Source organism: Rutidosis leptorrhynchoides, chromosome 7 (genome assembly GCF_046630445.1).
Source record: "Rutidosis leptorrhynchoides isolate AG116_Rl617_1_P2 chromosome 7, CSIRO_AGI_Rlap_v1, whole genome shotgun sequence".
NCBI lineage: Eukaryota > Viridiplantae > Streptophyta > Magnoliopsida > Asterales > Asteraceae > Rutidosis > Rutidosis leptorrhynchoides.
In genome coordinates this window covers 6,455,368-6,527,252 of record NC_092339.1, presented here as the reverse complement: position 1 = coordinate 6,527,252, position 71,885 = coordinate 6,455,368, and the positions used below count along the sequence as shown (strand labels likewise).

The 71,885-nt window shown below is 32.4% G+C and overlaps 4 protein-coding genes across 4 annotated transcripts; 1 reads left to right on the top strand and 3 right to left on the bottom strand.

Annotated features, from left to right (window-relative positions):
• Positions 1–27,837: 27,837 nt before the first annotated feature.
• LOC139856820 (uncharacterized) lies at positions 27,838–28,926 on the top strand. Its single transcript, XM_071845527.1, has 2 exons — positions 27,838–28,533; positions 28,601–28,926. Exon 1 carries the CDS (start codon positions 27,860–27,862, stop codon positions 28,529–28,531), a length of 672 nt encoding a protein of 223 aa, XP_071701628.1. The 5' UTR covers positions 27,838–27,859; the 3' UTR covers positions 28,532–28,533; positions 28,601–28,926.
• Positions 28,927–29,126: 200 nt separating this feature from the next.
• Positions 29,127–31,574, bottom strand: LOC139858151 (THO complex subunit 3). The gene is made up of 11 exons (XM_071847003.1): positions 31,478–31,574; positions 31,277–31,372; positions 30,828–30,957; positions 30,649–30,740; positions 30,465–30,533; positions 30,296–30,353; positions 30,103–30,202; positions 29,886–29,972; positions 29,702–29,780; positions 29,482–29,614; positions 29,127–29,393 (listed from the first exon to the last, which is right to left on the bottom strand). Exons 1-11 carry the CDS (start codon positions 31,538–31,540, stop codon positions 29,359–29,361), a joined length of 942 nt encoding a protein of 313 aa, XP_071703104.1. The 5' UTR covers positions 31,541–31,574; the 3' UTR covers positions 29,127–29,358.
• A 20,296-nt stretch (positions 31,575–51,870) lies between these two features.
• Positions 51,871–52,782, bottom strand: LOC139858698 (probable calcium-binding protein CML21). The gene is made up of 4 exons (XM_071847534.1): positions 52,602–52,782; positions 52,319–52,521; positions 52,055–52,220; positions 51,871–51,968 (listed from the first exon to the last, which is right to left on the bottom strand). The coding sequence occupies exons 1-4, from the start codon at positions 52,780–52,782 to the stop codon at positions 51,871–51,873; spliced, it is 648 nt and encodes a 215-aa protein (XP_071703635.1).
• Positions 52,783–53,759: 977 nt separating this feature from the next.
• On the bottom strand, positions 53,760–56,755 carry LOC139857544 (actin-related protein 8-like). The gene is made up of 12 exons (XM_071846354.1): positions 56,224–56,755; positions 56,023–56,099; positions 55,737–55,807; positions 55,601–55,668; positions 55,458–55,519; positions 55,241–55,338; positions 55,008–55,089; positions 54,780–54,922; positions 54,542–54,690; positions 54,306–54,439; positions 54,083–54,201; positions 53,760–53,979 (listed from the first exon to the last, which is right to left on the bottom strand). The coding sequence occupies exons 1-12, from the start codon at positions 56,580–56,582 to the stop codon at positions 53,905–53,907; spliced, it is 1,437 nt and encodes a 478-aa protein (XP_071702455.1). The 5' UTR covers positions 56,583–56,755; the 3' UTR covers positions 53,760–53,904.
• Positions 56,756–71,885: the final 15,130 nt, after the last annotated feature.

The window sequence follows — 71,885 nt, the reverse complement described above, 5'->3', positions numbered from 1 at the left end:
GAATTAAAATCATTCCTTAATTTGTATTTGTCATCATATATTTCGTTGTTGATTATGTATCACATACGGAGTACCTTTTTCATATTTTTGCAAGTGAGAGACTAGGGATGGCACCCGCGGGTCGCGGATACGGATCTATTAGATCCATCGCTCGTACCCGCGGATTTTTTGTCAACCCGTCAACTCGCGGATCTTCATTATCAGATTTAATTTTGGATCCATCGCCCGTTACGGATTTACCCGCGGATCTTTTTCATAAATTAGTACTACAATTCGTATCTAATTTTTTTTTTAAAAGCTAGAAATTTTGTAAAGATAAACAATAATTACAATGTATGATGCACATTACATACCAATAGGCCCTTAAATTACATTTAGGCTAATACTGGAAAATGAAGAATGCAGAAAAGAGACTAAAACACGAGCCTGACACATTTTAATTACTTAGCCAACCCCGATTCTATTAGAAGCTACACCAATATAAGTTAAATTACTCAAAATACGTTATACTAGTAGTCTAATACTACTTGCATACATCAAATTACTGAAATTTAATAGTGATCGATCACCAAATTTCGATGTTATTGTTTGAAATTTTTTTAAAGTCAATGAATATTACAATAATGTAAGGATCCGCGGATATTTAACTGGTATATCCGCGGATTCTTCAAACGGGTGTATCGGATCCGCGGATCGGATTTTACCCGCGACAGATGTAATACATCCATCACCCGCCCGCGACCCGCTAGCGGGTAAAGGATTAAATCCATCGCCCACCCGCGGGTAAAGATTTTTGATTTTATCCGCCCATCACGGGCGCGGGTACCCGCGGATTTCGGATTTTTTTAGATCCATTGCCATCCCTATGAGAGACTATGTTCATTCAACCTTCTTCATTTTATATTTAATATATCAGATACATATTTGTATTTTCACACGGGGTTTTTGAATTCAATTGTTATATTTTCAATTTTATATCAAGAATTGTATCAAGTATTGTCACACCCCCAAATAGGGCCTGGGGTATTTGTGACTAATTATATCATATCACAGTTGTACAAACGAGAACGACTCTAAATGAGACGTTTTATTTATTAAATAAACAGCGGAAGCATTATTTAATGTTTTACATCATAAGAGTACAGTAAATGGGAAATGTCTAAACAAAATGATAAATATGAATGATGGATTCCATGCAAGCAGCAAAGCATACATCAATCATCTAGTAGCAAGTAGCAGCTAGCTCAATCATCACCTGAGACAAAACATGCTTAAAGTGTCAACCAAAAAGGTTGAGTGAAATTCATAGGTTTATAAATAATATCCAAAGTTTTAGACCACAAGATTTAGTTTAAAGTTGATCAATATAGATATATCAATCTAAAAGTGTTGCTGCAGTTTGTAATGTCGTTACTAAACAATTTACCCTATGACACCTTGTACTGTCAGTGTCGTGGAATCATTATTATGTAACCATTCGACCAACGGTAATAAAAATATGAAACACTTTTAGGGTAAATTTTGTAACCATTTCACGACACTGACAGTACAAGGTGTCACAGGGTAAATTTTGTTTAGTAGCGATATTACAAACTGCAGCAACACTTTTAGATTGATATTTCTATATCAATCAACTTTAAACTAAATCTTGTGATCTATCATTATTATCAAAATCATTGTTTATGATAAACCTATGAACTCACCAATCTTTTGGTTGACACTTTTAAGCATGTTTTGTCTCAAGTACTTATATATTATGCTTCCGCTATAGAACTTTGATGTACTTAGAAGTCAAGCCATGCACTGGGACCAGAGTTAATATCTGCGTCAATGTCGATTTTAACGGGGTGTTACAGTAGGACTACAACTTTCCTTGACTAAAGTGCCTTTAATTGTTGCCTTTAACTGTTAAATGCTACACTATACTTTAGAAACTTTACTTATCTTAGAATTCCGAGCCAACCTAAGAACTCTGCTGATGTAGTGCGAGGTGTATACAAAATAGTTTATATTTTACTAGGAAAAACTATTAAATACGATACAATTTTACACAAGATATTTATTTATTTATAGAATGGATATACTTAAACCTTGCTACAACACTTATAGGCAGTGTACCTAATCGTACAATAGTGTAGTTTTTAGTAAGTCCGGTTCGTTCCACAGGGAAATCTTTAAACAAAGCTCAACGCTATATTAATTTACTTTTATAAAAATACAAATATATATATAAGTAATATTATTATTATAAAGGGGGGTTTTTACCGTTTAATGACCGGTTTGTCGATTTTAAAACTTTAGTCGCAGTTAAAACCTAATGTAAAATATTAAATAAATAAAAGACTTAATTTAAAGCGTAAAGTAAATAACGATAATGAAATTGCGGATAATAAAAATGCGATAAAATAAACTTGCGATAATTAAAAAGTACGATAATTAAAAGTGCGATTAAATAACAATAAATAAAAGTGCGATAATTAGAAGTGCAATTAAATATAAAATAAAGGAAATTAAATATGAAATAAAAGAATTATGCTTATTTAAACTTCCGTAATCATGATGTTTGACGTGTTGATTTTAGTTTTATGCCCATGGGTTAATTGTCCTTTGTCCTGGATTATTTAATCTGTCCGTCTGGTTTTTGTCCATAACAGTCCATCAGTCATAAATATAAAGTGCGAGTGTCCTCGTCAAATTATTATTATACCCGAAGTTAAATATTCCAACTAATTGGGGATTCGAATTGTAACAAGGTTTTAATACTTTGTTTAATGAATACACCAGGTTATCGACTGCGTGTAAACCAAGGTTTTACTACTTTGTTAACAATTACACCAATTACCCTTGAATGTAATTTCACCCCTGTTTTAATTATTCTAGTGGCTATTAATCCATTCCCGTGTCCGGTTAAATGAACGATTATTCGTACATATAAATACCCCGCCCATCGTGTCCGATTGAGTGTATATGGTAATTTATAGGGACGCCCAATTGTAAATCTTTATATTAACATTAACAAACTTTCATTTAGTTAAACAAATATAAAGCCCATTAATAGCCCATAGTCTAATTTCCACAAGTGTCGTTCTTTTGTCCAAACCCCAATTATGGTACAAAGCCCAATTACCCAATTTTAGTAATTAGCCCAACATCATGATTACTTCGTTTTAAATAAGCATAATAATAACTTAGCTACGAGACATTAATATAAAAAGGTTGAACATAACTTACAATGATTAAAAATAGCGTAGCGTTACACGGACAGAATTTCGACTTACACCCTTACAATATTCGCTAACATACCCTTATTATTAGAATTATAATTAAAATTAAAATTAAAATATAAATTATATATATATATATATCGTATATATGAGAGAAGAGAGAAATAGATTATGAATTTTGATCAGAATTCGGTTGGCTTTATAGGGATTTTTGATTTTTGGGGCTCCGCGACTCGCGGCCCTTTTGGCCTTCAAACTCCGCGAGTCGCGGAGATTGAAATTACAGCTCACATCTTTTGGAGTCTTTCTTGCCGACGGATTTTATATATAAATATAAAATATAAATAATTAATATAATTATTTCTATATTATATTATATTCTTGTGCATAGTAGACTTGTAATTTTTAGTCCGTTGCGTCGAGCGTTAAGAGTTGACTCTGGTCCCGGTTCCGGATTTTCGAACGTCCTTGCGTACAATTTTATATTTTGTACTTTGCGTTTTGAATCTTGTACTCTTGTAATTTCGAGACGTTTCTTATCAATAATTGGAACCTTTTTGATTGTCTTTTGTACTTTTGAGCTTTTTGGTCGTTTGCATCTTCAATTCGTCGAATCTGTCTTTTGTCTTCACCTTTTATTATTTAAACGAATATCACTTGTAAATAGAACAATTGCAACTAAAAGCTTGTCTTTCTTGAGGAATAATGCTATGAAATATATGTTCGTTTTTAGCATTATCAAATATTCCCACACTTGAGCGTTGCTTGTCCTCAAGCAATATTGTCTTGAAATACTAGAATCACTTCTTTATTCTTCACACTTTGTACATCAGTGATTTCTATACGGCGGTATAAACAATGGTAGTAACGATATGGTTTACAGCCCCACATGACTATAAAAATTTAGATCCATTAAGGAAATTGGATCTTTATGAAAACATTTGATCTTTTGAAAATTAAATCTAGTTTTTACCCTAGATAAGTTTTCCGGGATAACCCTTTACCGGTGTTTGCAAAATATTTTTGTGGGTTTGGTGGGTTTCAGATTTGAAAATTTTAGCTCAAAACTTACGGTTTTGTGTCACCCACTTGCTAACCTTGTATTTGGAAAGCAACACGTCCAGTTTACTTGTCCCGTATATTACCTTTCGGTAAACTACCGTCCGGTTGAAAGGAAAGCGTTGAACAAGCAACTGTTAAGGCAATGTCCCCTGACATGCTTTTAATTATGGTCTATAACGTGTCGGACGCAATTACTATCCTTGGTAGGAGCAATAGTAAAGCTCACCCTTATAATTTTTCGGTATGGCACAAGGTCCTGTCTTTGACCACTATGCAACCACCGTTCTTACGGTTGACACCCGATTTAGTTCAGGTGACCTAATGAATTCCAGGTGAATTCCTAGGATTTTACGTTCAATGGTAATGAACGCATTGAAAATAGGGTTTTCAGAAAACAAATCGGTTTGTAATTTTGATCAAAATATTTTCTCGTTCAAGCTCGAGTTTAGATATCATTGAATTCCATGAGTTTGTAATTCTCAATCTTTAAGGTCAATCTCTAGGATTGAGTAATATCAGTCTTAAAAGCTGATTTTTAATCTTTAAGGAGATTATCCTTTTTGGAGATCTGATTCATTAGTCTTATCAAGCTAATTTGCACGGTGCCCCCCCATTGTACGAGATAAATCCTTCTCATGGTTAGGATAAATCTGACCACTTGGCGACCCTGTTTAATGCTGAGGTCCGTGGATTTCCTGCTGATTTTAGTGATGACTTTTCTAGATTTTTCGTCAACCTACAGCTGGTCTGGACGACAACTTCATGACCTAAATCAAGAAGCGCGTTTCTTTTTTGGAAGACTTTACTTCCTTTTAATGATGGAATTGATTCATCATGTAGATCCATCTCTTCTTTTCTTTCATCGGGTAAAACAGTTTAGTTTAGTCCAAAGCAAAAGTATTTTCAGTTATTTGTTACAGATATATGTGACATATGTTTAAGATAACTTGGTAAATTTTCCCACACTTGGCTTTTATTTTTCTTTTTTTTTTATCGTCCTCTATTCCATTTTAAATGAATTTTAACATTTTGGTTTGTTTCTCAATTTATGTCCTTTCCGAGGTAACAATAATTTCGGTGTTAAAACCTAGTTTTACCGTTCATAAATATGTATAAACATGATTTTGAATTCATTTAATTGAAAATTTTGAAAAATTTTACTAGAATTGGGTAGTCAGTATATAAGACTAGGGCTGTTCTTTTTTATCAGAGAGCACTAGATTCTAATACAACTACTGCTTTACTAGTATTTTTAATGGTAACCAAGTGTATAAAGTAAAAATTTTTAAAATCCGAAAGAATTTAACCCCTTCCCACACTTAAAATCTTGCAATGCCCTCATTTGCAAGAAATCAGTAACAATTTAAATTATTGAGGGTGATTAGTGTGAAAATGATTAAATTTTTACCAAAGTTTCCAATTATATTGGCGTTTGTTTGCTGAATGATAAATGGTGCGCATCATTTGTTCATTCCGTCTTGTTGTTATTTCACATATATTTTGCATCTTGTCGTCAAAATTAGTTGCTTTTGCTGAACTTAATGCCAGTCTTTGAAAATGCGTTGTTTTACCCTGTTGTGTACATAAGATAAACTGCAAACATATATACATATTTTTGAAGTTTGGTATATTACCCCACATTCAAAAATTATTAAAATCTAAGAATAAAAGTTAGATAATTATAAAAATGATTACAATATTAACAAAAGTATTAAACGTATCAATAATTACAAATTACAAAATAAAAATAATAAGTAAACTAAGGATGATATTGGTACCAATAGGGATTCCAGGCATAACCATAGGTGCTATAGAATGCTTCGGCAGGGTCATACGTAGGATATGGTGGCTGCATCTCTATAGACCAAGGAGGGAAGATGGGTTTCGGTGTAGGAATATAGTTTCTACCTATATGTTGGCAATGAGCTATGATCTGGTTCTGATGAACTTGCCAATCTTCAAATGCTCTCTGTCTAGCATTTTCGTATTCCTGAGAAGCTATAAACCTATGCATTTGTTGCATCTCATTCCCCCCTCCTACATTACCTTGTTGTTGGTTTCTCTCCACCTGTGGATGTCTACCATGGTATCGTATTGCGGCGTTATTTCGCCTCTTCAAAACTTTCGCACCATGGTATACATTTAAACCTATAGTATCGCGGGGTTCCGGCTCTTCTAGTAATAATCCCCCCCGACTTATATCCACACCGAGATATTCACCAATCAAAGTAATAAAAATACCACCTCCTATTATGCTATGTGGTCGCATCCCCCGAACCATAGCTGATAAATAATAACCCACACAATATGGTATACTTACAGCGCTTTGTGGGTCTCGAATACACATATGGTAAAACAAATCCTGTTCATTTACTTTTTCCTTGTTTTTACCCCTTTGTGTAACCGAATTAGCTAAAAACCTATGTATCACTCTTAATTCGGCTCTATCTATATCCAAATAAGAGTAATTTCCCCCTTTGAAACGGTGATGGCTTGTCATTTGACTCCACACACCGTGTGTATCAAAATTTTCATCTATCTTTCTACCGTTTAGTATCAATCCTCTACAATCGGCAGACGCTAACTCCTCAGGCGTATATATACGTAAAGCCTGAGCCATGTCCAGTAAAGACATGTGGCGCATCGAACCGCCTAACAAAAATCTAATAAAAGAACGATCGGTTAAACTAGCTACCCGATCATTCAACTCTATACTACATAATAATTCTTCACACCATACTTTATATACAGGTCTACGTATGGTGAATAAACATACCCAGTCATTAAAAGAAGAATTACCATACCTCTGTACAAGTAATTCCCTAATTGGCTCGGCCAATTCTACAGCTTCTAAGGGTCCCCATTCTATGACCCTCTGTACCTCAACAACCTTAGAATGAAGAGTATGCAAACCCCGTTGATATTTTGGATAATCTATCCAAAGTCTGTCAAATCTCATGTTCGGGTGCAACTCTTCCAAGTGCATATCAGAAAAGGTCATTACTGGATGAGGTATATCCTGCTTGTAGTAGTTATCCACCTCCTGTTGTTCCAAATTCTCAGCAGGAGCATTGCGGGCTTGGGATGAAGATTCACCCCTTTCATTCTGCAAAACACATCAAACACAATTTTTGTGCATCCAAATATGCATTAGTGTCAGCAAAATCATCAATCAAAATAATTACAATGACATTATCAATTTATATCAAACTTAAGCTCATTTTCACATTTTTATCAAATCTACACTTTTTCAAATAAGCATATACGAAAATTTTCGCCAAGTTCATAAGCATTCAACTTAAATAACATGTCAAAATAATCATTACTAGCAATTAAACAAGTCTCAAATGGCATTATCTTTCAAAAATCAAGTTCATGAATTTTAGACTTGAAAAAGTCCACTTTAATTCTCAAAATCATGTTTAGGCTCAAAGTTTGGATCATTTAACTACCTAGACATGTTACACTACTCAATTTAGCAACAATTCATGACAAAAATCGGCCATAACCTGTTTATATCAAAAAGCCCCAAATTTGCTCAAGAACACAAACCCTAGATTACTCAAAATTTGAAGTTTAAGGCTTCTAATCATGTTAAACAGCATCAATCTAGGTTATACAAGCATAATACATAAACAATTTAAGCTTAATTACACTAAAAAGCATCAAAATCAAATTGGGGAAAAAATAGCTCAAGAACATCAAATTTCGGATTAAATGGTGTTTAGGTGTAGAAATTTACCGTTTTTCTTGAGTAATTCTTAGATAGCATCCTTCTCAACATGATTTTAGCAAAAGATTTGGTGATTAACGGTTAAAAATTGTGATTTTGGGGGGTTTTTTTCGTGTTTTTCGGGTGCAGTTTTTCGAGCTGTATTTTTGGGTTGAGGAGTATGAAACTGATCAGTTTGCAGCTCTTATTTTTTTTTCTGTAATTCGGCTCCTCCGCGAGTCGCGGGGATTAACCCTCCAAACTCCGCGACTCGCGGAGTTTGGTATATATATATATTTTTTTTATAATCATTAACTTATTAAAACAATTAAGTAATTAATTTTTAAAATTTTGTTTCCCTTGTTATTTAGGACGAGGTCGTTTCGGATCGATGTCCTAGTCCGTCCTTCGACAAAATTTTAAAATTTGTCTTTTTGTAGCGATTGTTTTAAAAGCTAAGATTTTTTTGGGTTTTTTAATGTTTTTGGCATACTTTAAATCAATAAGATTAAAAATAATGATAATAAAAGTTCTCGTCCCTCCCTTGGGTAAAGCAATTTCGGTTCAAAGACCTAGTCTTCAACTTACGATGAATTTTAAAAATCATATTCTTAACTTAATGAGATAAAGTAAATTTTTGTTTTTAAATTCACACAACTTAAATATAAAATTCAAAATTAATATTAAAAATTCACACCAAACTTAAAATTTGAAATGCATAAAATTAAAAATTAATATTTTAAAAATTAAAAATTCACACCAAACTTAATTTAAAAATTTATAAATTCATATCAAACTTATATTAATTTTTCAAATATTTACAATTTTAAATATATTGTTTTTACAAAGTTTACAATATTAATTTAAGATTTAAATATTAATTTTTTAAAATATGGTAAAAATAAAATTAAAAATCTTTTTGTCTTTTTATCCCACTTTAATCAATCAAATATTATCAAAAATATGCGCCCCTCTTTTCGGTAAAGTAATTTCGGTTCCAAGACCTAATTTAACTCATGACGAATTTTTGAAATATTTTGGGTTGATTGTTTAAAGATATTTATACCTTAAGAATAAACGTTAAATTTCGCAGTGATGTAATAAATTTTTGAATGATATCAATAATTTCGGTCGCCAAACCTAATTTTATTCAATACCAATTTAATACTTTTTAGCGAACAAATTAGCGTTTATTATCAAAAGGTTAAAAATAAAAATAAAAACTGTACAGACATACCTGTGAAATAGATTTCTTAGTTATATGATCTATCCCATTCATAAGATAGTCGGTTTAATTGGTTTTCCATGGCTACATAGGCGTAACCTCGAGCATTCAGTATCTTTTCTTCTAAACATATGAACGGTCCGTCTCTGCATAAAGTAACAAATTCGGTATTTGAATAGGTTTGATTATTTGAACATTTACCTCCATGTGACCATTTTCCGCATTTGTGACATCTTTCTAGGTGTCGTGCTCTTCTTTTCGCTGCGGATTTTGATTTTCCTTTACCAAATTGTAACTTATTATCTTCGCATCTGGATTCTTTTCTAACTCCGTCCATTCTTTCTCTGATTACTGATACTATTTCACTCGGGAGTATGTCATTATTACGTTTAGTGATCAAAGCGTGTAGCATTAGACCATGGTTTAGTTCACAGGCAGTCTTCATTTCGTAAAAACCTAAAAAAAATAAAAATTCAGAATGGGGGGAGAAGACTAGTTCTTTAGGGTCTGCTAGGGAAAGACCATTCGGGTTCCATTTTCGAGAACTACACGAAAACAGACAATCTAACTCTAACAGAAATACATATTATCCTTTAAAGACTTGATTCTCCCCACACTTAGTTAGCTGTGGTGTCGAAATTTTGATTAACTTCGTTGTCGACTTCCATCGGACCATGTATGTAATGTTTAACTCTGTGACCATTAACTTTAAATTCAATCCCATTTGAATTTATTAATTCTATCGTTCCGTATGGGAAAACTCTTTTGACTATGAATGGTCCAGACCATCTTGATTTCAATTTTCCAGGAAATAGCTTGAATCGTGAATTGAAAAGAAGAACTCTGTCTCCTTCTTTAAATTCCTTTGAACTTCTGATTCTTTTATCATGCCATTTCTTCGTTCTTTCTTTATAGATTAACGAATTTTCGTATGCTTCATGTCTTAATTCTTCTAATTCGTTTAGTTGACTTAATCGTAGACGTCCGGCTTCATGTAAATCAAGATTACATGTTTTCAAAGCCCAAAATGCTTTGTGTTCAATTTCTACTGGAAGATGACATGCTTTTCCATAAACAAGTCTAAAAGGTGTGGTTCCAATTGGAGTTTTGTAGGCTGTTCTAAAAGCCCAGAGTGCATCCTCCAATTTAATGGACCATTCCTTCGGATTTGATCCTACGGTTTTCTCTAGAATACGTTTTAAAGCTCGGTTGGTATTTTCAACTTGTCCACTTGTTTGTGGATGATATGCGGTGGAGATTTTATGAGTTACTCCATATCTTTTAAGAACTTTTTCAAGTTGATTATTACAGAAATGAGTACCCCGATCACTTATTAAAGCTTTCGGTGTTCCAAACCTTGCAAAAAGACGTTTTAAAAAGTTGACTACAACTCGTGCATCGTTAGTTGGGAGAGCTTGTGCTTCCGCCCATTTAGATACATAATCAATGGCTACGAGTATATATAGATTATTATGAGATTTTGGAAATGGACCCATAAAGTCAATACCCCAAATGTCAAATACTTCACATACTTGGATGACATTTTGTGGCAGTTCATCACGTTGACTTATTTTTCCGGCCCTTTGACATGCATCACAGGATTTGCAAAGAAGGTGTGCGTCTTTGTAAATTGTAGGCCAATAGAATCCAGCTTCATAAACTTTTCTTGCTGTTAGTTGAGGCCCATAATGCCCTCCTGTTGGTCCTGTGTGACAATGGTTTAAAATTTTACTAGCTTCATCTCCAAATACACATCGGCGTATTATTCCATCGGGACAACTTTTAAATAGATGTGGATCTTCCCAGAAATAGTGTTTTATATCACTGAAGAATTTCTTTCGTCTTTGGTACGATAATCCTTTTTCAAGGAATCCACAAACTAAGTAGTTTGCATAGTCTGCAAACCATGGGATTTCTTTATAATCTATCTTCAATAGATATTCATCAGGAAAGTTGTCTTGTATGGCTGATTCATTTAGAACTTCTAATTCGGGATTTTCAAGACGAGAAAGATGATCAGCGGCGAGATTTTCTGCTCCTCTTTTATCTCGGATTTCAATATCAAACTCTTGTAAGAGTAAGATCCAACGGATTAATCTTGGTTTAGCATCTTGTTTTGAAAATAGGTATTTAAGAGCAGAATGGTCGGTATAGACCACCGTTTTTGCTAGAACGAGATATGATCGAAATTTGTCAAAAGCAAAGACAATAGCAAAGAGTTCTTTTTCAGTAGTTGTATAGTTCGTTTGTGCTCCTTGTAATGTCTTACTAGCATAATATATAGGTTGAAATCGTTTTTCAATCCTTTGTCCTAAAACGGCTCCCATTGCAAAATCACTTGCATCGCACATTAGTTCAAATGGTAGATTCCAATTTGGTGTTATCATGATCGGTGCATTAGTGAGTTTATCTTTAAGAATATTAAAAGATTTGATACACTCATCTGAAAAGATGAATGGAGCATCCTTTTCTAGGAGTTTATTCATAGGAGTGGCAATTTTAGAAAAATCTTTTATAAAACGTCGGTAAAAACCGGCATGCCCTAGAAAACTCCTAACTCCTCTAACATTGGTGGGATGTGGAAGTTTAGCAATTACATCAACTTTAGCTCTATCCACTTCAATTCCTTCTTTTGAAATTTTATGTCCAAGAACGATGCCTTCTTTAACCATGAAATGGCATTTCTCCCAATTAAGTACTAGATTTGATTGTTCGCATCTAATTAGCATTCGTTCCAGATTAACTAGACATGATTTAAATGTATCACCGAAGACTGAAAAGTCATCCATGAATACTTCCATGCATTCTTCTATCATGTCGTGAAAAATCGCCATCATACACCTTTGAAAGGTTGCAGGGGCGTTGCAAAGTCCAAATGGCATGCGTTTGTAAGCAAAAGTACCATAAGGGCACGTAAATGTGGTTTTCTCTTGGTCTTCGGGTGCTATTGGAATTTGAAAATATCCGGAAAATCCATCTAGAAAACAATAGTAACTATTTCCGGCTAATCTTTCCAACATTTGATCTATGAAAGGTAAGGGAAAGTGATCTTTTCTGGTGGTGTCATTTAATTTTCTATAATCAATACATACACGCCATCCTGTTACAGTCCTAGTAGGAATAAGCTCATTTTTCTCATTTGTAATGACAGTCATGCCACCCTTCTTAGGTACGCATTGAACTGGGCTTACCCATGGACTATCAGAAATTGGATATATCAAACCTGCATCTAGCAGTTTAATAATCTCTTTCTTAACTACATCTTGCATATTAGGATTTATTCTTCGTTGGCGTTGCACATACGTTTTATGACCTTCTTCCATAAGGATTTTATGTGTGCAATACGAAGGACTTATTCCTTTAATATCATGAATCTTCCATGCAATGGCTGGTTTATGAGCTTTTAACACAGAAATGAGTTGTGATTTCTCATTTTCAGTAAGAGAAGACGATATTATTACAGGTAATTCAGATTCACCATGTAAATAAGCGTATTCCAAATGGTTTGGAAGTGGCTTTAACTCTAATTTCGGAGGTTCTTCTATCGATGCTTTATATCGATATCTGTCTTCTTCTTTTAGCATTTGAATTTCTTCTGTTGTTGGTTCATATCCATTAGCTATAAGTGTAGCTAACATTTCAGCTTCATCAATTGGTTCATTTCCTTCTCCTAAAGAACATTCTCCTGTTCCTTGTAATTCTGGAAATTCTTCTAATAATTCTGCATGTGCATCTATAGTTTGAATATAATAACATGTATCATCTGCAGATTGTGGTTGTTGCATTGCTCTATCAACTGAAAAGGTAACACTCTCATCCTCTATACTTAGGGTCAATTTCTTACCGAACACGTCTATCATTGCTTTAGCCGTGTTTAAGAATGGTCTTCCTAATATGAGAGGAACTTGAGAATCTTCTTCCATGTCCAAAACAACAAAATCTACTGGAAATACTAAAGTACCAACTTTAACTAGCATGTTCTCCATTATCCCTCTAGGATATTTTATTGATCTATCGGCTAGTTGTATGCTTATTCTGGTTGGTTTCAATTCTCCAAGGTCTAGTTTAGCGTATAGTGAATACGGCATTAGATTTATACTAGCACCTAAGTCTGCCAATGCTTCTATTGAACTAAGACTACCCAGAAAACATGGAATTGTGAAACTTCCTGGATCAGATAATTTTTCTGGTATCTTATTCAACAGCACTGCTGAACAATTAGCATTCATAGTAACAGCCGAGAGTTCTTCCATTTTCTTTCTATTTGAGATTAGATCTTTCAAGAATTTAGCATATCTTGGCATTCCTGAAATCACATCAATGAAAGGAAGATTTACATTTATCTGTTTAAACATATCCAAGAATTTGGATTGCTCGGCTTCAAGTTTTTCTTTCTTCATTTTACTCGGGTAAGGAAGTGGTGGTTGGTATGGTTTAACATAAGGTTTATCCTTAACTGTGTTATCTTCATTAATCTTTTCAACTACCGGTTCTTTTTCCTTATCTTGATCAGGTTGTGGTTCTTGTGGAGTAGGAATGGTTTCATCAGAAGTTACAGGTATTTCAGGTGGTTTAAGTGTTGTACCACTTCTTGTGGTAATAGCTTTAGCTGTTTCATTCCGGGGGTTAGCGTTTGTATCACTAGGTAGACTTCCCGGTTTTCTTTCACCTATTAACCTTGCTAGGTTACTCACTTCTTGTTCCAGATTTTGAATAGAAGCTTGTTGATTTCTAAATGCTTGAGCATTTTGTTCATTGGTTTGTTTCTGAGATGTGAAAAACTGTGTTTGAGTTTCAACTAGCTTCGTCATCATATCTTCTAAATTCGGCTTTTTATCATCGGTTTGTTGTGGTGGTTTGTTTTGAAAATTAGGTCTTTGCTGATTGTAAGTATTATTGGATACTTGTTGATTGCTAGGACCTTGTTGGTTGTTGTATGGAATATTTCGGTTATAATTCTGGTTTTGATTGTAAATCGGTCTTGGCGGTTGATAATTATTCTGATAATTATTTCCAGGCCTTTGGTTTATGTATGAAATATTCTCTCTTTGTTCCATTGTTAATTCAATACTGAGACAATCTTTTGTCAAATGTAGTCCTCCACACTGCTCACAACTAATTCGTATTGAGTGAATATCTTTAGTCATCTTTTCCATTCGTCTTTCCACAGCATCTATCTTTGCGGAAATGGAATCTAAGTCATGGCTAGAATCGGCTCTAGCTGCTTTAGATGATCTAATAATATCTTTTTCTTGGTGCCACTCATGTGAGTGGGAAGCAGTGTTATCAATAATTTTGTAAGCATCAGTTTCGGTTTTCTTCATAATAGAACCACCAGCTGCTATATCTATGTCTTTCCTTGTAGTGATGTCGCATCCTTGGTAGAATATTTGTACTATTTGACAGGTGTCTAAACCATGTTGCGGACATCCTCTTAATAACTTTCCATATCTTGTCCACGCCTCATATAGAGTTTCATTTGGCTTCTGTGTGAACGTAACAATTTCTGCTTGAAGTCTTACGGCTTTAGATGCAGGAAAGAATTGTTTAAGAAATTTGTCAACTAAAACGTCCCATGTATCAATCGCCCCTTCAGGTAACGATTCCAACCAATCTTTGGCTTCTCCCTTTAAAGTCCAGGGAAATAACATGAGATATATCTGTTCATCCTCCACTTCTCGGATTTTAAATAGTGTGCAGATCCTATTAAAGGTACGTAGATGTTCATTTGGATCTTCCTTCGGCGCACCACTAAATTGGCATTGATTAGTCACCATGTGTAGAATTTGTCCTTTGATTTCATAATCTGGCGCATTAATGTCTGGATGAGTAATTGCGTGACCTTGGCCAGTGCGTTTAGCTCTCATTCGGTCTTCCATACTTAAAGGTTCCAGATTCTCCATAATTGAATTTGTTGAATCGGAATCACTAGATGATTCTGATTTAATGGTTCGTTCCTCAACAATCTCTGTTTGAATGATTGGTGGCTCCGGAGGAAAGTTTAATGGTTCAGGATCTACGAACCGTTCCTGAATATTCTCTGGATTCTCAATTGTGAGGTCGGGTTCAAAAAATGGATTATCGGAGATTTGAACTGAAGTACTTGGTCGACTGGATGACGATTCTAAAGAAAAATCAACGGCAGTTATATTTGCTAAATGTCTTGATCTAGTTACAGGTGGTGAACGTACAAAAGGTGGTGAACGTCTTGCTCGGTGCATTCACTGAATATCCTATTAGTTTTTAAAAAGGAAAGAAAAATTATAATAAGTTATCCAACCAATAGACTTTTCTGATTTTGCCCATGTTTCGAATAGCCAAAAGATGCAGCAGAGGGGCAGGATTCGTTTGGTCTCAATATAATTGAGGACTGTTTGGCTCCAATAACCCGGTCCACGTACAAATCCAACTATTACTACGAACCAGAAAATTTTGATGTCTATTAATTTAACCACTTAAAATAAATTTTCGTAATTTTAAGAAATTTAGATAAGAAGTAGAATAAAAATCTATGTCCTAAAACTAGAATAGCGATAAATAAGAGAGAAAAATAGCGTGTCAGAAAAGAAAAAGAAAAGGGTTGAAAAATAAAAGGCGTAGGAAAATAAGAAATAAAAAGAAATGACTTATAGAACTTAAAAATACTCGACTAACCCAACCTTATTACTATCACTAACTTAAAATTATAATCGCAAATTGAGATTACTAATTGGAATGATAATTGATACATAGGTAAAAGGCGTCGAGAAATAAGAAAATAGCGCGTCTAAACTTAAAAAGGAACTAAAAATTTAAAACTAAAAGTTGCGTCTTAAAGCTTACAAGTAAAACTATATCCCAAATGGAAATAACTTAAAAAGAAACTAAAACTTAAAAAGGCGTCGCAAAATTCTAAAGTACCTAAATCTTAGTCTAAAGAAAAAGCACTTAAGGAATTCTACGGCAAAGCCTAAAAATCTAGGAGTAAAAATAACTATGGCAAAAACTAAGTTTAAAATTAAATATGAGCTAAAAATACAAATATTACGCTACAATGATTAAAAAGGGACAAAATATAAAAATATATAAAAAGTTGTAAAAAGTACAATTTTTATAAAAATATTATTTTTATATTTTTTATTTAATAAAACTACTAATTTTACAATTTAATAAAACTAATTAATACTAAATACATAAATTAAATAAAAAGTAAAAGTAAAAATAAAACTAATAATAATAATAATAATAATTAGGGTTAAATAATAATTATAATTAATTAAAACCCGTAATTAATGCTGAATTAGGGCTTCTGTCCGTGTGTCAGGTACCCTCCGCGAGTCGCGGTATTTATTGCATCAAACCCCGCGAGTCGCGGGGTTCAAAAATTCAGATGACAGCTTTAAATTCGACGCGTTTTTTTCTTTATTTATTTATTTTTTTTTCTGTTTTTAATTTTTTTTCTATAAATAAAAGATAGTTAATAAAACTTATATTTTTATAAACTAAAATAGAAATAAAGAAACTTATAAAACTTAAATATTTAACAAAATCTTAAAAATACTTATATTTTTGTTTTTCTTTTTATATTTTCGAATATTTAAAACGTATTTTTACAAAAACGAATTTTAATAAAAGTAAGCTAAAATTTTTTTTTTATATTAGCGTTCCGCTTCCGGCTTTTAAGAGAGTTCCCCGGCAGCGGCGCCAAAAATACTTGATGTAGTGCGAGGTGTATACAAAATAGTTTATATTTTACTAGGAAAAACTATTAAATACGATACAATTTTACACAAGATATTTATTTATTTATAGAATGGATATACTTAAACCTTGCTACAACACTTATAGGCAGTGTACCTAATCATACAGTAGTGTAGTTTTTAGTAATTCCGGTTCGTTCCACAGGGAAATCTTTAAACAAAGCTCAACGCTATATTAATTTACTTTTATAAAAATACAAATATATATATAAGTAATATTATTATTATAAAGGGGGGTTTTTACCGTTTAATGACCGGTTTGTCGATTTTAAAACTTTAGTCGCAGTTAAAACCTAATGTAAAATATTAAATAAATAAAAGACTTAATTTAAAGCGTAAAGTAAATAACGATAATGAAATTGCGGATAATAAAAATGCGATAAAATAAACTTGCGATAATTAAAAAGTACGATAATTAAAAGTGCGATTAAATAACAATAAATAAAAGTGCGATAATTAGAAGTGCAATTAAATATAAAATAAAGGAAATTAAATATGAAATAAAAGAATTATGCTTATTTAAACTTCCGTAATCATGATGTTTGACGTGTTGATTTTAGTTTTATGCCCATGGGTTAATTGTCCTTTGTCCTGGATTATTTAATCTGTCCGTCTGGTTTTTGTCCATAACAGTCCATCAGTCATAAATATAAAGTGCGAGTGTCCTCGTCAAATTATTATTATACCCGAAGTTAAATATTCCAACTAATTGGGGATTCGAATTGTAACAAGGTTTTAATACTTTGTTTAATGAATACACCAGGTTATCGACTGCGTGTAAACCAAGGTTTTACTACTTTGTTAACAATTACACCAATTACCCTTGAATGTAATTTCACCCCTGTTTTAATTATTCTAGTGGCTATTAATCCATTCCCGTGTCCGGTTAAATGAACGATTATTCGTACATATAAATACCCCGCCCATCGTGTCTGATTGAGTGTATATGGTAATTTATAGGGACGCCCAATTGTAAATCTTTATATTAACATTAACAAACTTTCATTTAGTTAAACAAATATAAAGCCCATTAATAGCCCATAGTCTAATTTCCACAAGTGTCGTTCTTTTGTCCAAACCCCAATTATGGTACAAAGCCCAATTACCCAATTTTAGTAATTATCCCAACATCATGATTACTTCGTTTTAAATAAGCATAATAATAACTTAGCTACGAGACATTAATATAAAAAGGTTGAACATAACTTACAATGATTAAAAATAGCGTAGCGTTACACGGACAGAATTTCGACTTACACCCTTACAATATTCGCTAACATACCCTTATTATTAGAATTATAATTAAAATTAAAATTAAAATATAAATTTTATATATATATATATATATATATATATATATATATATATATCGTATATATGAGAGAAGAGAGAAATAGATTATGAATTTTGATCAGAATTCGGTTGGCTTTATAGGGATTTTTGATTTTTGGGGCTCCGCGACTCGCGGCCCTTTTGGCCTTCAAACTCCGCGAGTCGCGGAGATTGAAATTACAGCTCACATCTTTTGGAGTCTTTCTTGCCGACGGATTTTATATATAAATATAAAATATAAATAATTAATATAATTATTTATATATTATATTATATTCTTGTGCATAGTAGACTTGTAATTTTTAGTCCGTTGCGTCGAGCGTTAAGAGTTGACTCTGGTCCCGGTTCCGGATTTTCGAACGTCCTTGCGTACAATTTTATATTTTGTACTTTGCGTTTTGAATCTTGTACTCTTGTAATTTCGAGACGTTTCTTATCAATAATTGGAACCTTTTTGATTGTCTTTTGTACTTTTGAGCTTTTTGGTCGTTTGCGTCTTCAATTCGTCGAATCTGTCTTTTGTCTTCACCTTTTATTATTTAAACGAATATCACTTGTAAATAGAACAATTGCAACTAAAAGCTTGTCTTTCTTGAGGAATAATGCTATGAAATATATGTTCGTTTTTAGCATTATCATCTGCTCACTTTCTTAAGTACTATTCAATTCTGCCACCACATTTAAATGCGACACCGTTCTCGTCATTCCTATGTCATCTATCATAGTTTTGTGTATTACATATGTATTACATGAAATGTTATCCATGATTTTTGAAACTCCTATATTTGTTACTATTTATACTCAAACGTATATAACCTCCTTGTGATATCACGTACATATATGCTTTATGCCTTTATGCATCGGTTTGCGAACCGAAAAATGTCATTGAGTTATCGAGAATTTCAAATATATTATAATGTCATCACTACTCATATTCATTACTTTTAAATCTTTGATTTCTCGTTATTTTTTATCATTGAATTTTCTTGACGGATGGCGTCTACGAAACTCTAGAATGGAAGGGTTTGGATTACCGATTTAAAGGATCCTATAGCTCAAGCCCCTAGACCTGAATAGGCCATTACGAATTGAAAGTCTTTAATCGAAAGATTATCAGATTACATACTTATCATTTTATGATCTCGACACGTCATACTGCTATTATTGGAGTATAGACACATCATATCTTATTATATCTTATCATATCTATCTTAATAGACTTTGTCTAACACTTTTCCTAAATTTCCTCCGTAAATTACGGAAATCTTTTTGCTATATATATGTATATCAAGAAGACAAATATATCATTCAATATTCAACACTCATCTTATAACAAAAACCCTTATTCCGATCAGATAATATGGATTTCTCACTTGATTCCTCGAACTCCTCAAGCTCTAATGGCAGCGTAACCGAAATGAACCAACCAATTAGTCATCACCTTTTCTGGATGAATTGGGGGTGAGTTCGTAGTCTACTTAATCAATGGAGAAGTGAAGAAGGTGATCCTTTTCACCCACCACATTGCCCTATTGGCGAAGAACCTGAAGCACTTACTGGCGAACCCGTTTGGAACACTATTTTCACCCTCATTTCCAGGGTATCCAGTCACGAATATATAATATCTAAAATTCTAGATCTTATGCATCCACTTTTCCCAACCGCCAATCACCCCGGAATAATAGAAGAAGTCAATGAGCTTCGCGCTCGAGTGGTGGCTCTGGAGAATATGGTGCGAAACCTACGAGCACCAGCAGCACCAGCAGCAGCACCAGCAGCATAACCAGCATCACCACCAGTACCAACAGCATCACCACCAACAGCATCAGCTTCACCAACAACAAACACCATAATCTGTACCTCGGATATCAACATCATACGCCCCATAGATACCAAGGAATATTAGTAATAATGAGTTAAGATGTATTGACTCATTCTTCCTGAAAATTATATATGTATACTTATATATATATATATATATATATATATATATATATATATATATATATATATATATATATATATATATATATATATATATATATATGGTTTGGAACAATAATAAATCTTTTCGTATTAAGCTATTACGTGTGAATCTTAACTAGTATGTACTACTTGGTTAATTCATATCACTAATATGCTATGATGTACATCCCTCGTTAATGACTTAACAATCGTTAATCACTGCTTCATCACAATAAACTCCATTTCATAATAAACTAAGTGTATTATTCAAATACATGTTTGGTTTTACACTTTCATTTTTGATGTACTCAAAACTCTTTAGAAAACATCATTCGTGCCTTGTGAATTTCACAAGAATTCCACGAGCATCAACATCATATACTGAGGTATATCAATAACAATGAACGATGGAGTATTGATTCATAACTTCATTAAAGAAAGATTCTGCGATGATTATGTAATCTCTCAAGTTTTGAAGATTATTTATTCTCGCTTCAACCGCAAATCAAATGAGTTTAATAGTATATTAACTCATTAAATCTATATTATACGTGAAGAATACATATATGAACGTATATCTTCATAAAGATTGTAATTAAAAATCTTTTTGTACAAACTGTTAATTGTGAAAATATTTTAACGGGTAGGTAAAACCCGAGAAATATTTATATCTCACATTAATATCTTACATTGTACATTCTTCAAATTCTGATTCAATAATTAGTAACTATACTACTTACATCCACATATGTATCCGTTCACTAAAGAACAACCATTTTCATACAAATTTAATTACCTATTCTGATTTGGACATATCGGAATCCAAGTAAAGCTTTAGCAAGTGTAATCTTCCTAAATTATCGTTCATTACTTTTGAAATCAACAACGCCTATTCATCAACCATTAGATCCGTTGACGATTACAATCAGCGTTTAATCATCTAAAAACGAAATTTCTTGAAACCATCTCGGATTGATAACCGATGAATCAAATATGGCTGCATTAAATGCAGAGGAAACAGCAAAATTGTAGATGGTCTCAATGGCCAAAAGTTTGATAATAAAGAATGGTACGTTGGAAAAGCTCAAAAGAAAATTTGGAACTGAAAAACGGATTGAGCTAACCATGGAGGAGACCAAGGACAAATACAAGGACCAAACCCTATATTCAAAGAATCCAGGTAATTCTGGATCCGATGAAATCTTTAGAGAATATCTTGCTCCGAAGTTATGTTAAAAGCTTGCGGAAAATTTTTCTTCATCAACCTTCGAACTTAGAAATTCCAAAATGTCGTTATAAATATCCTCTATATTTCTGAAGATATTTTCATAATGATTCTTGTCCAAAATTAAGTATCTCTTTGCGATATCTTTATAAAGGAAACTATTTTAGTTTCTATATTCAGTAAAATTCAAGTTTAAATTATAAATGTTTTGAAGAAATGTTGGAAATTGAAGCATGAGTTAGTATAATATAATGACGTCAGGCCAATGTGATTATATTACAGTAAGTCATGCTAAATTTTTAATGGAAGATGATGATTCATAGACTTTATAATCATCATTTGTCATGTTACACGACTCTTACATTCTACTTAATCTCTGAACATATCAAGAACATATATTCTTGATAGTTCTATCCTCAGTAATTCTGGTAATTTACCAAATCAAATCGTGATATTACGCTTAGAACATTAGGTTCATTCGAAACTTCATACCTACAAATTCTGGACCATTACTCGCTTAACTTAGAGTCGAGAGCAGAATAAAAAGGTAAAGAGCTCCGACATATAAGGGAAAATACAAAGCCCGATAACAACACGGAAATTACAAATCGTGTATATCAATGCGTATAGCAACATAAAGATACGGGAGAATTAAAAATACTATAACCCCAAGAGCATAGTAGAAGTAAACAGATTCCTCTGGTGGTAAAAGAAAAAGAAGCATGACTGCATATATGGTCAATATAATAACAAGTATCAATACGGGATTGAGCATATTAACAAATCTTTTGGAAGTATGAGTCTAGGAAGAAAGTATAGAAGTGGTGAAGATAATGAAACGGAAGAAGCTAATTTATAGCAAAATTTCCAAACACAGCAATCGAGGCAATTCACCGCATTTAATCAAAGAAATCCCAAAATTCCGTAAATACCGGAGAATCAAATCTTATAGATTACGAAGATTTCCATTAATCCCTTGAATTTCGGAAATCAATCGTGACTACGTCAAAAGTTAAGGCGAACATTTAATTTACTCAATCACTCTTTTACGATAGCTTCGTTTATACTCTTCCTATAATCGAATCGTTTTATCCATATTATTCAATAGTGATAAAACTTTATTCTTCAACTTATATTCATCATTACAATATTCTTGTTGTAAACAATGATGATCTCTATCAAACTTCATGACTATAATTTTCATGAACTACTCTCTGTTTTGTCTACCCTAATATTGTGGCATAACTACTCAAGGTTTTAAATGAGCTCGATATTATTCATAACACATTTTATATATCCAATTTACTGAAATGACTTGTATAACATCATCATTTTGAATGATCTCCGCATTAATAATAAAATGCACTTCGTAGAAGAACTTGTAGAAATTATGGTTTGTATGATTTTAATTCTCGAAACAGAACAATATTCTATCCGTTGGAATTCACGCAAGGCCCCGAGCATACCTGGAAACGTAAAAACCAAATAAAATGTAGATATCCTCGTCTATGTACGAACAACGCCGATTGATGGCAACAACTAAATTTCGGGACGAAATTTCTTTTAACGGGTAGGTACTATAACAACCCTCATATTTCCATACTTGAATTGACTAATTTGCCTATAGGATTGTTATCCATACGTAATATATAATTAAATTCGACGTTGATCAAATATTTATTTTTAGTCGACACTTTTTGTTAACTAAAGTTTACACTAATTATATAAAATAACTTTAGTTAATATTAATATTAATGCGTATTATATTTAAAACTATATGAAACATAATTATTAATTAAATGATAAGTTATTTTAATCATTATATATATATATATATATATATATATATATATATATATATATATATATATATATATATATATATATATATATATATATATATATATATTTAGCTTATAAAAAAAGAGATTTTTTTATAAATTAAATAATGAGCCCATGAATTTTGACTAAATATTTTCAAAAATAAAAACTTATTAAAAACATTTTTAACATGTTTTTATTTTTTGTCAAAATTGGCACCTTTATTTTATTCATATTTTTTCTTTTCACCAACCATTTTTTTCCTATAAATACCCACTTCCATTTCATAAAAATTTGTATCAAATCTTTGGAAAAACTCTCTCACAAACTTGGGAAAGTACTTGAGGTATTTTCTATATTTTTTATCAAATTGCTTTTATTTTTTTGTATATTCTTTAAAAATTCGAATTTAATATATATAAATTATTTTTACATGTTATAATTAGTATTATAAGTATTATGATGTATAAAAATAATTTTGATAATTTATGGAATATTATTTATAATTAAATACGAATTATGTAGTAATTAAACATAAAAGCAATATAAAATTCGTAATAAAATATTAAACGGTAATAAAAATAATTATAATTTTTTTTTGAGATTATTATACTTTTATAAACATGCGAAAATTATAAAAATTAAATAAATGGGACGATTAGTATTTAAAAAAAATTTACTTTTGCATTATTCTAAACCGAGAGAAATAATAAAGAAAATACAAAATAAATACAAACGTGTATTAAATATTTTTATAAAATTTTTATATGATTAGTAGCATCACTAGATACTTTAAAAAAAATATAAAAATTAATTTTAAATTATTTTTCCTATTTATTTAATTATAGGCCGATTACAATGGTTAAATAATTAGAAAACATTAAATAAATAATATTTTGATATAAAATTTGATTTAATAATTTTTATAATATTTTTACATAATATAGAACCTGTAAAAAATATAAAATTATTTATTTAGGTCGATTTAATATTTATTACCTAATTAAATTTGATAACCGAGTATATATATAAAGAAAAGTGGAAAATAAATACAAAAACTTGATAAAATTATTTTTATAAAATATCCTACTGAATTGTATAATTAACTAAGTTTATAAAAATTATAAATATAATATTTAATGAATTAATATTCGAATTAACATATATTAGTATGATTTTCGATTAACATAAGTATATTACATATACTAAATTAATATTATTATTATAACTTACGGTTAATAACTAAGTATACTATATAATAAAGTATAATGCTTATAATGTAAGTTAATAACAATACATTATTAATAAACACTTATTTTATAACTATACTAATTTAATAATAATAACTTATAGTATATAATATAAGATAATCGAATTATTAATACGATAACAATAAACTTATTAATATCATATTATTAATACATAAACATGTCGTATTTTTATACTCACATAATGGGTGAAGGTTATGATTAAAAGATAACGTATGACTTATACGAACTCACCGATATTTACGGTAAAGTGGATGATGTCTAGGTTGCCATAATGGGAATAAGGTTTTGGATTAAACGAAAGGTTGTAGACTTATAGTCCAACTGAAAGTTCCTGACCCCCGGTTACATCTGGTCATCCCGACTTACTTAATAGCAACGAAGTTTGGACGAAGTTGTACAACGTCTTAATGTGGAGGATTATAACCCAAACGTTCTAAAACTATAAACCTGCTTTAAATGGAAACTTTTCAAAAGTAGAAACTCTTACTATAAATTGTCACTATTAATATAATCCTTATATTAATAAACATACTTTTTGTTTGTTAGAACATAACTGACTAAACGTTATATCTCTAGGTTGAGATCTCCGTTACTTACTTCCGTCATTTCTTTTCTTTGTGGATTATCTTCAACTGCTATTTAAGGTGAACTTCATAGCCCCACTTTTTACTGTTTCATAACTGTTTTACAACTTTTGGGGTGAGACACATGCTTGCTTTATAACTGTTTTACGCTTAGACACAAGTACTAAATTGTTAACTATGCTGTCATACTTTGATTCATGCTAAATCCCTACCGTAATATCGTTAATTGCTACGTTTAAATGCAAACTTAATTATTGTGAGTAGGCCTATTGAGAGTAACGTCTCTAACCATTCGACCGTTGGTCTTTGATTACATAATAATGATTCCACGACACTGACAGTACAAGGTGTCATAGGGTAAACTTGTTTAGTAGCGATATTACAAAATGCAGCAACACTTTTCGATTGATATTTCTATATCAATCAACTTTAAACTAAATCTTGTGGTCTAAAACTTTTGATATTATTTATAAACCTGTGAATTTCACTCAACCTTTTTGGTTGACACTTTAAGCATATTTTGTCTCAGGTGATGATTGAGCTAGCTGTTTGCAACTTTGTGATGATAGATTTGATGCTTGCATGGAGTCCACATCGCATATTATATTTTAGTTCATAAACATTTATTTTACGTTTTAATAATAATGTAAACATGTATTACTGCTTCCGCTGTTTTATTAACAAAGGTTTTATTTAAAAAGTCTCATATAGAGTCGTTCTCGTTTATACAACTGTGTTATGATATGATTGGTCACAATTACCCCTGGTCCATTTTGGGGGGTGTGACAAGTATGGTTTTATTCCGTAGATAGGTGTCATTTATATTTTATGAAGGAATTAATCCTTCACAACAATAGAGTATTCATATTTATGTTCATATCTGTTAAAAATTTTATTATATTCAATTTATAAATTTAAATTAAATTAATATTCAATTTTTTGTATTTAAATAAAATCAGATATAAGAATAATGAATTCATCATATCTGTAAAACTTTTATTGAATTAACAATAAATTTATATTCAACTTTTTATTTTTAATCCTGTTTGATTTGTTTTATTCTTCATCTATTTGTTTAGGTTTGCATTAAAAACTTGTTTAGATCATCCGTTTCTATTAAATTAAATCAAGTATTTCCTTTTTTTTTAACGTCGATTTTTGCGTCGAACCTGGTAGACGGTACCCGGAAACACATTCATACAGAAAGTGTCCGGGTAGAGGCCGTGAACAGATCCGGTAAAACCTCCCAGCCAGACTTATTTTAATGAGACATCTTCTCTCACGAAGAGATTTAAATTAATGACATCAACTCAGGCATCTCACGTAATGTGGGGGTGAACTTGGGAATTAATTGTGTATGCAAAGATTCGAAACCGCATCTCCCATGTGAGAAGAATGCGTCAATCCACTACACCACAACTAGTTACTCAAATATTTCTTTAACAACAATTATATACCTATATCTAAAAGGTAAAGTGAAAATAAATAGTACTATTCATTTTTTCGCTTTTCGAAAATTAACTCCTTAACTTTCATTATATACCTATATCTAAAAGGTAAAGTGAAAATGAACAGTACTGTTCATTTTTCCGCTTTTCGCAAACTTAACCCCTTAACTTTCATTAAAATACAAAGCGAACCCCTCACTTTATACGTATATTTTTTCTCAAATTTCACAAGCTTAACCCCTTAACTTTTATTAAAATACAAAACGAACCCCCACTTTACTAACTTTTTTTTTTTACTAATATTCAATTTTCACAAACTTAACCCCCTAACTTTTATTAAAATACAAATCGAACCCCCACTTTATACGTAAAGTTTTTTCAAACTTCACAAACTTAACCCACTAACTTTTATTAAAATACAAATCGAACCCCCACTTTACTAACTTTTTTTTTTTAAATAAAACCCGAACACTAAAAGAAGCAAGTTTCACAAAATGAACAACCCTTCAATGTTATGTCGAAAAAAATTCTTTTTTACAAAATAGATCAAGACTTTTTTTTTAACTCGCATTCAAAACGGAGCCCCCAGCGCGAAGCGAGAGCTCCACAACTAGTTGTAACTATACATCAACAACAACAACAACAATACACAATCTCACATATGCGAGTTATGGGGATGTGAGATGTAGAAAATCTTTCCTTTACCCTAAAATAGAAGAGACATCGTTTCTCTAACTACTAGTCGAGGAAAAAAAATTCTCCACCCACATTAATAATTTTCTTCAAAAAAACTCTGTAATTTTATTGGAGATTTGAAGTATAAAACACAAACCCAAAATTGTGACTCCAATCCCAAAAGATACAGAGAATTAGACGGCCAAAATTCCTAATTAAATTCTAGTAACTTTAAAAACCGGAACATACGCCTTTATTAAAACAATCTAACCGTTGGGGGACCGCCATTAAAAGAAAAACGAAAGCAGAAAAAAAATGACCGTTAGAATATCAGGCGTTACAATAATCACTGCACTTTAAATATCTCACACAAATCCAATGCAAAATCACTCAAATCTCATCTGCAAATCCATCAAATCTCATACAATTCCCATTTTACATTTTATTTTCATCCTTTAATTTTAATTCAATTCTATATCTATACTAATCCAACAATTCTCATACTACTTACTTTTTTATTAGTCCTTTCACTTTCTTGAATTTTGTTTTCAATTTTTGTTTAGCTTAAATCCATCAATGGCAGAATCGAACGATACCCATCATCATGTTGTTGAGATCCCTGTTTCTGGAGATCATCAAAAGCAAATAATTTTAACAATCGAAGCCATTCAAGACCATCCATTAATGGAAATATCAGAATCTCCTGGTCACCTTCTTCTTCTAAAACTCTGGCAAAGAGAAGAAGATCTGTTCGGTCGAAAAATTGCTAAAAAAGAGCTACACATTGACTCTCTCAGAACTGAAATATTCCAGCTTTGTTTATTTTTCTTTTTATTTCATGGCCTTTTCTTCACCATTTTATTTACTCAAAACATCATTAATAATGATAAAGATAATGATAATTTAACATGTAAAAAATGGTGGGTCCCGATGATTGTGAATTTATCGACTTGTTGTATGATGATTTTTTTGGTTCAGGTGAAACTTTGCAGGTATTGGAAACTGAATGGACAGATGCAGAGGGAAAGGAACGATAGTCGAGCTTTAACGAGATGCGTTCAGGAGCTGAGGATGAAAGGCGTGAGTTTTGATTTGTCGAAAGAGCCGGGAAACGGGAAGAGAATGAAGAGTTCGAGCGTTGAGATTAAATGGAAACCAGTTAGTTGGTGTTGTCAGTATTTGGTTACTATTTGTCTTGTTGGTGCCATGGGTTTAGCTGTTCCTGTTTGCAGATTCATGATTTGTTGAAGGTATTGAAAATTGCCCATTTTTATATGTTTGATTTGTAGAATGTGTTTGCTGATTTGGGTTTTTTAGGTGATCTGAAACTTGACTTTTGAGAAGTTGTTTCGTCGTATGTGTACGTCAAAGGGGATGAAGCATATTGGTCCGGTTAGCCCGTGTTGAGAACCTGGTTTGTCGAAGTTATTAAACGTCATTGTGACTTTCGAACCGTTTATAAATGGTTGATGTACTAGAGATCTAAATTCGGGTTTGATGAAGAGCAACGTTGTTTAACACAGCTTGTGTTATCATTTTTTAACAAAGTGATAAGTAATATCTACTTTGTTATGTTATCTTTTATTATCAAATAAATCAAGATTAATATGAAATGTAACAAAGTGAGATTTATTTTACATGAAACGAGCAGGAAGATAAGATTAATGTATCCAAAATAGTTCATTTTTTTGTTTGTTAGGGATATAATATTTTCAGCAACAAAGTTCACAAAACATTTAGTTGCAATCCAAGGAGTTACATTTAGACTCGTTTACCTTTAACTGGGCTAAAAGTCATGCAAATCTAATGGTGCCTACAACCAAGTAACATTTGTATAAATTCAACAATTGTTTAAACCAATCCCTTTAAATTCAACAAGGTGTACATTGCAAATAATCAGTAGAACACAGAATTATGCATTAAACAGTATCCAATTCATGTTTACTTTCAAGAACCAGATACACCCCTAGATGAAAGAAATTCCTTGGTTTACAAAGTTAGATAAAAAGATGATACAAAAGGCAATCTTTAAAAGTACACAAGGGTAGCATTTCAGCCCTTCATATATCCAGAAGTTAAGCGCTCTCAAAGCCAAATATCCGAAAAACACCTGTACATAAACATAAACAGAAAATGATAAATAAATAAATAGTGATGAAATCATGTGAAACATTAAGCAACTCGAACGTGTTTATTACCTTCATCAGCCTGATACTTATTTTTGTCATCACCAGCATATGCAAGCAAGTTGTACTTTGGATTCCACTCTACACTATTCATGGCTGCTCGACATGGGATTTGGTGAACAGACCGTCCACTTTGTACATTCGACTGTTAATACATTTACATAATTAATTATAAATAAAGAGAAGAGCGTGCAAATAATAACTAGAGACACCAAAGTTATAAGAAACATACTATGTCAATGAACAAGTCTTCGCTAGCAGAAGCAATATATTCACCCGTGTGATTAAAACTTATCGTCCTCACAGGCCATCTGAGAACAAATAATCTCAACATATATCTATCTAACACTAACACATGATGATAATTTACATCATTTTGATATCTAATTACACAAACATGGTATTGAACAACTCACTCAAGCTTTGTGAATGTACGCACGCACAGCATTTCTGAAATATCCCAAAGACTGACCAAGGAATCAGCACTTCCAACCGCAAAATATCTGACACATTAACGAAATGTGATATCTTCTCAAATTAACGTCTTTTTACAGCATATGACCAAATTTTAATCTTGAGCACTAAATAGTAGTATGATAAAAATAAAATACAAATGAGATGAGTTGAACGCACCTTCCTAAAGGGTCAATTGCAATGCAATAACAACCAGCAGTATGAGCTGTCAAGGTGTCAACTGCTCTTAGAGATGGGTATGCCAGTACTTCAACAGTGCCTGAACAAATAGATCAAGAACAAATATATTAATATTATACATGAAAGTTTATTAATATGACCCTATTAGATATTCTTATACACTTATTCTTACCATTTCCAGTAGTCAAGAAAAACATATCCCCAGTCACGTTCCATGCAATCTCATTTACCTGACAAACAAAAAGCAATGAGGGTATCAACTATAACTTAACTTCTTTATGAAGCTGATAAGGTTTAAAAAGAGCATATATAAATATTATTCAGAATTAATATAATTTTACCTCATAGTTGAATTTACGCTTATGTATGGGCTTGAATTTTCGAACATCTAGTATTGTCAGTTCATCATCCTGTAACATATATTAGAATTAGAATTAACAAGTTGCCACAGCCAATAACTTCCTAAACGTATCAGGAATTCAACACTTGTAGATTCAAGTAATTATGAAGGGAAGCTGAACGTACCCTGTTTCCAACAGCTACATGAGTCCCATCTGGTTTATATGTAATATTAATATTCTCCCCACTAAGTTCTGCTTGCTGTGAACATTTTCCACCTAAGGTATCAACACGTACGCATAACAGTTACTCAAAAAGTTCCTTCAAAATATCATCACCAGAAAAAAAAAACTAGCATCACTTACTGCGAACATCCCATAACCGAACGGTCTTGTCACCTGATGCAGTAGCAATCAAATCAGCATGTTTAGGATCCCAACATAACTGATCAACACTATCAGTATGCCCCTTTAGCTCAAGATCTTTAACCTTACTCTGAAACAACAATCCACATAAAATAGTTTATAAACAATGTGTATATTATTAAAGGTTAAAGCGTTTTCTAATGTCTAACATCACCCAAAAACCTAGACTATGTAACTTCCAATTGCTACTACTGTATGTATCTGGTGACTTAATTTTTATTTAAGTGGCAGCAACTTAAGTCAAGAGTTCATATGCATACAATAACAAATTATAAATATCCAGTAAATGTTCTGGTAAAGTAAGATGCATTATAAACACTAAACCCTTTTAACTACACATTTCATTAGGTAATTTGAACAAACAGGTGGTGTGCATCAAGACTACTCACATGACCATGGGGTTCAATGTGCCATACACGAGCTGTTTGATCTACAGAACCTGAACCAAGCTTCGTCCCAACGCAATTCCAGGCTACTGAATGTACCTGTTTGATTCATTCGCCAGGAAAAAAATAATAAAACATAAAGTAAAGTTAGGGTTTATAATAGGATGAATAAATTAGGGGTTTATTGAAACGGTGAAATTAAACCTTTTTCTTGTGGCCTTGGTATTCTCTGCTGTGGAGGTTTTTGAAAGCAATGGTTTCTGCCATTTCTCTTCCTCGCTCAGTTGCACTCGAGACCGGTTGTTAATCGAAAAGAAGAAAAAAAAAAAAAAAAAGTTATTTATGAATGTATCAAAGTTAATAGGCCTAAATGTGATTTTTCAAACTCGGGTGAATTTGTAAATTTGGTCTTTTTTATCATATATACAATTATTATTAAAGTAAAAAAATACTTAATTTTTTTTTTTTTTTTTTTTTTTGCAAAAATATTAATATGTATATATATAATAGAACCGAGGTTCTGGTGAAGCAACGAGGAGGAGATCATAACGATTTGTAGTGAGAGTACTTAGTCATAGACGACCAAAACTCAAATACAAACACTCTGTTCGTTTTAAACAATCTGAACGACTACTACAAAACGAGTACAATAAGGAATTACAATTGAAATGTAAATCACACAAAAGCCACCAACCCTAAGCTTAAAACACATACACATAAATCCGACCCCGCATCTTCACTCATCAGAACCGCCAATCTAAACCATTCGCCGGGCAACTCAAGAACACCTAACCCGAAGCCTAATTACTGAAGTCAACAAAGTCAACAACGCCGGTAACAACATCAAGCCCGCAAAAGACCCGACGACGAGAAAAATGGAATGAATGAACTGTAATGACCCGGAAAATTTCGACTAATTTTAAACCAAACTCTCGATACGATTTAATATTTCTAACACGATAAGCAAAGTCTGTTAGGTCGAGTCTAAAAAATTTTGAACTGATTCGTGTATTCAATTGATCTTCGACCATTCCTGACGATTCACGAACTTGTACTTGTAAATAAATATGTATATATGTATATATATATATATATATATATATATATATATATATATATATATATATATATATATATATATATATATATATATATATATATATATATATATATATATATATATATATATATAATGTATAAGTATCAAATATTCAAATAATGTTATCATATAATGAATGATATAATTACATAATTAATAAATTGTACTATTATTATATTAAATGTAGTTACAAGTTAAAATATAATTGTTATACTAATATTATTATTACTTTCGTTATTAATATAAAAATCAGTATTAGTTATTTTATTATGTTCAATATATAATATATAAAATTTAACACATGTAATTTGTTATATCATTATTATTACTAAAAATTATCATTTTCATTCTAAAATTTTACTATCATTATTTCTATTACTTTTAATCATTATACTTATTATTATTAGTATTATTTGGATATTATTAATATTATTATTATTAATATACCTAATTGTTTGTTAATACAAATTATATAAAGTATTGAAATATAAATACATATATATATATATATATATATATATATATATATATATATATATATATATATATATATATATATATATATATATATGATAATGCTAAAAACGAACATATATTTCATAGCATTATTCCTCAAAAAAGACAAGCTTTTAGTTGCAATTGTTCTATTTACAAGTGATATTCGTTTAAATAATAAAAGGTGAAGACAAAAGACAGATTCGACGAATTGAAGACGCAAACGACCAAAAAGCTCAAAAGTACAAAATACAATCAAAGAGGTTCCAATTATTGATAAGAAACGTCTCGAAATTACAAGAGTACAAGATTCAAAACGCAAAGTACAAGATATTAAATTATACGCAAGGACGTTCGAAAATCCGGAACCGGGACATGAGTCAACTCTCAACGCTCGACGCAACGGACTAAAAATTACAAGTCAACTATGCACATAAATATAATATAATATTTAAATAATTCTTATAATTATTTAATATATTATATTATTTATAAAACCGTCGGCAGAAGAAAACAACCAAATATGAGCCTCCCCAGCTGGCCATGCGATCGCATGGCCTGGAAGGCATAAATCCATGCGATCGCATGAGCCCCAGTTCCAGCCCACATGCCTATAAAAATCGAGCTTTGGTGCACCACAAATCCATCTATCTTTCTCTTTTCTCCATTCATACGATATATTTATATTTATAATTTATATTTTAATTTTAATTTTAATTATAATTCTAATAATAAGGGTATGTTAGCGAATATTGTAAGGGTGTAAGTCGAAATTCTGTCCGTGTAACGCTACGCTATTTTTAATCATTGTAAGTTATGTTCAACCTTTTTACATTAATGTCTCGTAGCTAAGTTATTATTATGCTTATTTAATCCGAAGTAATCATGATGTTGGGCTAATTACTAAAATTGGGTAATTGGGCTTTGTATCATAATTGGGGTTTGGACAAAAGAACGACACTTGTGGAAATTAGACTATGGGCTATTAATGGGCTTTATATTTGTTTAACTAAATGATAGTTTGTTAATGTTAATATAAAGATTTACAATTGGGCGTCCCTATAAATTACCATATACACTCAATCGGACACGATGGGCGGGGTATTTATATGTACGAATAATCGTTCATTTAACCGGACACGGGAATGGATTAATAGCCACTAGAATAATTAAAACAGGGGTGAAATTATGTACAAGGACACTTGGTATAATTGATAACAAAATATTAAAATCTTGGGTTACACTCAGTCGACATCCTGGTGTAATTATTAAACAAAGTATTAAAATCTTGTTACAGTTTAAGTCCCCAATTAGTTGGAATATTTAACTTCGGGTATAAGGATAATTTGACGAGGACACTCGCACTTTATATTTATGACTGATGGACTGTTATGGACAAAAACCAGACGGACATATTAAATAATCCAGGACAAAGGACAATTAACCCATGGGCATAAAACTAAAATCAACACGTCAAATATCATGATTACGGAAGTTTAAATAAGCATAATTCTTTTATTTCATATTTAATTTCCTTTATTTTATATTTAATTGCACTTCTAATTATCGCATTTTTATTGTTATTGTATTTAATTGCACTTTTAATTATCGTACTTTTTAATTATCGCAAGTTTATTTTATCGCACTTTTATTATTCGCAATTTCATTATCGTTATTTACTTTATGCTTTAATTTAAGTCTTGTATTTATTTTTAATATTTTATATTTGGTTTTAACTGCGACTAAAGTTTTAAAATCGACAAACCGGTCATTAAACGGTAAAAACCCCCCATTTATAATAATAATATTACTTATATATATATATATATTTGTATTTTTATAAAAGTAAACTAATATAGCGTTAAGCTTTGTTTAAAAAGATTCCCTGTGGAACGAACCGGACTTACTAAAAACTACACTACTGTACGATTAGGTACACTGTCTATAAGTGTTGTAGCAAGGTTTAAGTATATCCATTCTATAAATAAATAAATATCTTGTGTAAAATTGTATCGTATTTAATAGTATTTTCTGTAAAAATATAAGCTATTTTATATACTACTCTGCTAAAACATCAATATATATATAATATATGAAATTTAACACATGTAATTTGTTATATCATTATTATTACTAAAAATTATCATTTTCATTCTAAAATTATTACTATCATTATTTCTATTACTTTTAATCATTATACTTATTATTATTAGTATTATTTGGATATTATTAATATTATTATTATTAATATACCTAATTGTTTGTTAATACAAATTATATAAAGTATTGAAATATAAATACAGATATAAATATACAGATATATAAAAACATATATATATATATATATATATATATATATATATATATATATATATATATATATATATATATATATATATATAATATATATATATATATGCTGATATATACAGATACATTATATGAATCAGTATTATTGTATTAATAATATAATTATTAATTTAAATTAATTAAGTAAGGGTTACAAGATCACCTTCAATTACAGAATCAAAATCTGTTTCATATCTACATCAAACTGTATACAATTTTTGTTTTATGTCTGCAATCAGTACAGATTGATTCCAATTTACCACACTAACAAACAAACTTAGTACAAATCAAAATCAATATGTATATTCTTCTTCTGCTACCTGAAACGAATATTATCTGTGTGATTGATATAACCTGTTGACAAGCAATTCAGTGAGCTGTAAAGAGTATATAGTCAATGGCTTCTATATCACTTTGTAAATAATATATACGTATACATAGAGATTATAGAGGATCAGCAGTTTAGTTTATTTCACGTCATGGTCAATCTTTATTCCTTCTGCAATACATTGAGAAAAATCAAACAGACAGATACAAAATTTGTTAGATATTGATCAGATAAAGGCATCGAATTCTGTTTCATATCACTATCAGAATTCATATTTTTCTTCTCCATTCCCTGCTCACAAAATTCATTCTGTCGACTCCAATTCACTACAAAACAACTTCAATTGATTCCAATCTGTTAACCATCGTGATCAAGCTTTATATTATTTTCTCTGATCGAATTAATCATGTACTTCTTGTCTGATTCTTGTTACACCTCCAAATCCCTTCACAATGCAAACAAAATTGATCACTATAATTGTAAGATCATGTTTTCACAGAAGGTTGGGACGCCGTCCAGATTGTGGGACGCGTCCCAGTGTGAAGGACTGGAGCCAGCTGTCTTGTTTTTAGATATTTAAATGGGTATTTTGGTAATTTCACATAGGGGCCGAATTTAAAGCCCTAGATCAGTTTTTGGAGCATCATTTACTCCATCTACAACCACCACACCTCTTCCACTTGAATTCTAGAGAGAGAGAGTGATTCTTGTGTGAGAAAGCTCAAATCGAAGAGGAATAAGCTTGTCTCGGGTTAAAGCTCGAGTATTAAAGTTGTTCATCTCCTCACTAGCTACATTTTTATTGTAGTGGTAAGTCTTAACCTTGATTTCCTTGTTTTAATTGTTTAAAGGGTTAGGGTTTGGGTTATAGATGAGCATAAAACCCATTTGCTAGTGATTTGGGAGTTTTTGGGTAAGTTTGGGTCATGAGGACCCAAGGATGACTAACCTAGGGTTTTGGAAATGTTAAATGGACTTATGAGTCATAATTGGTTAGCTAATTACTAGCACACCTAGTTATTAAGTAAATGGGTGTTATGTGGGTTTGTGGATGACCCGAAATGGGTGTGTTGACCTTAAAATGGTCAAATGGGTAATAATTGACCTTAAACAGATGGTTTTGGAGTAAATGGAGGGTCTAATGCATTAAGTCATTAAATGCACATTAGTGAATGGTTGGTGTTTAGCCCAACTAATTCGTGTGTTGATTAAGTACTTATTGTAATAGGTACTTTGCTTTGAAGCTTGCGGAAGTGTAAAATCGTCACCGAATTGTTAAGGTGAGTGGAATAAGTATACATGTATGTATATAATGTATTTATTTGTAGGGATGGATATGTGTTGTCCTAGTTAGTGATATATGTTGTTGTACACTAACGGTTTCTAAGAACGAATATGTGTTGTCCGAGTTAGTGATATATGTTGTTGCACACTAACGACTTTTAAAAACGGATATGTATTGTCCTATTTAGTGATATATGTCGTTGTACACTAACGGTTTTATGAACGGATATGTGTTGTCGTTCCGCCAAGGGTTAGTGATGTATGTTGTTGTACGCTAACGGTTGTTATGAACACCGATGGGAAATTCGAGTACCATTTCCTTGTACGATTGGTTAACCATGGTTGTATGTTGTGGTGTAGCATATTATATTGCTCGTGAGATGTGCTATTGTTATGCTAGTTCGTTGACGGAGGGTAGTAGCGTTATACTTGTGATTGGTATGCTAATTAAATTGTTAGCTTGTATGCGGTAATGGGTAAGCGATTGCAAGTAAATAGATTATATATGTGTATGTATAATTATTGCATTCACTAAGCTTTAGCTTACCCTCTCGTTGTTTATCTTTTTAGGCTCGGGCTTGGTTAAAGGCAAAGGTATTCAATTGGATTAGTGGTCTCCCACTTGTTTTGATAGGGGATGCTTTTGAGCTTAAGTTTGACCGAGATTGGGTAGTTTAACCCCAAACACCGTGCTCTAGGTGTCGTTTGGAACTTAAACTCTTAAGGTCGAAACTTGTATTTTGAACGAAACTTGTAAAATGGGCTTTTGTGGGCCTGGTGATGTAAAACTTGTTTTGATGATGGAAATCTCTTAGTTTTACTTATTATGACTTGTAGTAAAAGGATTTTCGTTTAAAAGTGTCGGGAAGCGGGATTTCCGCTTGTGTAAATTGGAACCCGAGATCAGAACCTGGCAGTTCATTGGGACGCCGTCCCAAAAGGTTGGACGTCGTCCAAGCTTTCGTTACTGGACGCCGTCCAGATGTACTGTCCCAGTTTTTTTTTTTTTAGGGTGTTTTTGGATTAAAGAAGTCGGGTTGTTACAAGTGGTATCAGAGCCTGGTCTAAGGGATTTAGGCGACTTGAGATAGGTGTCTAGACTTAGACTTGAATTGTGTATGCGCGTTATGCGGGACTTGTAGGAGACGAGTCGGACCGGGGATTGGTTAGTGCCTAGGTTTAGGCGAGCTAACTATGCGCTAATTGTTTTGTGTTGTGTTTATGCAATCATCAAGCGAGATGGACGTTGTACTAGCGAGTTAATGCGACGTGCTCGCGTAACAATGATTAGCTGCCATTGTTAAGGGTCCAAATCGTGTCAAACAAGTGATGTACGATGATTGTTGAGCAAGATGGGACGGTGAGGTGAATATGTATAGGTGTCATGTCTTTTCATTCGTTGTTTAACCTATTTCCGTTTTATAGAATGAAGATGAGAAATGGACACGACACCAATGACGGAAGTACGAGTGAGGACGTTGAGTTCACGGCCAACGTTGAGTCCATCTTTAAACGTCAAAAAGCGGAGTTTCTCGAAGCCGTTAAGAAGATGTTTCTAGATACGATCGATGAGCAACTAGTTAATGTGGTTAGGGGACAAGTTAAGCTTGTTCTACAGGAGGATAATGTGGGGAGACGGAACTTCTTTTATAAGAATTTTAAGGACTCTCAACCTCTCACCTTCGATGGTGAACGGGACCCACTTAAGAGTGCCCGTTGGATCTCCGATATCGAGGGGGCTTTTTGCACATGTGAATGCCCTCTCGATAAAAAGACGAGGTATGGTTGTAGCATGTTAAGAGGTGATGCTAAATTGTGGTGGGACGCGAAGATCCAACTTTATGGCGAAGAACAATGCATGGAATTCACTTGGGATGAATTCAAGAAGGAGTTTTTCGACGAATACCGAACTTCGGCCGATCTTACTAGACTCAAGGACGAGTTGCGTTCCTTGAGGCAAGGGTCGATGGATTTGAACACTCTCAAATCCATTTTCTTATCAAAGACCCAATTTTTCCCGGAGTATGTCGGGAATGATAAAATGTTGAAAGAAGATTTTTACCGAATCTTGAATGATGACTATCAAGAAAAGATTAGTGTAAGTGTGGTAAAAAGCTTTGATGAATTGTTCAACATGGCAAAGGGTTTTGAGGCGCTCATTTTGAGAAAGAGTGGCTTTACTTTCGGTAAAAGAAAGTTTGAGGGTTCGAGTCATTCGAACTTTTCAAACAAGAATAGCAAGAAGGGCTCCGAAAGTGTTGGTAGTGTGAAGAGGGGAAACTCCGGTGGTCACGTGGTCACTTGCTACAATTGTGGGCACAAAGGTCACATCTCTCGTGATTGCCCGAAATTATCATCTACAACCATGCTCACTTGTTATAATTGTGGTAAAGAAGGGCACAAGAGGCCGGAATGTCCCGATTTGAATAATGACCATGTAAAGAAGTTAGAGAAGGCGGCGGGTACAGCTAGGAGGCGCAATTACTTAATGAACAATGATGAGGCCAAGCAATCCAATGAAGTCGTCTCAGGTACTTTCATGGTTAACTCTAATCCGGCACGAATACTTTTTGATAGTGGTGCTAATTTGTCCTTTGTGTCGCCTCGATTTGTGCCTAAGTTAAATAAACCACTAGCTAAGTTAAGTCATCCGGTAGAAGTCGAAATAACAGACGGTAAAATGGTGCTAGGGGTTGATGTTTGTAAAAATTGTAATGTTGTGTTTGGTACCGAAACTTTTGAAATCGATCTCATTCCGGTGACTTTGGGTGATTTTGATATCGTTGTTGGTATGGATTGGCTCGATCATAATAGAGCCGATATTGCATGCCATGAAAAATCAATTAGTGTGAAAACTCCAAGTGGGGTAGAGTTAATTATTCATGGCGATAAGCGAAGGAGACTTGTGCCGATATGTTCTTTTGCACGGGCACGTCGTTTCCTTGTTAGTGGTGGCATGGCTTTTCTTGCCCATGTTGTTGATACTAGTGATGAGCCACCACCCATTAGTGAAATTCCGGTGGTAAATGAATTTGAAGACGTTTTTTCGGATGAGTTACCGGGTGTTCCAGCGAAAAGACAAGTTGAATTTCGCATTGAGTTGGTTCCGGGGGCTACCCCCATTGCTAAAACTCCTTATCGTTTAGCACCGACGGAAATGCAAGAATTGTTAAATCAAACCCAAGAGTTACTTGAAAAGGGTTTTATCCGACCGAGTGCTTCGCCATGGGGCGCTCCGGTTTTATTCGTGAAGAAGAAGGATGGTAGTATGCGGATGTGCATCGATTATCGGGAGTTGAATAAAGTGACGATCAAGAATCGTTATCCATTGCCCCGGATTGACGATTTGTTTGATCAACTCCAGGGTGCAACGTATTTCTCTAAGATTGACCTACGGTCCGACTATCACCAAATGCGGGTCCGTGAGGAAGATATTGAGAAAACGGCTTTTCGAACTCGTTACGGGCATTTTGAATTCGTAGTAATGCCTTTTGGTCTTACGAATGCACCGGCGGCATTCATGGATCTTATGAACCGAGTGTGCCAACCTATGTTGGACAAGTCGGTAATTGTGTTCATTGACGACATACTTGTCTATTCGAAAAGTATGAAGGAACATGAACATCATTTGCGGGGTGTGTTAAAGACGTTGCGGAAGGAGAAGTTGTATGCTAAATTCTCCAAATGTGAATTTTGGCTAAGGGAAGTTCAATTCCTTGGCCACATTGTGAACAAAGATGGAATTCAAGTAGATCCGGGGAAGATTGAGACGGTGAAGAGTTGGGGACGGCCGACTACGCCTACGGAAATTCGATGATTTCTCGGATTGGCCGGTTATTATCGTCGGTTTATCCAAGACTTTTCTAAGATCGCTTCCCCATTGACGAAATTGACGAGAAAGAACGCGAGGTTTAATTGGGAGAACGAGCAAGAAATTGCTTTTCAATTATTGAAAGAGAAGTTATGTCAAGCTCTGATGTTAGTGTTACCGGAAGGGGTAGAAGACATGACGGTTTATTGTGATGCGTCTTTAAATGGTCTCGGGTGTGTTCTAATGCAAAGGGGTAAAGTCATCGCTTATACCTCTCGACAATTAAAGGAACACGAAACGAGATATCCGACTCATGATCTTGAGTTGGCGGCGGTTGTTCATGCGTTGAAAATTTGGCGCCATTACTTGTATGGTGTCAAGTGTACGATTTATTCGGATCACAAGAGCTTAAAACACCTTTTTGATCAAAGATATTTGAACTATCGTCAACGTAGATGGATGGATGTGGTGAAAGACTATGATTGTGAAATACTTTATCATTCGGGTAAGGCGAATGTGGTGGCGGATGCGTTAAGTCGGAAGAGTCAACATCCGGCGATACGAGTAGGATCGTTACGCATGATTATTACTAACAATTTTCTTGTAAAGTTTGGCGAGACTCAAATTGAAGCTTTTGTTAACAATAAGCATGTGGAACGAATCGTGGGACAAACGGAGTCTATTACCCTAGGTCCGCATGGTTTCTTATCCTTTCAAGGACGAGTGTGGGTGCCTAAAATGGGTGATTATCGACGAGTGCTACTTGATGAAGCACATAGGTCAAAGTATTCCATTCACCGGGCGCGACGAAAATGTATCTTGATTTGAGGAAAGAGTATTGGTGGCCGGGCATGAAACGTGATGTTGTTAAATATGTTGAACAATGCGTCACGTGTTTGCAAGTTAAAGCCGAACACCAAAAGCCGTATGGTACGTTACAACCTTTAGAAATCTCGAAATGGAAATGGGAGCACATTACCATGGATTTCATCACCAAGTTACCAATGACGGCGAGAACCCAATTTGACTCGATTTGGGTAATAGTTGATCGATTAACGAAAAGTGCCTTGTTTCTTCCCATTCGGGAAGCGATATCATCGGAGGCTTTGTCTAAGTTATTTATCAAGGAGGTGATATCGAGACACGGGGTTCCTATATCTATTATTTCGGATCGAGATACCCGTTTCACATCTCGGTTTTGGGAGAAGTTTCATGAAGATATGGGTACGCAATTGAAATTGAGCACGGCGTATCATCCTCAAACGGACAGCGTATCATTATAATTATTATTATTAGTATTATTTGGATATTATTAATATTATTATTATTAATATACCTAATTGTTTGTTAATACAAATTATATAAAGTATTGAAATATAAATACAGATATAAATATACAGATATATAAAAATAAATAAATATATATATATATATATATATATATATATATATATATATATATATATATATATATATATATATATATATATATATATATATACATACATACTGATATATACAGATACATTATATGAATCAGTATTATTGTATTAATAATATAATTATTAATTTAAATTAATTAAGTAAGGATTACAATATCACCTTCAATTACAGAATCAAAATCTGTTTCATATGTACATCAAACTGTATACAATTTTTGTTTTCTGTCTGCAATCCGTACAGATTGATTCCAATTTACCACGCTAACAAACAAACTTAGTACAAATCAAAATCAATATGTATATTCTTCTTCTGCTACCTGAATCGAATATTATCTGTGTGATTGATATAACCTGTTGACAAGCAATTCAGTGAGCTGTAAAGAGTATATAGTCAATGGCTTCTATATCACTCTGTAAATAATATATACATATACATAGAGATTATAGAGGATCACCAGTTTAGTTTGTTTCACGTCATGGTCAATCTTTATTCCTTCTACAATGCATTGAGAAAAATCAAACAGACAGATACAAAATTTGTTAGATATTGATCAGATAAAGGCATCGAATTCTGTTTCATATCACTATCAGAATTCATATTTTTCTTCTCCATTCCCTGCTCATGAAATTCATTCTGTCGACTCCAATTCACTACAAAACAACTTCAATTGATTCCAATCTGTTAACCATCGTGATCAAGCTTTATATTATTTTCTCTGATTGAATTAATCATGTACTTCCTGTCTGATTCTTGTTACACGTCCAAATCCCTTCACAATGCAAACAAAATTGATCACTATAATTGTAAGATCCTGTTTTCACAGAAGGTTGGGACGCCGTCCAGATTATGGGACGCCGTCCCAGTGTGAAGGACTGGACGCCGTCCAGACTATTTGGACGCTGTCCAAATGGTCTGGCGGGCCAGCTGTCTTGTTTTTAGATATTTAAATGGGTATTTTGGTAATTTCACATGGGAGCCGAATTTAAAGCCCTAGATCAGTTTTTGGAGCATCATTTACTCCATCTACAACCACCACACCTCTTCCACTTGAATTCTAGAGAGAGAGTGATTCTTGTGTGAGAAAGCTCAAATCGAAGAGGAATAAGCTTGTTTCGGGTTAGAGCTCGAGTATTAAAGTTGTTCATCTCCTCACTAGCTACATTTTTATTGTAGTGGTAAGTCTTAACCTTGATTTCCTTGTTTTAATTGTTTAAAGGGTTAGGGTTTGGGTTATAGATGAGCATAAAATCCATTTGCTAGTGATTTGGGAGTTTTTGGGTAAGTTTGGGTCATGAGGACCCAAGGATGACTAACCTAGGGTTTTGGAAATGTTAAATGGACTTATGAGTCATAATTGATTAGCTAATTACTAGCACACCTAGTTATTAAGTAAATGGGTGTTATGTGGGTTTGTGGATTGTAGTGACCTGAACTTTTCCATGTTTATATATATTAATTGAGATTGATATTTACATGATTAAGTGTTTCCAACATGTTAAGAAATCAAACTTGTTAAGACTTGATTAATTGAAATATGTTTCATATAGACAATTGACCACCCAAGTTGACCGGTGATTCACGAACGTTAAAACTTGTAAAAACTATATGATGACATATATATGGATATATATATAGTTAACATGATACTATGATAAGTAAATATATCATTAAGTATATTAACAATGAACTACATATGTAAAAACAAGACTACTAACTTAATGATTTTTAAACGAGACATATATGTAACGATTATCGTTGTAAAGACATTTAATGTATATATATCATATTAAGAGATATTCATACATGATAATATCATGATAATATAATAATTTAAAATCTCATTTGATATTATAAACATTGGGTTAACAACATTTAACAAGATCGTTAACCTAAAGGTTTCAAAACAACACTTACATGTAACGACTAACGATGACTTAACGACTCAGTTAAAATGTATATACATGTAGTGTTTTAATATGTATTTATACACTTTTGAAAGACTTCAATACACTTATCAAAATACTTCTACTTAACAAAAATGCTTACAATTACATCCTCGTTCAGTTTCATCAACAATTCTACTCGTATGCACCCGTATTCGTACTCGTACAATACACAGCTTTTAGATGTATGTACTATTGGTATATACACTCCAATGATCAGCTCTTAGCAGCCCATGTGAGTCACCTAACACATGTGGGAACCATCATTTGGCAACTAGCATGAAATATCTCATAAAATTACAAAAATATGAGTAATCATTCATGACTTATTTATATGAAAACAAAATTACATATCCTTTATATCTAATCCATATACCAACGACCAAAAACACCTACAAACACTTTCATTCTTCAATTTTCTTCATCTAATTGATCTCTCTCAAGTTCTATCTTCAAGTTCTAAGTGATCTTCATAAATTCCAAAAGTTCTAGTTTCATAAAATCAAGAATACTTTCAAGTTTGCTAGCTCACTTCCAATCTTGTAAGGTGATCATCCAACCTCAAGAAATCTTTGTTTCTTACAGTAGGTTATCATTCTAATACAAGGTAATAATCATATTCAAACTTTGGTTCAATTTCTATAACTATAACAATCTTATTTCAAGTGATGATCTTACTTGAACTTGTTTTCGTGTCATGATTCTGCTTCAAGAACTTCGAGCCATCCAAGGATCCATTGAAGCTAGATCCATTTTTCTCTTTTCCAGTAGGTTTATCCAAGGAACTTAAGGTAGTAATGATATTCATAACATCATTCGATTCATACATATAAAGCTATCTTATTCGAAGGTTTAAACTTGTAATCACTAGAACATAGTTTAGTTAATTCTAAACTTGTTCGCAAACAAAAGTTAATCCTTCTAACTTGACTTTTAAAATAAACTAAACACATGTTCTATATCTATATGATATGCTAACTTAATGATTTAAAACCTGGAAACACGAAAAACACCGTAAAACCAGATTTACGCCGTCGTAGTAACACCGCGGGCTGTTTTGGGTTAGTTAATTAAAAACTATGATAAACTTTGATTTAAAAGTTGTTATTCTGAGAAAATTATTTTTATTATGAACATGAAACTATATCCAAAAATTATGGTTAAACTCAAAGTGGAAGTATGTTTTCTAAAATGGTCATCTAGACGTCGTTCTTTCGACTGAAATGACTACCTTTACAAAAACGACTTGTAACTTATTTTTCTGACTATAAACCTATACTTTTTCTGTTTAGATTCATAAAATAGAATTCAATATGAAACCATAGAAATTTGATTCACTCAAAACGGATTTAAAATGAAGAAGTTATGGGTAAAACAAGATTGGATAATTTTTCTCATTTTAGCTACGTGAAAATTGGTAACAAATTTATTCCACCCATAACTTAATCAACTTGTATTGTATATTATGTAATCTTGAGATACCATAGACACGTATACAATATTTCGACCTATCATGTCGACACATCTATATATATTTCGGAACAACCATAGACACTCTATATGTGAATGTTGGAGTTAGCTATACAGGGTTGAGGTTGATTCCAAAATATATATAGTTTGAGTTGTGATCAATACTGAGATACGTATACACTGGGTCGTGGATTGATTCAAGATAATATTTATCGATTTATTTCTGTACATCTAACTGTGGACAACTAGTTGTAGGTTATTAACGAGGACAGCTGACTTAATAAACTTAAAACATCAAAATATATTAAAAGTGTTGTAAATATATTTTGAACATACATTGATATACATGTATATATTGTTATAGGTTCGTGAATCAACCAGTGGCCAAGTCTTACTTCCCGACGAAGTAAAAATCTGTGAAAGTGAGTTATAGTCCCACTTTTAAAATCTAATATTTTTGGGATGAGAATACATGCAGGTTTTATAAATGATTTACAAAATAGACACAAGTACGTGAAACTACATTCTATGGTTGAATTATCGAAATCGAATATGCCCCTTTTTATTAAGTCTGGTAATCTAAGAATTAGGGAACAGACACCCTAATTGACGCGAATCCTAAAGATAGATCTATTGGGCCTAACAAACCCCATCCAAAGTACCGGATGCTTTAGTACTTCGAAATTTATATCATATCCGAAGGGTGTCCCGGAATGATGGGGATATTCTTATATATGCATCTTGTTAATGTCGGTTACCAGGTGTTCACCATATGAATGATTTTTATCTCTATGTATGGGATGTGTATTGAAATATGAAATCTTGTGGTCTATTATTATGATTTGATATATATAGGTTAAACCTATAACTCACCAACATTTTTGTTGACGTTTTAAGCATGTTTATTCTCAGGTGATTATTAAGAGCTTTCGCTGTCGCATACTTAAATAAGGACGAGATTTGGAGTCCATGCTTGTATGATATTGTGTAAAAACTGCATTCAAGAAACTTATTTTGTTGTAACATATTTGTATTGTAAACCATTATGTAATGGTCGTGTGTAAACATGATATTTTAGATTATCATTATTTGATAATCTACGTAAGGCTTTTTAAAACCTTTATCTATGAAATAAAGGTTATGGTTTGTTTTAAAAATGAATGCAGTCTTTGAAAAATGTCTCATATAGAGGTCAAAACCTCGCAACGAAATCAATTAATATGGAACGTTTTTAATCAATAAGAACGGGACATTTCATGGATGACCTGAAATGGGTGTGTGTTGACCTTAAAATGGTCAAATGGTAATAATTGATCTTAAACGGACGATTTTGGAGTAAATGGGGGTTCTAATGCATTAAGTCATTAAATGCACATTAGTGAATGGTTGGTGTTTAGCCTAACTAATTCATGTGTTGATTAAGTACTTATTGTAATAGGTACTTTGCTTTGAAGCTTGCGGAAGTGTAAAACCGTCACCGAATTGTTAAGGTGAGTGGAATAAGTATACATGTATGTATATAATGTATTTATTTGTAGGGACGGATAGGTGTTGTCCTAGTTAGTGATATATGTTGTTGTACACTAATGGTTTCTAAGAATGGATATGTGTTGTCTGAGTTAGTGATATATGTTGTTGTACACTAACGGCTTTTATGAACGGATATCAGTTTCTTTTTGGCAACCACAGCTACAAATCATTTTTTTTTTCAAATCGTTGTTTCTATTAATTGTTGAACCTCTAAAACAACACAGCTACTATATATTCGAAATTTGCAATCTTCCAACAACTTTATCACTCAATGATGTTACATCATGTTTTCTTTATTTTGGCCGACAAATGCAAACCCCACTTGAAAGATAATTGAGTTGGTGATCACGTTCAATTAACTTATCCATCATCACCAAATTCTTTAGTGCTCCCCACTTGTGCAAATTTTCGGCTATATTTTTTGTTATAAAACAATCCCACTACTTATCCACTAGCTCTTGTCTAAAAAGGGAAACAAAATTTAGTTTATCAAAACTAATTAAACCCCACTTGCTTTATTCACGTGACAATTCATGTAATCTTCATGCAACCGAATTTTTTTTCTTTTTACTTCGAAGTGGAAAACAGGCTGCAGGCCTTCATCTTAGGAGATGGGCCGTGTATTTGGGTACATGGTGGACCGAGAGTATTTATTTTTCTTATTGGGCCGAATACGTTTTTTAGTTGGGCCGTAAGTTTAATTTAACTTGGGCAGTGTACATGCTTAGCTGTTGGGCCGAGGGATTGGGTCAGACTTTAGGGGTGATCGAGTTGTTTTGATGATAAGTGAAATTGATGATAGTAAAAGGGTAATTGTGATCAAGGTGATGTATATGATAATGTTATGATTTACGATTATGATTAGGAGTTATGGTTATGAGTTCATGATAATGAACGGTTATGATCGTGATTTATATGTTAATCGATACGGTTTCTGTTAAAATGATATTGGTGATGATAATGGTACAATGTTTATGATGATGATGATGTTAGGATGTAAGGATGAAGATAATAAAACAATTTGGTACATGATAAACAATTAAATAGGCGAAGCATTACAAGAAAACGATAACAGTTGCCTGGGCTCGGGCATTTTTTGTTTTAAAAGAAGAAGAAGGATGCAGAAGTAAAAGTTAAAAACAATTTAAGTTGGGTGTTAGTTCAAAATCGAAACACATAGCGTTGTGGTTAAGGATGTTATCGGGTTAGCGGGACGTCGTGGGTTCAAACCCGAACTTGGGCATTTTTAAGGGCTACTTCTTTGAGGTAGTTTACTTATTATTATTATTATTATTATTATTATTATTATTATTATTATTATTATTATTATTATTATTATTATTATTATTATTATTATTATTATTACTACTACTAATATTATTTTATACATAATAAGAAAAATAGAAAATATGATAACTATACCATGAATATAATTATAAGTAATCCTTATTAAAAGATTATATTTATAAGTTATGTAAATATTAATAGATATAAAACCATTTTATTTTTAAATACTAATTTAACTTATATAAGCTTAAATATATATATATATATATATATATATATATATATATACATTTTGAAATAAGTGTCTAACATATTTAATTAACTTTTTAATTAATAAAATATTAAGATGAATATGAAAGTATATATATATATATATATATATATATATATATATATATATATATATATATATATATATATATATATACATAACAATTAAAATATATATTGTACTAATATAGGTTCTTTATATTATTTGATATATATTACTGATATAGGTTCGTGAATCCGAGACCAACCCTGCATTGTTCAGTTCCGTCGTATGCATATTTTTACTACAAAATATCGTATCGTGAGTTCATTTGATTTCCTTTTACTCTTTATATTTTTGGGACTGAGAATACATGCGCTGTTTTTACAACTAGTTTATTAAATGCATTTGAAATCTATATTTTTGGACTGAGAATACATGAGATGCTTTTATAAATGTTTGACGAGATAAACACAAGCGAAACATTCCTCGATTGAATTATTATACAGACATAAGTTCTGTTAATTATTATTGAATTAGTTGGACATTATAATTGTCACTAATTGATGTGAATATTTCCCCTTGATTATTATAGCTTGGTAACCTAAGAATTAGGAAACGGGTATGACCCCTAATTCACGCGAATCCTAAAAGTAGCTACCGGGTTTAACACCCCCACCCAGAATGTTCACTAGACGGAAGAGCTAGTGGGCGTGGTGTTTAGTACTTCGAGGTTTATTAATGATTACAGACTGAAAGTTCTATTTATTTTGGGAATATTTATGATGCGCATTAAATGTTAAGATCGGTTACCAAGCAACGAAAGTAAGCAAAGAAAAGCGAATGTTATGTATCGAGAGAATGATTTTATACACAGGTTATGTGTATGATATTTTGTACACGAGATATGTGTACGGTTACAAAGAATTATTGAAAAATGGTTTCGTACACGAGATATGTGTACTGTATTTAAAAGATATTGCATGTACATTACATGTGGGTATAGGATTCGGGCCCATTTATACCATGCACATTTAAATCTTGTGGTCTATAAAAATTATGAATTTTATTGTTTATGATAAACCTAGGAACTCACCAACCTTTTGGTTCACATTTTTAAAAACATGTTTATTCTCAGGTATTAAAGAAATCTTCCGCTGTGCATTTGCTCATTTTAAAGATATTACATGGAGTCGTTCATGGCATATAGAGGTCAGTAGCTCGCAATGGGACCATATGTTAAAGACTTCGTCCAGGTGGATTAGGACGGGTCACTACATGAACCAAACCAACTGCTAACAGAACAGTACCAATGCAGAATCAAACCATGTAGGAACCAGTCATCTCTGCCAAGTTTTCTAAGGACATTTACAAACCCCCATGTTCAAACAGTCATAGATTCAAGCAGTCGGCCAATAAACAAAAACCGCTAACCTTTATTTTCCGCCACCCGCAACCACCAAGACCGGTAGCAACTGCTAGCAACCACCTAAGGCCGCCATCAGTTTTCCACCGACCTTCAGTAACCGCCGGCAGCAGCCCAACCACCGAACACTGTCGGATTACAACACAAAAACACGCACACCTGCAGTCAACCAAATCGACCCCAAACCCACACCAACCCGAAGTCCGACCAAGAGGGTTGTAGAGTTCCATCGGAAAACACGAAAAGCTCCCAGAACCCGTGCAAGGAAAACACGAATTCGTCGCCTGGTCGCCGTAAGTGATGCCGGAGCTGAAGAACTGGCCATAACCGTCGCCGGAATAAGGGAAAAGGCGGCGTACCTTATTGAACAGAAAGCGGAAAAGGCCGAACCACCGGCGAGATGCCGGTGGCCGGAGATGACGACCTTGAAAAAGCTACAAACCGTCGAAGAGCAGATCTAGGAGAAAGAAATTGGTAGAAGTATAAGGAAGAAATGTTGCACAGAGAACTAAAAACAAGCTGCTCCGGCGAGATTCAAAATGAAAAGGTTATAAGCATGAAAAACGAGGGAGTGGAACTTCTGCCTTTACTTAAATTTTTTAATAGTGATCATGTAAAGTCAACATTAACTACTTAATACAACACATCAATTCATCTTAACGACACCTCTGAATGCCGTCGTTATAAAAGAAATCTTACTAAAAAATCCCGATTATAATAAAATGTCGAGATGCTTTTCCCGGGTTTTTCAAACTTTTCAATATCCACTCGCAATTTGCGAGTTGCTTACTCGGATTGCAAATTTGCAATTTGTTTGCTATAACTTATACGAGGTGGTGACGAAGGGTTACGGGTGGTGCTCGTGTTCGATTTGTGTGGGGTTTCATTTATTTGAAAATAGTGTCTTTTCTTTTGTCTTTGTCTGTTTCAAATAATATTTTCCGATGTTTTCTAACTTTAAATTTAAACATAACATAAAATTATGATCAGTTTTCCACAATTTCTTACAAAAACACTTTCACTTGTGTTGCTGAATAATCATGAAAAAAGCACTTCCCAAAATGATTCATACTAATCATCTTTGAAACTTTCGCTCTTCAAATAAAGATAAAAAACTGATAAATTATACATAACATTTCTATACTTGTTTAGTGCCACGCTTTTGTGATAGTGATTATTTTCTTCAACTTAGCTATAGTGAAAAATTTTCTTCATATTGATACATTCATTGAAGTCAAGGTGTTGGTTCATTGGTGGTGACTTGACTTTAGGGTTCGACTCCCATGAGCTGCAAAATAATTTCCTTGAGGTTACCCGTCCATTTCATGTGTCTCGGAAGTATCGGACGTCTTGCTTTCGAGCCTCACCCGAGGGGGATTTACCACACGTGATGCCTTTATGGATTCGCCGTAGCAGTTTCCTCCTGATGGGCGGTACGACTGTACATGGTTCTTCACATGAAATGATCTGGTGAGTGAGTTCCGACATTGAGTTCGGACCTCGTCAGTGACTCCTAAAATAAAAAAATATTGATACATTCATTCAATGCATTCGGCGTACTTAAGGAAGTTGAATACAGCAAATATACAGTACAAAAGTTGTGTGAATCTTATCATTGCTAAATACTTTCCTAACAACTGCATAACAATCCAAGAAACAGATTTACATACAACAAAATGACTAACCATCAGCAACAAAAATACAGCATCTTCCATGCTCAAAATCATCTAAACTTCAACTTCTTTTAGCAAAAAAGCAACAACAGCAGCAAACAAGTTCATTCACTCATGTCAACACTAAGTTTACTCATGTTCGATGCTCAAAATCATCAAAACTCCCTTCATTGCAAAAGCAAACAAATGCTTCAGAACGTTGGACTTCACTAGTCTTCTTCATCATCCTCGATTCCAACCCACCGAGTAAAAGCAAACAGAAATTCCTTAAAGTTCACTGTTCCATTTTTATCCCAGTCCATTTCTTCTGCAAATACAAAACCATCAAATTCAGCATTTTTTCACAATAGATACACGTGTGTATAGATATATAAAAGAGACAGAGAAAATGACCGAATCTTTTCAAGGCAATTTGACCATCAGATTGCTTGGTTTCTTCTATTGCACGAATCATTTCGCTTTTGCTAACATGACCATCTTTGTTACTATCCAAGAACACAAATGACTCAACCAATGTTTCAAAAGTTGCCTCCAAATCTGGGATTCCCATTCGCGATTTCTAACATTGTCAAGAACATAACAATAAGAAGAACAACGAATTAATAAGAGTTTAATACAAAATTTGACTAGATTAATAAGAGTATTAGGAAAGGATACAGTATTGGAAGAAGCAGGATCTTCTTTTAAAAGATAAACAAGGCAAAGAAGAACAATGAATTCATTGAAGCTTATTCCCATATCATCGTTTAAATCACACGTCTTGAATATATCAGTAATCTCTTCGGTTGTAAAGTTCACTTGCAGCTTCTCAAAGCAGTGTTTCAGCTCTTTAATATCAATCGAACCGTTTTTATCCTCATCTAAACGACAAAACAAAAGCACACAATAAATAAAGCAACCATTTTTATCATACAAATATACAACGTCATAATGTACGTACCAAAGTGTTCGAATATAACTTTGCATTTTCTAAAACTCTCGTCGATTTTTGGGAATTTCAAGATTATTCTATTGATTGACTTGATTGAAGTTCCTTTCGATTCTCGCTTTATTACAGCTTCGAGTATTTGGGATTCAAGCTTGCTTGTATGCGAAGAGGCTTTCGGTAAACCATCGCCCATGGTCAAAATATAAGAAATGCTGTAGCCTAGTCAATTCAAGTTCGGATAACAGATAACTAATTACATGCAGCAAACGCGTAGCTAATCATGATATTAGATGTCAAAATGAGTTACATTGATACCGTTAGGCCATAGTCAAAGATCTATACATAAATGTATCAGATTATCAATATTGTATAAGGATGAGCAAATTAAATTAGGCAATTACAAATGCAAATTATGAAAAACCAATAAACAAACAACCGATTGAAAAAAGACGAACATTCTAGGGTAAATGGGCAAATTGCAATCGAAAATCGACAAATTAGGGATACACTAACCGGAATGAGAAATGCAGGTCGTTGAAGCTTTAGTTAGATGAGGGATTTATTGGAAAACGTAGGTCAAAAGATGTATTTAACATTAACAATTTAACAAAGTTTCATTAAAAAGAGATGAATTGGGGGGAATTGCATGTGTTTGTTTTGTTTTGTTTTGTTTGTTAGTTAAACTTTTGGTTTTAGGTTGTCCAGGTTTCATGCTGCTCCCTCCACGTTGTCATTTCATTGTTTATCATCTCCATCTCTCCCTTTAGTTTCGTAAACTTCTGTTAACTTTACTAATAATTAATACAGTAGTAATTTGCCAACAAATAATATTCATATTCATATAGAAATATTTTTGTAAGTAGTTTTTAAAATCCAAGTAAATAAATCTATCTAGTACGAGTAATAGAGTAGTAGCATATAATGGAAGTAAGCAAATTACTAAGGTGAAAGCGTTGACAGTTGGTCCAAAATATTTTTTTAAAGGGAAAGCAAAAGGAATAAGGTTTTTACTTTCAGGTTTTGTTCGTGGAGGACAAATAAATAATTTTACTAATACATAGGCGGTCTAATTGGGTTACCGTTTTCGATCCAAAGGGGAAGCAAAAGGGGCACTCTCATAATAGAGACTTGAAAGCGAAGAAAGATAAGTAAACTAATATACAGTTTATGTATTTACCATATATTTGAGTTGAAACAGTAGTGAATACAAAGGGAACTGCTATAAATATATATCACTTCTATTCTATATCGTCATACATACTTTTATTGTTACTGTTGTCCATATATTACAAGTGGCCGCAAACCCTCAACTTGACTATATGAGATTCCTTCTAGCCTTGGACTTAAATTCCTTCTTTGTGATGCACCATGAATTTGGAAAGGTGCTCAACTGCACCCAAACAAAATAGAAAACTTGTTATATTTTACTATTCCAAGGACCAAATGCTAACAAAAGAATAAATTAAGACCGAAAATGAGCTAATATGACTTACATTGCTGATGATCTTTGCCCCGTACCAGGCAGAATCTGCACCATAGGGTGGTGCTATCACTTTCATTCCATTGGCAACAGATGGAGAAAGAAGACCATGCAATTCCTTCTCTAGTCTTTCTGTTAAGTGACAAATCATTAAGAAAACAAAGATAGCATTTACTGGCCATTTAAATTTACATATAAATATAATTAGTACTCGTTTAACGTTTATATGGTTTGACCTGCTACTCCTGGTAAGCATGCAGTTCCTCCAGCCAAAACTATGGTCTTGAACCAACTGTCATCAGCAGTCAACTCAGCATCTTCGCAATGGTCAACACAAAGCGCAACTGCCTGATGCAAACCCATTGCACGCCTGTACCAAAGAAAGATTGTAAATTTTTTTTAATAATCACAGAAATAAAATATATACTATAGAGATTACAAAAGGTCAAAGTCAATGGCAACTTGTACATACATTCCTGCTATGCGTGGCTGGAATAGAATCTCCCCTGTTTGAAACCGCTCTTGTTTAAGAGTAAACCAACCAGCAGCAGCCACTTCATATGATGCTTCTGTATCTTTACATAATTCGGCTTCATAGTCAAGAGCAACATAACACAGGTTCTACATGTCAATACAACCCAACATTTATTTAGGATTGCAAAATCATATGATCCGGTATATCCTGCAAAAATTGAATAAGTTTTTGATACCTCTTTTAAAGACCGCACTGTATATAATGAATCAAAATGTAGATTTCTTTGTTGCATTTGCTCCCTAAGATATCCGGTAAGTTTTAATGCTCCAACTCCCACAGCTTCCACACCCACTTTGCGCATTATCTTGCCATTTAAAACTGCATATGCAACAAAATATATGTTACAAATAATTCAACATAAATAAATAAATAAATAAATTATTTGGTCACGAATATAACGTACTTGGGACAACAGATGTTTGATGAAACCCGATATTGACAACGATTCCTGAAGTTCTTTTGGCTGCAAGTAAAGCTAAAGTGGCCTGTTCATGGTCAATACATGACATTAGAGGAGTATAACCCAAATACAGATCTTTTCACTACACATGATGTTTAACGACCTCTATTCTAGTGAATTTTGAACATTATTTTAGAATCAGATACGAGAAAGGTAATAGACGTAGTTAGTCAAACCTGACTGACTGCACAAACAGCAGGAACATTCATGCCAAATAATGCCGAGTATATAGCTTCTTTAAGTTGTCTTCTGGCAGCTTTAGCAGCTTCAGTATCTAAGAATTAAGATATATTTATAAGAGCATACAAGAAACATATAAATCATATAAATCAATACAGCTCATAAACTTCTGCAAAACCTGTAGCATATATGTGAATCATTATAGAATTGTACCATCGTATTGGCATATTGGAATTGAAACAACGATAGGCTGTGTCGACGATTTCACCTGCATCCTGTTAATAATTCAACTTGTACAGTGAGCTAAATTTCAGAATCAGATGATACGTGTAGCTATAATTAAAAACGATCAGCACCTGCTATAAATTGTTGCAAAAAAATGACGAAGCCTTGAGTACATTGGAGACTCAATATTACCAAATTCCTACGCATTAAATAACGATATTAGTTATTACCTCCATAAAATTTCTAGTCGGCAAAGCGATCACTTACTAAGAATGTTGCAGACCGCCCAGACGGGGAATCAAACTTGCTCCAACCAAATTTACAATAACCAGAACCACCTTTATAAGAATTAGAACATAAATAAATGAGTTAAAGTTTTATACATAACACTGAAGTTTTGGTAAGTTGAATACATATAATAATTATTTGGAGTGAAGTCTGATACATTTTCAGATAGCAGATAAACCTCATAATTCAATTGACATCTTTATAGAAATCAAGTTAAATGCGAAAGTATGAGTATCTAGCAAGTATAATAGATATAGATACACACCATCAATGATTATAGCTCCAGGTACTTGTGCTCGTTGACCATATACATTCATAAACAATTGCATCTCATTACATATTCTACAATCACAATTTTAGCATAACATGAAATCACATGCCAATCAAACAATCCTAAACACCGTGTATCTTGTATATAATAAATAATAAAAATATATATATAATATAAATATAATTGCATACATACCGAAGCGGATAGCCAGCTCGCAAATTAATCTCCGAGAAAAAAATAGACTCCCAGGCAACATGCTGATTTTGGAGGTAATAAATCCATAATCTATTATCAGATACAATTAATCTCAATGATTTGCAAACTGCAGCCAATCTAGCTACTTCTTCCGGTTCGAGTAACTTCAGTATTTGCATCAACACATCAATCGGAATTCGATCAAATTCACCGGTCGATGAAGTGCATGTCATGATTTGATCTGTCGGTGATAACGATACACGAGAAAGACCTGAATTAAAAGATGAATTCGAATGATATTTACTCGAATGAGAACGGATCGAAACTGATTCCCATACTTTTTTAAACACGCTTGACATTTTGCGATTAATAGTTAATTAATCAAGTTTTACAGTATGAGATTAGGGTTTTAATTTGGGGATGGTGGATTATGGTGGTAGTGATACTGGTAGTGTATTTTGGTCAAACTAGGTAGGTGCGGGGTGACGTGGATGGTAATAGTTGTTGATTGGATTGGTATGGGGTTTGAGTGTCAGGCGCATAGAAGTTCGAATAGCCCGACTATGACGACCTGATTATGCGCCAACCACGTATGATTTTATGTTAATTTAACTTTGAACCCTTTCAATTTAATTTGTTTACACTTTCAGACTTTCTTTTATACTTTTTATTTTTATTTTAAATTTAAATTAATTAATTAACATTTTAATTTTTAATATTAATTAGTAAAATTAATTATTAATGAGATTAAATGTACCTTTTAGTGAGATTAGATGGAGGAAGTATGATCCTTTTAATAAGATTAGATGAAGAAGTATGAACAAGAGCTTGAGTTAATTCGTATCAAGATAAATTTAGTCAGTCTTAAATTCATTGAGCTCGAGCTCGAACTTGATTCATTTTGTGCATAATATATTAAGCTTAAGTTCGGTACATTTAGTATTATAAAATTATTATTATTATCATATTACTCCGTATTATTTATACCTATGTATAAAAAAGACATGGTCATTTACATTTGCGAATTTATTCGAGTTCGATATAAGAAACATGAGTTCATTTATTAAACGATCTAATATGTTTAAATTCGGATTCGAGCTTGTTTCAACTATGCTTGAATTAAATTTTTAACATGTCGAGCTTAAGCAATTCATTTGTTTACACCTCAATTAAATAATAATTTTGTTGCAATTTAGTAGAATATTTGTGAAGGATACATACCTTTTTTTTACTTAAACACACTGTAGTTACTGAAGTATCTTGTTGATCAATTTTACTTTTTATTAATTTCTTATAAAATATTTACCTAAGGTCATCGAAATAAGTTAGTTAAACTCGCTATACAATTTACTGTAATTTGGTTTCAATCTCTAATTAAAAATGGAGATATGTTAATCGCACGCATTTAGGTAGCAACTTCAAGAAAGTGTGCCCTTAAACAAACTTGTCAGATTATATAATGACAACCAAAAAAATACATGACATTAGTAAAACTAGTTTTGATATAATTGGCACTTTGCTTCTTAGATTAAATCCACATGATTTAATTTTGTATATCATAACCAATCAATGCGCATAATATGAATAAATTTCTTAATTAATACGGAGTACTCCGTAGTAAACTAAAGGTTTATAATGTATATGATTTTTCCATCGACTGCCTTGTTTTTGTAAAAGTGCTTATAATGCTTCTAATAAAAGATTAAACGGTAAATAAAACACAATAATAACAGTCATGTATCGCCTATTAATACGGGTTAACAATAGCTCTTTAATACTCAGTTGTGAACAGTTCTGTTGTTTTGTTGTTCTGTTTTGTAAATTATCTTTATTATTACTTTTTTTTAACGGCAAACAACAATTTTATATCATTAAAAAAACGATCCTTAGCAAGGTGCTAAAGGATATTACAACGGAGTAGACAACCATACGTTCTAATTAGAAACTAAATGGCATCTACATTTAATCCAACGATAAGATAAAGATCTAATTACATCAAACAAACAACGTTTATTACAAAAAGGATCATTAAAAACTAAGCCATTCCGAAAGTACCAAATGACCCATAGTGTCGTGACAACGATCCCAATAATCCGCTCTTTCTTTATCTTGCCAATCTGAAAACCTTCTATCCAACTTAAGAACGAATCACACGAACCAAAGGAAGGCATGTTGCAATTCAACCAAGTACGAATCTTGATCCAAATTTCCGTAGCTATTTCACAACTAAAGAAAAGATGATCATTTGTTTCTATCCCATTCTGACAAACCGGGCATACGACACTGCTAATATCAATTCCTTTTGCGGATAAATTCCAACGAAGAGGAAGAGTATCGAGTCTTAAACGCCACAAAAAAATATTCACCTTTCTCGGGACAAACTTGAACCAAATAGTACCCGTAGACAACGAAGGAAGTAGTGTTTGGTCGATAAGTTCTCGTGCCACTTTAACCGAGAAGATCCCGTCAGACGACGGAGAAAACACCCAATGGTCTTCACGATCGACCAGATGGATCTGGCCCATCGCTAAAATCAGCTCGTCTAGTAAACATGTGTTTCGAATACCAATGTTTAATCTAGACCAAGTCCACACCCATTGACCATCACACCATTTGTTCGCGATAGTGTCATGTTGATTTAAATCAAGGTGGAATAATCGATTGAACCGGGACTGAAAAGATGTCGAACCACACCAAATATCAAACCAAAAACTGACCGATCTACCATTTCCGACCTCCATACGAAACGCGTCACTAGGGAGTAATGAGCTGTTAACAGCTTGTTTACATGTCGATACCAAAACAGGCCAAATGCCACGCTGATTGCTGTTAACAATGTCGAAGTGAGTACCATGGATTGCGTGTATTACCGAGACCCAAAGATCACCCGTATTCGTAAGAAATCTCTATCTCCATTTATGAAGCAAAGCTATGTTAAAAGCTTTTAGGCTACCAACATTTAAGCCCCCTTTATCGAAAGGAGCTAGAATAGAGTTCCATTTCACCCATGACATTTTTTTATTCGAAGAATTTCCACCCCAAAAAAATCTAGCACGAATGGCTTCTAGCTTCTCAAAACAGTTTTGGGGCATTTAAATAACGAAAACAAATAGATGCCAAGACTTCCCATTATCGATTTTATAAGGGTCAATCTTCCACCTGACGATATCAAACTAGCTTTCCAAGATGAAAGTCTAGCTTTATATTTTTCAACAAGAGGGTCCCAACTTTTAACAAGATTCATATTGGCACCTATCGGAACTCCTAAATAATTAGTAGGAAACAACCCCGGACGACAACCTACCGTATTAGCAAACGAGATAATCTCGTCATCGTCAACTCCAATACCGAAAACATGAGATTTAATCAAATTAATCTTTAACCCGGAAACAAGATAAAAAATCTCCAAAATTTGTATGATATTATGAAGATTGCGTCTACTCCATTCCGAAAATATAATAACATCGTCCGCGTACATAAAGTGAGAAAGGTGGATTGCTTCACTTCCCACTTTAATGCCACGAATAATATGTCTTTCCATACCACGTTTAAAAGATAAATGTAAGCCTTCCATTACCATAATGAACAAAAACGGGCTTAATGGATCTCCTTGCCTGAGCCCCCTTTCAAGCGAAAATTCCCGGGTCGGGCTACCATTCACGAGAACCGAAGTATTCGCATTATTAAGGCAACCAAATATCCACCTACACCATTTATCACCAAACCCAAAACTCCGTAACATAAATAATAAGTACTTCCAACTTACCGAATCATACGCCTTCTCGAAATCCACTTTAAATAGAAGCATCTTACGGTCGGTCTTTTTGAACCAAGACATTATTTCACTAAGCATTAACGGGCCATCCAGAATCTGACGACCTGAAATGAAGGCAGACTGAACAGGACTAATAATTTTATCGATAACAACAAGTAACCTGTTAGTAAGAATTTTAGTGACTATCTTGTAGAAAAAACCAACCAATGAAATAGGTCGAAAATCAGAAATTAGCACCGGATTTTTAACTTTCGGAATAAGGGCGAAAAAGGCTGAATTCGAGCCATTAGGTAACGTATACGCGGAGAAAAACTTTCGAACATCTCTGCATATATCGTCATGTAAAAGAACCCAGAATTCTTTAATAAACAGAAACGTAAACCCATCTGGACCTGGAGCTTTAGTGCTACCACAATCCCAAACGGCTCTCTTAATTTCCTCATCATCTAAATCTCTTTCAATAAAAGAAGCTTCGGAACCCGATAACACGTAATTAGGATCGATCGAATTAAATTCAGCCCCTGTCTCAACATTTTCAAATTTGTTTTTATAATATTCAAAAAACAAATTTTTAATTGCATTCGGTTCTACGACCCAATTTCTATCCACCATTAAACCATTTATCGTTTGTTGTCGTCGTTTATGTTTTAATGAGCAATGGAAAAACTTAGTGTTTTCGTCACCCTCTACGTCCCACTTTACTCTAGCTTTTTGCAATTTATCGATACCGGCCGTCTTTATTAACTCTTCCTTATCTTTATTATTACTACATAGTTATATAATAGGATGTAAATTTGAAAAAAATAAATATTACAAGACTTTTATCCGTATGAATGATAAAATCATTTTCACCGATGAAAAATTAAAAAGTAATTTACACAACAAATAAAAACTAGTAATTTACACAAAAAATTAGAAAAAACTGTAAGACTTTTTACCTTTATAATGAAAAAAATTAATGACTTTTACCCATATGTAAATAGTTTAATTTTAAAATAAAATTAAAAGGTAATTAAGAGTATAAAATGTAAATCAAATAAATGGAATATTAGGTTTTATTATTGTTATACACCAAACTAATTATTATTATGACTTTAATGAATATTTCCATTGCAAGTTTAATATTTAGAAAAAAAAACCCCTCAAATGAATATATGATTGCCGACTATTATGGCCAATAACATTAGAAAATTACACTATTTAGTAGTATTATTTACAGTAATAATACTAGTAATAAATGATCTTAAATGAAAAAAAATAATTATAATATATATATATATATATATATATATGCGTGTGTGTGTGTGTGTGTGTGTGGAAATGATCGAGTGAGAATTTTTTTAGTGTGAGAACTCTAGGAACTCCAAAATACACTGAAATTCGAGAAAAAAAATTGCAGGCGAGCAAAAAACGAGGAATTCGAGCAAAAAAAACACGGGCGAGCAAAATTTTTTTATTTTATTTTTTATTTTGTTCGAATTACGAAAATGTAGAACACAAAATTTGTAACACCGTACTTTTTTTTTAAATCATAGCGGAAGTATTTAAATCATATAACATTTACATATTACAATACAACTGGTGTTACTTTTCAAAACAGTTATACATAGTTATATTAAACATCAGAGTTCTTCAGTGTGTCAAACATAACCCAAGCACGGCTATCTTCTCCCGTCCCTAGCATGTAAAACAATATAACCTGCAGGGGAGAAAATGTGGGGGATTAGCACAACGCTAAGTGAATGAGATATCCCAACAGATATTACTATCAAGTACCAAGCCTAGCTTTTAGGGATCATGCATCTGGTCATGGTCATGTGGACATAGCGTTACACAGCTATCATATAATATAACATTACACATCTGTATCATACAGAGCTAGGCATTAATTAAACCAACAAAGCAACAATAGCATTAACAAGCTATTCACTAAAGGCACCAAAGGCACTACACTTGAAATACCCCATTCATATACATTATAAACGATTCACAATAGTTGATTTCATCGTGAGGTATTTGACCTCTATATGAGACATTTTACAAACATTGCATTCGTTTTTAAAAGACAAACTTTCTTTACATCGAAAGTTGACGACATGCATACCATTTCATAATACATCCAACTATAATTGACTTAAAAATAATCTTGATAAACTCAACGACTCGAATGCAACGTCTTTCGAAACATGCCATGAATGACTCCAAGTAATATCCATAAAATGAGCTAATGCACAGCGGAAGATTTCTTTAATACCTGAGAATAAACATGCTTTAAAGTGTCAACCAAAAGGTTGGTGAGTTCATTAGTTTATCGTAAATAATCATTTCCAATAATATAATAGACCACAAGATACTCATATTTATAAAACAATCTGTGCAGGTCTACTACTGCTGTAAAATCATTCATATGAAGAACACCGAAACCTTTCAAAACAACTCACCAACGGTAGCTAATGGTTGCGTGCAATGCAAAATCATCTCACCGTGGAAGTTATTACAATATAAATTTTACAACGGGAGCTAATGCGTGCGTGCAATGCAAAATCATCTCTCCGAGGGTAGCTAAAATGGGAGCTAATGCGTGCGTGCAATGACAAAATCATCTCTCCGTTACTAACTACAAAATCGAACCATTTCGGAAGCTAATGCGTGCGTGCAATGACAAAATCATCTCGCCGATGGTCGATAATACAATCTTTATAGAAATCGAACCTCTGAATCCAAATAATTCTATCATAGAATGTAGTTTTGAATATTTGTGTCTATTTCGTCAAACGTTTATATAAGCAGTTCATGTATTCTCAGTTCAAAAATATATCTCAAAAGCATTTAATAAAGCAGTTATAAAAACGGCGCATGTATTCTCAGTCCCAAAAATATAAAGAGTAAAAGGGAGCAAATGAAACTCACGATACGATATTTTGTAGTAAAAATATGCATACGACGATACTGAACAATGCAGGGTTGGTCTTGGATTCACGAACCTATATCATTTGTATATATATATATATATATATATATATATATATATATATATATATATATATATATATATATATATATATATATTAAAACATATAATCGTAACTGAATAAATTTATTTATTATATCTTTAATTTATATCTTATGTATGTTTAATTTGTGTACATATCCATAATGGTTAATATTTATATAGTTGTATATTTCGTTATTAATATATATTCATTTTTATATATAAAAATATAAATTTTGTTACGTTTAAGTATTTTATATATATTTCATTTGTTTGTTAATTTAGTAATTATAATAATACCAAAATAATATTAGTAGTGAATTAAATACTAATAGTGATAATAATATTAATGATTCTTTTAATAATAATATTAATGTTAGTTTTAATAATACATCTTATAATAACGATAATAATAGTAATATTTTTTTTATAAAAATGAAAAGTTTATTACTAATGATAATAAAAATAGTAATTTTTATAGTAACACAATAATTAATAATAATAATTATTATAGCAATTTCATTACTCGTGATAATATTAATAACAATACTTATGTTAATCATAATTAAAATCTTTATGTTAAATTTCTAAACTAATAACTAAAGCTTCTATAACATCAATTTGTAATCATAATCATAATAATAATAGTAATACTTATATTAATAAAAATATTCATTTTACTGCTAATGAGAATAATGATAATAAGTTTAATAACAATAATACTAGTAATAATAATGATAATGAAAATAATAATTTTGATAATACTGCTTTTAATAAATTTAATTAATAATAATGATAATAAAAATGATAATAATAATCTTATTAATAATGATAATATAACAATTATATTTAAACTTGTAATTAAATTTAATATAATGCAATTTATTAATTATATCATATTTACTGATTATCTAATGTATAGAATATTTAATATTTATATATTTTATGTATTTTACAATATACATGTAATATTAATTGTATATAGGAATCATATATATATATTTATTTCAATAACAATTTAATTATTCTATATATTATTTTATATTTTATTTCAAATGATTAAAGTATACTTTATTAATTTTTAAAATATTCTATTAATTTGTATATATATATATATATATATATATATATATATATATATATATATATATATATATATATATAATTTGTGTATATATTCATAATGGTTAATATTTATATAGTTGTATATTTTGTTATTAATATATATTCATTTTTATATATAAAAATATAAATTTTGTTACGTTTAAGTATTTTATATATATTTCATTTGTTTGTTAATTTAGTAATTATAATAATACCAAAATAATATTAGTAGTGAATAAAATACTAATAGTGATAATAATATTAATGATTCTATTAATAATAATATTAATGTTAGTTTTAATAATACATCTTATAATAACGATAATAATAGTAATATTTTTTTATAAAAATGAAAAGTTTATTACTAATGATAATAAAAATAGTAATTTTTATAGTAACACAATACTTAATAATAATAATAATTATTATAGCAATTTCATTACTCGTGATAATATTAATAACAACACTTATGTTAATCATAATTAAAATCTTCATGTTAAATTTCTAAACTAATAACTAAAGCTTCTATAACATCAATTTGTAATCCTAATCATAATAATAATAGTAATACTTATATTAATAAAAATATTCATTTTACTGCTAATGAGAATAATGATAATAAGTTTAATAACAATAATACTAGTAATAATAATGATAATGAAAATAATAATTTTGATAATACTGCTTTTAATAAATTTAATTAATAATAATGATAATAAAAATGATAATAATAATCTTATTAATAATGATAATATAACAATTATATTTAAACTTGTAATTAAATTTAATATAATACAATTTATTAATTATATCATATTTACTGATTATCTAATGTATAGAATATTTAATATTTATATATTTTATGTATTTTACAATATACATGTAATATTAATTGTATATAGGAATCATATATATATTTATTTCAATAACAACTTAATTATTCTATATATTATTTTATATTTTATTTCAAATGATTAAGGTATACTTTATTAATTTTTAAAATATTTTATTAATTTATATATATATATATATATATATATATATATATATATATATATATATATATATATATATATATATATATATATATTTCGTGAATCGTCGGGAATAGTCAAAGGTTAACTGAATCCATGTGAACAGTTCAAAAATTATGAGACTCGGTTTTATAGACTTTGCTTATCGTGTTGAAACCATATAAAGATTAAGTTTAAATTTGGTCGAAAATTTCCGGGTCGTCACAACACTAACATAGCCTTACATAGCTATACAATAAGGGTATCAATAGCTCTACACAGCTATTCACTAAGTATCAATAGCTCTACACAGCTATTCACTCTCATAGCACTAACGGCTATAAATACAAGAGGATCGTTGACCCTGCCAGGTCTACAACTACTAGCTGATCAAGCTAGAGCTGTACCGATAGCTCTCGTTATTGTCACACAGTATACCTCTCCTGACGTTTACATACGTCAATTGCAATATACTGTCATTACAATAACCAATAAGCCCAACCCTTCTATACACGGTTGACCTCTTCTGTCCCCTCTATACATGAACAGTTCTCCCATGTGCACATAAACCACCTACAACCTCATGGTAGGTAACATCACTAATAAACACAGGGTACCCTAATCAGGCATGCTATAGATTCAATCTAATCAGGCAACCTGATAACAACATTATCACCTACTACTTATAATTAAAACAGTAATCAACATGCATATATAGATTATCATAATCTTTAATAGCATAACAATGGGTAGTAACTACACTTGTTACTAAATACCAATATTCATAAGGATAGTCCCACTCACCGATTACCAGCAAGAACTCAGTGGTCTAATGTTACTGAGTCTTCTCCGCTCCTTTATCACCCGAGAACATCATTTACTGAGTTAGTATACTTCTTTAATCAATGATAATCATCAATTCATACTATAAACTACATTATATAACACTACATTCATTATTTGACAAGGCTACATAAGTGTCCATGCGAAAACATCCCTTATACGCGTGTAAAACAAAGCATACTAGCTATCATGTATTTTTGACCCAAAATAAATTCTGATTTATTACTTTAAAACCTTACCATTGGATAGTACAATTCATTATGTTTCCAACGATATTTTATTCATCAAAAACGGAGTTACGGTTTGAAAGTTACGGCCAAAACAAGTTTTCCAAAAAACTGTCAGACTGCAACCGCACGGGAGCACCTACAATCGCACGGTTGCACCTGCAACCGCCCGGTTGCACCCTGAAACTTATGGAAGCACCCAAAATGGCCCGGATACACCCCGTAACCATACGGATGCATCCTGCAACCATACGGGAGTTGTTCATCAGTACCAGGTCGCTGTTTTCGTCATTTTGAGCCCCAAATCTCGATTTTGCACTATTTTGACCCTACAAATCCCTTAGAAAACATATGTAACTCATATACAAACATTTACTAACATCAATTTGACAACAACAACACTTTTAGATCAATATTTGATCAAAAATCATTTGATACAAAACTTTACAAAACAAGAGATTAAACACAGATTTATACGTGAAATCGACATGTTAATACCTTGTAATGATCACGAAATCACTGTTAACAAATACTCCAAATCGATTTAACACAAAAACGAGAGTCAAGAACTAGGGTTTGTGAGGATTTGAGAGCTTTTATGTATGTGTTTTGAGTTTTCAAAAGGGAACAAGGAAAGAGCAGGGGTTTTTAACCCAACAAGGCTTTCTTCATAGTGAAGAATCCTACTCCGTGATATATACGGGTATTTTACAGTTATCTAAAATATGAAACACCACATTAAGTGGTCCAAACGAGGTTCAAATTAAATAAACAAACCTGTTCTGTGACCCTTGTCACAAATTGGTCTCAACTATATAATTAAATAATTATAAACACGTAATTATTAAAATAACATATAATTATAAAAATCAATAATATTAACACACACAGGGTAAAATGGTCATTCCTGCTAGGCCCAGTCTTGTGACAACCCAGAAATTTCCGACCAAATTTAAACTTAATCTTTATATGATTTAGTTACGATAAGCAAAGTATGTAATGTGGAGTCTAGAAAATTTTGGAACGATGTTCATATATTCAATTGACCTTCGAATGCTCTCGACGATTTACGAACAATTAATTGTAAATAGATATGTGTGTATGTATATATAAATAATAATTCAAAATATAATTTGAAGTATTATATGTTATTATTATTAAAAATTAATAAAATAAAAATAGGATATTATAATAATTATTATTTAAAATATATCTCTATATATAAATAAAGTATATTAAAATAAATATTAAATGATTGTAATACTCGTTTGATGTTTCGATTGATATTAAGCAAGTTAAATTCAAACTTATGTAATTTTAAAATAAACGGTGATTCGAAAATGAGTAATATAAATTTTAGGCTTATTAAAAATGTATTTAGGAACTATTTATTGAATTCTAAAACTTTTCATATTTTACTTGGGGTTGGGAGTGAATAATTAATGTAAATTTTATTTAATAGTCAATGACCGAATTTGATACCATAATGACCAAAATAAATAAAGATGATTACTCTAAAAATTTGGAATTTTTCCGAATACTTTTATCCGACACTAATTATCAACGAAGTACGAAAAAATACCTCTAATAAAACTGTCTTCGAATATAATAGTTAATTTACCCGTGACTTACTTGTGTATGATTAGTTTTGTGTGTTCTTAAATTCAACATGCACTGTGTAATTGGATTCCATTTGCCTCATTTTATATAATTAATATTATACTAGTATATTTAATTATTATATTAACATTCTTATATCTATATATATACTTAGGCTATATATCTCAATCATTCACCGGCCACCTTCATTCACCTTCTATCGTCCACCATACCTCCACCGTGACCACCACCTTTGTAACGACCCTGGATTTTCCAACGTTTATTTATTAATAATTATTATTATTAATACGTGTGATTAAACGAATGTATGTTATTACATTTACATGTTGCCATGATTGCCCGTACTTGACTTTAATTGCCCGAAACGTCTTTGTGACACGCGAAACTTTTACGGATAATATTTTTGAATATTATTTACATTCATGATTAATTTATTAATCATTTTAATTAACTATGGTTATTAGTTAGTTACTTGGGCTTTAATTGGATTTATTTGTTAATAACTTGGAACTTGGGCTTTATATTTGTACATGGACTTAAAGAGCCCACCCTACACCATACATGGACTTACTAGCCCATTCTACTTCATGTAAGTATCATTTTAGATGTAACTAGTTAGTTTTGTCACATGAGAATCTAGTTACTCCTTGATCCCCATGTACATACACCAATTAACCACCTTTAAGGACAACAACATGCAAGAGACTAGTGTGCACTTCCCTCCCTCTTTTTTTTGCTGCAGCCGTGACTTAGAAGGGTGCACAAGAGGATTCAAAACTTTTTTTTTTACTACTTGATACACTTGCATTCTCTCATTCACTACACACACTCTTTACTTGCATTTACCTCTCAAACTTTCTCTCTTTTTCTCCCTAATACTTGTAAGTAATATGAGCAAACTTCTTCTCTTTTTCTCTTGTCTAAACCGAATTCCATACACCTTTCATCATCATCATTTTTGTTCTCTGTTGTTATTTGTTTGTAGTTGTTACTTTATTACTTACTTACATATACAAGAATCAAACTCATTAGTTTCATTCTTCATTTATCTTGTAATTTCAAGAACACACAAGAACTAAACTTACTAGTTTATGTTCTACATATATTGTTTCAAAAGATTGTAAGTTCATGTGTTGAAAGCATACTTGTGAATCATGTTTGTAAACTTTAAAGTTTACATTCTTAAAGATCAAACTTAGGCTTGAATCTTTAAAGTATGCAACACATGAATTTATTCACTTGTTTACTTAGTTTATGTCTTCATTTTATGCACTTTAATTTTATATTGTTGGTTGTTATTGGTCAAATGTTACTAGTTAACTTTGATCTCATTAATCTTGAACTAAAGTTAACTTTAAAAGTTCAAGAACATGTTAGTAAGTTTTCTTTAAATATAACTTTGTACACTTATGTTAGATCTAGACTTTTGAGTCTTGGATCTTCAAGATTTAACTAAGAACTATGTTCTACAACTTAAGATCTTGATTTCATAAGTTCATTTTCAAGTTTGTAACTTATTATTAGTCTTAAAGTTCATGTATGTGTTAGATCTAAGACTTTGATGTAACTTTGGTTCATCAAAACACTTGCAACACTTAATTGAGTTGTGCTTCATGTCTTAGACTTACACTTGGGTTATGATGGTCAAACCATGGTAAATATGATGTAAACACATCAATGAGTTGTACACTTGAAGTTATAGGCATCAAGGATGAGAACCACGATGAACATCAAGCACCAAACTCATCGGAACCCATTATTTTTCTGCTTTCTGTCTTCTACCTACTGTTTTCTGGTTTCTGTAACAGACCAGTAGACCTGGGCTGTTGTGATTATGATTTTCAAATAGATATTTTCGAGTAGATAACTTTTCATATAGGACTCATCTTAATCCGAGTTACGGTTTAGGATTTATGGCCCTCCGATCGTCACTATGTCCTTTTAACGTTGTGCAGAAATTTCTGACCTACTCGCACTTAGACCATTGCCACGGTCAAAAAAAGACGAGTTTGCTTCTGTAAATTTTACCACACTTAAAGGACTCATATACGGAGCCATGGCCACTGGTCTCACCTTAATTCAGTAAGGGTAGAGGCCGTGGTGACTGACTGAAGTCAGCCTTTATTTTAAACTACTTTCATAAACGAAACCTACTTTACACCTTTTGTTAAATGATGAATGATGATGACCCTTAAGACCTTATTTACATACTTTTAAACCTATTCGGACGATTTACTGACTTAGTACTATTTGACTTAGGTTGAGGACCCATTTGGACAACCTTCATTACTTGCTTACTTTCCGAGTCATACTTTACCGCTACTTTATCATTGTGAGCATTCCCTTTTTACTTTAACTTATTTTGGGAACTGAGAATACATGCGGATTTTATATTTTACATACTAGGCACGAGTACTTAAACTTATATATGTGTGGGTTATACAACGGCATAAACATTCCCTTTAGCTCGGTAACGTTTAATCATTGGTTTTTGAACCGTGAACGCGAATCTTAGATATGGATCCATAGGGTTTGACATCCCCACTTGGGCTAGTAGCGCTAGCATTTAACAAGTGTTTAATACTTCATAGACATACGCACTTGCCAAGTGTACTTTCAGGGGGTATAAACGTTAAGTTAGTTACCAAGTGCCCACGATTAACATATACTTTATCATACTGTTTTGAAACGCTCTTTGTAGCACTGAAATCTCGTGGCCTACCTTACATACTGTTATACTTAAACTATAGCTCACCAACCTTTGTGTTGACGTTTTAAAGCATGTTTTTCTCAGGTGCTTGAGGTTAGCTTCCGTTGTGTACTAGTCGTGCTGTAGACACCCGCTGCTTAGAGTTGTTATCGCATGAAGTACTTTATTTTGCATTCAAACATTAGTACTTTTGAACTATGACTTGTAACGACCGTTGTGGTCACATACACTTATTATTTGCTTCTACTTAGTGAAGCATGCTTTTGGATTGTAAAACATTCGATGTTGGTTTACACATCACTTTATTAATGAATGCAAACTCTTTTTGAAAATGCATATAGTACTTAACCTTGTAATGATCCTGTTGTTGATGATTCGTACACGATGGTATTGTATGGGGAATCACATTTGGTATCAGAGCATTGGTTGTAGGGAATTAGATTGCATTAGTGAGTCTAAGACCGACCCGAGTAGGATTCACTAATAGGACTAATCTACAACTTGCTAGTTTACTTGTTTCCGCTGAACTTACTGCATGCTGCTGCTTACTTTTACTGCTATATGCCATACGCTACTACCTGATTTCACTACCGTATGATGTTACTTGCTTTCGATTGCATGCTACTTCCGTACGATTCGTTATTATTGCCATGCTACTTATTGTTATACATGATTTAAACTGTTGGCCTAATACGTGCTTGCTTTATGACTTACTGACATGGAAAATTTATTTTTCCTTGTTCAGATGTAGGATGTACCACCTGCTATCGTTTTGGGCAGTTTAGACTCGTCAGCCACCCCACCTGCTGCTGCTGCCGACACACCGATCCCGCTACCCACGAGTGACCCCGGCGCTTCATCTTCCGGGACTAGCAGTCAGGCGCCTGCACCAGTGGCTACTATTGACGGACACGTGGACCCTACGGAGATTCCAGCTCCGTCTGCTCCCGGATCCTCGGAGCCACAGCCCCGCATCGGTGGTGTTGTGATTCCCGCGGAGTTCAGGGAAGGGCCATTCCGTAACCATATGCGCATGCCGTGCCGACGCGCTCCTAATGGACGTTTAGTGCCGATTCCGCCATTCAGACACAGAGAGATGTTGGCCGCCTTCGGACTGCCAGTTCAGCCACCCGTGCCACCACCACATGATTCGGATGACTCATCATCCGCCGATTCTTCATCAGATGATTCTTCATCAGACTCCAGTGACGACGAGGACCCTGCTGATATACCTATTCAGCCACCCTCCACCCCGCCGAAGAAGCGGTATCGCTTCGACGGTACCATCATTCAGGGGATCAACGGAGGACGAGCCTTCACTGACGCGTTTGGTCGGCGTCGTAGGGTTACTGCCCGTAAGCGGCTTGTGCCGTACCCT

Excerpts from the sequence above, each read along its gene's own strand:
- LOC139856820 (XM_071845527.1), top strand. The coding sequence starts at position 27,860 with ATGGCAGAATCGAACGATACCCATCATCATGTTGTTGAGATCCCTGTT.
- LOC139858151 (XM_071847003.1), bottom strand. The coding sequence starts at position 31,540 with ATGGCAGAAACCATTGCTTTCAAAAACCTCCACAGCAGAGAATACCAA. Across the intron at positions 30,203-30,295 it reads TTTCTTGACTACTGGAAATG|GCACTGTTGAAGTACTGGCA; the intron begins GTAAGAATAAGT and ends CTATTTGTTCAG. Across the intron at positions 29,394-29,481 it reads TAAGTATCAGGCTGATGAAG|GTGTTTTTCGGATATTTGGC; the intron begins GTAATAAACACG and ends GTTTATGTACAG.
- LOC139858698 (XM_071847534.1), bottom strand. The coding sequence starts at position 52,782 with ATGGGCGATGGTTTACCGAAAGCCTCTTCGCATACAAGCAAGCTTGAA. Across the intron at positions 52,522-52,601 it reads AGTTATATTCGAACACTTTG|ATGAGGATAAAAACGGTTCG; the intron begins GTACGTACATTA and ends TTTGTCGTTTAG. Across the intron at positions 52,221-52,318 it reads ATCCTGCTTCTTCCAATACT|AAATCGCGAATGGGAATCCC; the intron begins GTATCCTTTCCT and ends TGACAATGTTAG.
- LOC139857544 (XM_071846354.1), bottom strand. The coding sequence starts at position 56,582 with ATGTCAAGCGTGTTTAAAAAAGTATGGGAATCAGTTTCGATCCGTTCT. Across the intron at positions 54,440-54,541 it reads CAGCCACGCATAGCAGGAAT|GCGTGCAATGGGTTTGCATC; the intron begins GTATGTACAAGT and ends TCTTTGGTACAG. Across the intron at positions 54,202-54,305 it reads ATGCTTACCAGGAGTAGCAG|AAAGACTAGAGAAGGAATTG; the intron begins GTCAAACCATAT and ends GTCACTTAACAG.